At 46.0% G+C, this 69,082-nt stretch overlaps 1 protein-coding gene across 1 annotated transcript; it reads left to right on the forward strand.

The window, feature by feature from the left end:
* The first annotated feature begins 11,483 nt into the window (after positions 1–11,483).
* On the forward strand, positions 11,484–48,695 carry LOC140210361 (oxidative stress-induced growth inhibitor 1-like). Its single transcript, XM_072279245.1, has 7 exons — positions 11,484–11,568; positions 15,950–16,074; positions 23,477–23,586; positions 30,210–30,346; positions 33,418–33,609; positions 37,648–37,739; positions 43,635–48,695. Exons 3-7 carry the CDS (start codon positions 23,538–23,540, stop codon positions 44,632–44,634), a joined length of 1,470 nt encoding a protein of 489 aa, XP_072135346.1. The 5' UTR covers positions 11,484–11,568; positions 15,950–16,074; positions 23,477–23,537; the 3' UTR covers positions 44,635–48,695.
* The last annotated feature ends 20,387 nt before the right edge of the window (positions 48,696–69,082 follow it).

Genomic DNA, 69,082 nt, shown 5'->3' on the forward strand with positions numbered 1-69,082 from the left:
TAGGAACAGGAAGGGGTCAATGACTCTACTGAGTCTTTTTTATAGATCACCCAATAGGAACAGGGATATCGAGGAGCAGATAAGGAGACACAATCTGGAAAGGAGTAACAATAACAAGGTTGTTGTGGTGGGAGATCTTAATTTCCCAAACATTGATTGACATCTTCCTAGAGTGAGGGGTTCAGATGGGGTGGAGTTTGTTAGGTGTGTTCAGGAAGGTTTCTTGACACAATATGCAGATAAGCTTATAAAAAGAGAGGCTGTGCTTGATCTGGTATTGGGAAATGAACCTGGTCAGGTGTCAGATCTCTCAGTGGGAGAGCATTTTGGAGATAGTGATCACAATTCTATCTCCTTTACCATAACATTGGAGAGGGGCAGGAACAGACAAGTTAGGGAAATGTTTAATTGGAGTAAGGGGAACTATGATGCTATTAGGCAGGAACTTGGAAGCATAAATTGGAAACAGATTTTCTCAGGGAAATGTACCGAAGAAATCTGGCAAATGTTCAGGGGTTATTTGCATGGGGTTCTGAGTAGATATGTTCCAATGAGACATTGGAAAGATGGTAGGGTACAAAATCCATGGTGCACAAAGGCTGTTGTAAATCTAGTCAAGAAGAAAAGAAGAGCTTACGAAAGGTTCAAAAAAGTAGGTAATGATATGAATCTAGAAGATTATAAGGCTAGCAGGATGAAGTTAGGAGAACCAGAAGTGGCCATGAGAAAGCCTTGGAGGACAGGATTAAGTAAAAAACCCTAAGGCATTCTACAAGTATGTGAAGAGCAAGAGGATAAGACGTAAGAGACTAGGACCAATCCAGTGTGACAATGGAAATATGTGTATGGAACCAAAGGAAATAGCAGAGGTACTTAATGAATACTTTGCTTCAGTATTCACTACTGAAAAGGATCTTGGCGATTGTAGGGATGACTTGCAGTAGACTGAAAAGCTTGAGAATATAGATATTAAGGAAGAGGATGTGCTGAAGTTTTTGGAAAGTATCAAGTTGGATAAGTCACTAGGACCAAACAGGATGTACCCCAGGCTACTGTGGGAAGCAAGGAAGGACATTGCTGAGCCTCAGGTGATGATCTTTGCATCATCAATGATGATGGGAGAGGTTCTGGAGGATTGGAGGGTTGCAGATGTTGTTCCCTTATTCAAGAAAGCGAGTAGAGATAGCCTAGGAAATTATAGACCAGTGAGTCTTAATTCAGTGTTTGGTAAGTTGATGGAGAAGATCCTGAGAGGTAGGATTTATGAACATTTGGAGAGGTGTAATATGATTAGGAATAGTCAGCATGGCTTCGTCAAAGGCAGGTCATGCCCTACAAGCCTGATTGATTTTTTTGCGGATGTGACTAAACACATTGATGAGGGTAGAGCCGTAGATGTAGTGTATATGGATTTTAGCAAGGCATTTGATAAGGTACCCCATGCAAGGCTTATTGAGAGAGTAAAGAGGCATGGGATCCAAGGGGACATTGTTTTGTGGATCCAGAACTGGTTTGCCCACAGAAGGAAAAGAGTCATTGTAGACAAGTCATATTCTGCATGGGGGTCGGTCACCAGTGGTGTGCCTCAGGGATCTGTTTTGAGACCCCTACTCTTCGTGATTTTTATAAATGACCTGGATAAGGAAGTGGAGGGATGGGTCAGTAAATTTGCTGATGACACAAAGGTTGGAGGTATTGTGGATAGTGTGGAGGGCTGTCAGAGGTTTTTCAGGACGTTGATAGGATGCAAAACTGGACTGAGAAGTGGCAGATGGAGTTCAACCCAGATAAGTGTGAAGTGGTTCATTTTGGTAGGTCAACTATGATGGCAGAATATAGCATTAATGGTAAGACGCTTGGTAGTGTGGAGGACCAGCAGGAGCTTGGGGTCCGAGTCCATAGGATGCTCAAAGCTACTTCACATCCACCTATGGTCTCCTACTGGCTCTCCTCCATTAGGTCATGTTTAAGTTTAGAGAAAATAAGAAGTTGTACATTTCATACATCCTTTAAATTTCAGCAAATCTCGTGACCTTTTATTCAATATTTTCATTTAATTTCATTTATTACACTTTCAATCTTTTTTTTTAAAGTTTCAGATTTGATCAGAAGGTCTTTCTTTTTTTTTAGTTGTATCCTCAAATTGGACTGCCTTTTTTTTGCTTTTTTTTTATATATAGTGTAGTGGGGTTTTTTCTCTTCACTCAAAACTCAGTGTTTTTCCTTTTCTTTTCATAAACTGATAAGAGGAGAATTGCTATTTTCTTTTTTTTTATTTTATATTTTATACTAGTTTAACAATAGCTATGATTTTGACAATGTCTATTTTAATCTTGGTTTATATTGTTACGGATATATATATTTGAGATAACTCCTCTTGATTGTATTTATGCCTATTTTAAATCAGTAAAAAGATTAATAAAGAAAGAAAGCTGCTGTGCAGGTTAACTCTGTGGTTAAGAAGACATATGTGCATTGGCTTTCATCAATCGTAGGATTGAATTTAAGAGCCGAGATGTAATGTTGCAGCTATCTAGGACTCTGATCAGACCCCACTTGCAGAGTGGTGAATGCGTGGACTGGGCTGCCGGCGGCAGTGGTGGAGGTGGAAACGATAGGGTCTTTTAAGAGACTCCTGGATAGGTACGTGGAGCTTAGTAAAATAGAGGGCTATGGGTAAAGCCCAGGTAGTTCTAAGGTTCGGCATGTTCGGCACAGCTTTGTGGGCCGAAAGGCCTGTATTGTGCTGTAGGTTTTCTGTGTTTCTATGTTTCTATCAGACACACACTGAGCAATGCTGTCACTCTGCACACCCCGTTGCTTTGAGGAAAGGCTCCCTGGCAGATAGATGATTACAGAGCTCTGAACAACAGGATTCATAGGCAATGAGCGTGCTTGTACAAATACATGGAACATAATGCGGTACAGTACAATGCAGGCAAAGTTGTGCTGAGCAACCTCATCTAAACTCAACCTAAACCTTCCTCCCTACATAGACCTTCACTTTTCAATCGTCCACGTGCCTACCTCATATCCCCATATCACCATATCACTAATCTATTTGTCTCCACCACCATATACCCTCTGCTCTCTGAGTAAAAAAAAACTACCTCTGAAATCCCCTCTAATCTTTCCTCCAAGCACCTTAAAAATTATGCCCCCATGTATTAGCTATGGCCACTTTGGGCAGAAAGTCTCTGGCTGTTCACTGCATGCCTCTTATCACCTTATACACCTGTATCAAGTCATCTCTCATTCTCTTCGGCTTCATAGAGAAAAGCTCTAGCCAGTAGTTGGGAAATCAAGCAAAATTTTATCAAGAGTGGAATTTGAATACAAAATGTACTCGAATTATTTAGAGTCTACATAGAAGGAAGAATATAAATGTTATGACAACAGTTTGGAGAAGAGTAACAAGTTTAATACCTGCAATGGGTGTGTTTTCTTGTGAAGAAATGTTGAACAAACTAAACATATATCCGGCAGAATGGGAGAGGAACTGACTAAGATCTTAAGAATTCTCAACAGGGTGGTTGTTGAAAGAGGGTTTTCTCTGGTGGAGAGGTCTAGGGCAGGAAGTCTCTATTTATTGGTAGTGTCACCCCTTTAAGTCAGTAACATAGCAATCTTTTTCTCTTGCAGTATTTGCAAAGGATGGCAAAAGCAAAGTCTTCGAATACTTTTGAAGCTGAGAAAGGGAAATATGTGATAAAGGAGAATTCACTGCAAGAATGCGCATCTCAGTTAACAATCAGCTCAGCTGCCGGAGCAGACTTGGGATCCTGCTCCTCATTCAGATTGCTGAGTGCATAGTTCAGCTCCTTATAAATCCTGTCCGGTGCTACACTGTGTAACTTGTCCACCAGAATTGTACAGGGTGCACACTGGGTCAATAGGTCAGCATGGGCTTCAGTTGATTGATAAACAATAGTTAAAGACCAGAGCTACAATTTGGTACATAGCCTGCCCAGCAACAGTGGTGGCGGCTCTCCTTCTTGACTCCAGTGCGTGGTCTGCCTCCGTGACCCCCCCCCCCCACCAACCTGCAGATCCCTTTGACCAGATCCTCTAAGTTCCCTGAAAGGAAGGATACATGAATCAACATCAGCGTCTGCTGCTAGATCAACATTCCCCAGCAGTGAAGTGCCTGTTACAGTCAATCAGGCACAATGTATATATGCATAATGCCTGATTCCCAAAACTCATGGGCTGAGAGGACAAAACAGAGGGGAAAATGATCAAGGATGCGCCCAAAGCATCCCTGAAGCAGTGCAACATCTCCACTGACTTATAGAGCACAGAACAATACAGCAGAGGAACAGGCCCTCCGACTTACCATACTATGTTGAGCTACCTAAACTAATGATTGCTAATTTCGCTCATCCTTTCTGACAGCTCATGTGCCATAACTCTCTGTTCTTTGCAAATTGTGATGAGTCAATTCTGCATTAAACCTGTGCATACACGTACTGTGCTTGCCAATAAGCTCAACTGTGACCTTGATATTCATGTGACTCTCTAGGAGCATCTGAAACTCCTCTATTATATCTACCTCCAACGCCATCTCTGGTAGGGCATTTCAGGCATCCCCCAATCTGTACTTGACCTGTACATTTACTTCGAACTTTACCCCTCTCACCTTAAATGCATGGCTTCTTGTCGTAGATACACTAGTTGTTTACTCCATCTATGTCTCTCGTAATTATGCAAAATTGTCTGAAATTAACCAAAATATGTCTTGGCTCTCTTAGGAGACCAGCAACTGGACAGGTAGTGCAAGAGAATGGAGCCATCAAACAAAAATACAAAGATGGTATTTTTGTACTGTACATAAATAAGGGATACTCTAATAAGCATTCCTCTCCAAGATAAGGTTTAGCTCATCTGTCATACTTTTCCAGGAATCAGCTGGGTACTGGATTTCCTCAAGAAGACAAAGACAAATTCTTGAATCTTTCTCTTGTTCTGCCTGCTGATTTCTTCCCATGACAGAACTCAAAACAGAGTCTGTTTAGGAAGTCTGGTGTCAGTCACATGAGCAAAGTGACCGACACCACAAACTGACAGGATATTAGATTGGAATAGGACAGTGACATCAGTTTATTTGTGATTTCATTGCACAGATGGCATTGAGGTTATTATTTTCAGAGCCTCAAGACAGCTGTCTTTGGTAGCACAGGACTCAGAAGGGCAGCAGTCACTGCTGCTCTGGAACCATGAGTTTGATGCTGGGCAGAGTAATGTAGCGGCTAGCCTAACACTATTATGGTGGGTGCCTGGGGTGCATTGTTCTCTCTAATTTGTAATGACCAGTGTGCTCAAAAATCTTGTGCTGTGCAATTTTTTGCCCAGTGACAACGTGCTGGGCAATTTTTTGCCCAGTGATAATTTCTTCAATCAGGCTTCCCTCAGCCTGTCTGGCTTCAAGAGAAACCAACCCAAGTTTGTCCACAACTCTATTACAACTGCCCTCTAAATCAGGCAGCATCCTGTCAACCTCTTCTGCACCTTTTCCATAGCCTCCACATCCTTCATACAATGCAGCAACCGCAATTGAATGCAATGCTCCAGATATGGTCTAACCAGTTTTATACAGCTGCTACATAACTTGCTGACTTGAACTCATTGTCTCATTTAAAGGCAAGCACAAAATAAACTCTCATATCACACTCTCACACGTGCAACTCATAGGAGTGTTTAGCCTTTGAACACCTGAGTAGCAGGAAGAGAGTGCTGGAAATGCCCTGTGCAGAGTGGAAGACAGAGACAGTGTTACAGATTGTCAACCTCAATTTAGAACTGACCACTTCTGATACAAACAAAGAAAGGGAGCACACTGAGATCACTGCCTTCATACTGAGTCCGGGAGGCTGTTTAAACTGAGTCTCATTAGAATAATACTGGAGGTCACAGACTATTCTGAATGAGAAAGAGAAGGAAAGCTCTAGAAAGAGAAGGAAAGCTCTAGATAACAGGAAGTTCACGTTCTTTTCAAAAAAGAAACCAAATGTGAGCCCCAAATGCAGAACAAGATATTGGATGTAGTGTCAGTGAATAGCTGCTTTTGGCTGGAAGGACTGCTTGGATACTGGAAAGTGAAGTTGGAAAAGGGTACAGCTGCATGGGAAGGTGCAATGAGAAAGATAGCACGCTTGCTTTCATTGGTATGTGTGTTGAATGTAAGAGTAAGGAAGCCATGTTGAAGCTATGTAAAACTTAACTTAGACTGCATCCAGTACTACCAGCTGCTCTGTTCAGCCCATTGCAGGAAGGAAGTGGAGACTGCAGAGAGGGCACAGAAAAGGTTTAGAATGAAAGTTGCCTGAATTAGAGTGATTGAGCTATAAGGAAAGGTTGGCCAAACTTGGATTGTCCTTCAGAGCATTGGAGGCTGATGGAGACCTCACAGAGATGTTTTTAATTATGAGAGGCACAGACAGGGTAGAGGGTCAAAATCTTTTCCCCAGGGTAGAAATGTCAAACATTTTTAATGGTTTTGCTTCTACAGTTAGATCGAAGAAGTTTAAAGGCAATGTGAAGGACTAGTTTTCTTATGCAGGGATAGGTAGGTGCCAGTATAGGTTACCTGGGGTAGCAGTAGAAACAGACAGTCCAGTGGAATTAAAGATGCTTTCAGATAGACACATATATGTGAAGGGAATTGAGAAAGATGGATCATAAGACCATAAGACAATAAGACATAGGAGCAGAATTAGGCCATTCATCCCATCGAGTCTGCTCCGCCATTCCATCATGGCTGATCCTGGATCCCACTCAACCCCATATACCTGCCTTCTCACCATATCCTTTGATGCCCTGACCGATCAGGAAACGATCAACTTCTGCTTTAAGTATACCCACAGACTTGGCCTCCACCACAGTCTGTGGAAGAAAATTCCACAAATTCACTAATCTTTAGCTAAAAAAATACCTCTTCACATCTTTTCTAAAAGGTTGGCCCTCAGCTTTGAGACTGTGCCCTTTAGTTCTGGATATCCCACCAGAGGAAGCATGTTCTCCACATCCACCCTATCTAGTCATTTCAACATTCGGTAGGTTTCATTGAGATCCCCTGCATTCTTCCAGATTCCAGTGAGTACAGGCCCAAGGTTGCCAAACGCTCCTCCTACGTCAACCCCTCCATTCCAGGAATCAACCACATGAACCTTCTCTGGATTCTCTTCAATGAAAACTGATCTATGGGGCCCAAAATCGGTTGACAATACTCCAAGTGCAGCCTGACTAGTGTCTTATAGAGGCTAAGTATAATTTCCTTGCTTTTGTATTCTATTCCTCTTGAAATAAATGCCAAAATTGCATTTGTCTACTTTACCACAGACTCACCTGTACATTAACCATCTAGGAATCTTGCATGAAGACCCTGACGTTCCTCTGCACCTCTGATGTTTGAACCTTCTCCCCATTTAGATTTTAGCCTGCACTATTGTTCCTTTTACCAAAATGTATTACCATACATTTTCCAACACTGTATTCCATTTGCCACTTTTTTGCTCATTCTTCAAATTTGTCTAAGTCCTGCTGCAATCGCATTGTTTCCTTAGCACTACCTACCCTCCATCTATCTTTGTATTATTCGCAGACTTTGCCACAAAACCATCAATTCCATTATCCAAATCATTGACAAACAATGTGAAAAGTAGTGATCCCAATACTGACCCCTGAAGAAAACCACTAGTCACTGGCAGCCATCCAGAAAAGGCCCCTTTTAATCCTGCTCACTGCCTCCTGCCTGTCAGCCATTCCACTATCCATGCCAGTATCTTTCCTGTAACACCATAGGATTTTATCTTGTTAAGTAGCTCCATGAATGGCACCTTATCAAATGCCTTCTGAAAATCCAAGTAAATAATACTCACTCCCTCTCCTTTGTCCTTCCTGCCTGTTACTTCCTCAAAGCAATCTAACAAATTTGTCAGACAAGATTTCCCTGTACAAAAACCATGCTGACTTTGATTTATTTTATCATTGGTCTCTAAGTACCCTGAAAACTCCTCCTTAATAATAGACTCCAACACTTCCCCAACTACTGAGATTAGGCTAACTGACCTATAATTGCCTTTCTTTTGCCTTTATCCATTCTTAAAGACTGGAGTAACACTTGCAATCTTCCAGTCTTCCGGAACCAGGCCAAAATTAAGAGATTCTTGGACGATCATGAACAATGCAACCGTTATCTCTTCAGCAACCTCTCTTAAGACTCTGGAATATAGTCCATCTGGCCTAGACTACTTATCCACCTTAAGACCTTTGAGTTTGCCTTGTACTTTCTCCTTTGTAATAGCAATGACATTCACTCCTACTCCCTGATACTTACGGACATCTGGCACACTGCTTCCACAATGAAGACAGATGCAACGTAACCATTAAGTTTATCTGCCATTTCTTTGTCCCCCATTGCTACCTCACCAGCATCATTTTCCAGTGGTCCAATATTAACTTTCACCTCCCTTTCACTCTTTATATAACTGAAAAACTTTTAGTATTGTGCTTTATATTATTGGCTAGTTTGCCTTTATACTTTATCTTTTCCCTTCTTATAGCTTTACCAGTTGCCTTTTGTTGGATTTTAAAAGCTTTCCAAGTGGCCAAGTGGTTAAGGCGTTGGTCTAGTAATCTGAAGGTCGCTAGTTTGAGCCTCAGCTGAGGCAACGTGTTGTGTCCTTGAGCAAGGCACTTAACCACACATTGCTCTGCGATGATACCGGTACCCAGCTGTACCGGCCCTAGTGCCCTTCCCTTGGACAATATCAATGGCGTGGAGAGGGGAGACTTGCAGCATGGACAACTGTCAGTCTTCCATACAACCTTGCCCAGGCCTCAGTCAACATTGAAAATCGATGGACAGCAGAAAAAAATCTTCCCAATCAACCAACTTCTTACTCACTTTTGCTAACCTATATGCCCTTTCCTTGGTGTTTATGCAGTCCTTAACTTCCCCTTTCAGCCACGGTTGCCATCCCTGCCATTTGAAAACATTTTCTTTGTGGGCCATACCTATCCTGTGCCTTGTGAACTAGTTCCAGAAACCATCCATTTCTGCTCTGCCGTCTTCCCGCCAGTATCCTCTGCCAATCCATCTGGGCAAACTCCTCTCTCTGGAATTCCCCTTATTCCATTGTGATACTGATGCATACACAGGAGGAAGATCATAGACAGGAGGTGGACATTTAACCTAAATTGCCATTAAGACTAAGACTAAATGGCCTGACAGTTGCTTTACTGTCTTAGTTCTTTGTTCTAAAGTGAGCATTCCATGGACATTGAACTACAGGAAAAAGAGTCACAAATAGAACAATCCCTCCAGGACGCTGAAAGGGGAGGGGAAGTTGTGTCTAGTGCTGGAATTTTGTTCAAGTTACATCATGATGACTAAAGGAGACTAGAAAGCATTTGGTGAGCACTGGTTTGCGTATGGGGCAGCCAACGCAGAAGGAACTACAGACAATCTGGGAGGATACACATAAATACAGGATAGGAAATAATTGGGCAATGAATTTGCTGAGAGGCATTGGGAGGTCACTTTACTGGGAAGATGCGGATCAGGGTGGCATTAAGAAATGGGATTAGAATCCTGATTCTCCAAAAGTGTGTTTTCTGAACATTGAATGGACTCACCCATTTTTATATTTTAACTCCTGAGTTTCACAGACATGTCTGATGGTCCAATGGGGTGATTTTTGAATTAAAAGCTTCTGAGTCATTTGACTGCACTAGTTCAACAACAGACACAAAAAAGTCCGTCTTCACAATGAAAGCCGCTTATCAATGGACTTTACACGGACTGGTAATCCAAGTTGTCCTATCCCACTGTGCCTGGTCTGTGGCAAACAACCTACAAATACAGTAATGGCTCCAGCAAAATTGAAAAGACACTGAACTCCAAATCACAGCCATGTGGCTCATAAAGGTGCTGATTATTTTAAATAATCAGCACCTTTATGGAATCTCAAAACTAACAGAGTAAAGCTTTTGTTAATAAAGTCACAGTTAAGACCCAAGAAGCAAGTTATTTAGCAGTAGAACTGATTACCCAGAAAAGGAAAAGTCACACAATTGGTGATAAGCTAATAATGTTGGCATGTGAAATTATAGTGGGTAAAAATGTTCTGACAAGACGCAGTACTTGAAATTGAAAAGATTTCGCACTCAATGATGATGATGACTGGTTCTTCGCTTGTGAAGATCAGGAGGGAAGAAGAGTACTCAGGAGCGACGGCACGATCGTTGGTGACCTAGGCCAATTCTGGATCTGCAGGCTGGCACAGTAGGGACTCTGAAACAGCTGGGATGTGGGCACTTGGGCAGCAAGATCCTTCCTGCGTCTCCTCTTCTCTTCAGCAGTTGCTCTTCTGATTTCCTCAAAATTCTTGGCTGCACCATGGATTGGTGTTCTCCAGTGGTCTCTGTCACAAGCCAGCTGCAGACACTTGTTGATCTCAATATTTGTCTGAGAGAGCTGCTGCTTAATTTGGTCGATGTACCTCTTGCGCAGGGCACCGTGATCTCTCTTGCCCTGAAGAAGTTTTCTGAAAAGTATTGCTTTCGGTAACCTGGAGTTGTCCATACGAGACACGTGGCCTGGCCAGTGGAGCTGCTTGAGCAGCAAAGTGCCTTCAGTGCTTGGAACTTGAACCTTCTCCAGGACCTTGTTGTTGATTTTGCCGAGTGCTTTGATGATGAAAAATAGCTGCAGAAATATGTAAAAGTTGAGCAAGTCTCGGCAAGGCCCTGGATAAAATGTTATGTCTTTTTCTGACAAAATTCTTTTGAGTGGGAGGAGCAATACTATAAGGAATTATTTGTGATAGAAGGGGTTAGTGTTTGCTTTGATAAACACCTAAAGGGTTGGGCTGATTTGAGAATGTGAAGGATTACTATGTGAGGGCCTGGAGTATGATGGGTCAGAGTCTTAAAGCTCAATACAAGCGACCATAATGTGAAATTGTATGGTGTCATGGGTCAGAGAGTGTGAAGGGTTAGAATGTGCAAAATCAGAGTGTGGAGTGTCAGAATGTAAAGGGTGCAAGTGTGGAGGGTCAGAGTGCAGAGAATGAGAGCGTGGAGGGTCAGAGTGTGAGGGTCGGAGAGTGGAGGGTCAGAGTGCGAGGGTCAGAGAGTGAAGGGTCAGAGTGTGGAGAGTGGGAGTACTTTTGTTTCAGCACACATGCATACTTTTTATAATTTCAAAAATAATATTTATTCATAATGTATAAATATACATGAAAAATAAAACATTGCAGGTTAACCTTTTCTTGTACCAGATGATCAGCACATTCAGCAACATTGGTGCTCATGCTGTTATCTGGTGCTGGTCTGTGGGACATGCCTTTGCTCGCCCTGTGGCTCTCCCTCAGTATCCCAACGCTGCTGGCTCGTGCTGAACTTGTGCTGAGTCATTCTCTCTCAGCAGCTTTTCCCGGCCCGCCTCTCCTGCTCAAGCTCCTCCTTGCCTCTGAAGCCACTGTTAAATCCAGAGACAGAGCCAAGAATGAACAGCGTGCCTGCAAGTCGGTAAGCTGGCCACCCCCTGGAGTGCAGCCCCAGCCGGTAAGCCTGTAATCTATCAATGTTCCTGCTTGTAGCACCACTGACTCGCGTCCAAATGCTGAAGGGTTGGTGGGGGTGGTGGACGTGGTGTGATTACACTCCTCCCTCTCCAAAGGAGCTGCTGGGAGGTGCGAGGCATATAGCGGCCCCTCTCTTCCACTCCTCCCAAGTCAGGCGTCCTCTGAGAAATCTCTACGTCAAATGGCCCCTGGCCCCTGCCTCGAGCATGGGTGGTATTGACAGGAAGAGCCGGATTTGGTCTCTTACCAGGGGTTTCACTCGGTTGTCTTCACCACCACGTCCCCTGGAAGTCGAGGAAGGATAGGGCCATCTTCCATCTCTTTGTCAACAGCCTCCCAACCTCATTACCTCCCTCGCCCAAGTCTGCGGCAGTTAGGGCCAAGGCTCAAGTAACGGGTTCGTGCCCAGCTCCCGATCCCGGCTGTCCCGAGTGACCGGCTCTGCCGACAGGCAGTGTGCTGACGAGACCGGGGCTGCTGTGAGTGTGCTGGCCTTGGGCGGGGAGCTGAAAGGGCTGGTGTTGGGGATGAGTGACTGGCTCTGGCAGCAGGAGGAAGCTGGAGTGTCCTCAGGAGCCACAGGTGAAGGCTGATACTGGGAGAGCTCAGTGGCTCTACTGCCCTGTAAGGGCCTGACAGAGTTGCTGTGGGCTAGCCTGTTTTGTCCACAGCCAGGTGTCACTTTTGGATTTGGCTCCAGAAGTTCTCTATGGGTCTGTACACCTTCAGCACAGACAACGTCTGCTACCAGGTCTTTGGTTGTCAGTCCAGCAACATCTCTTTCCTGATTCCCACCTCTCCTGGCGACAATGATTCTGGACCATAGAGTCAGGGGGCCCTCATGAGGCTGGCAACTTTGCTCTTTCATGCAGGTGTTCACTGCATTTCTGTCCACTGCTACATTGGTGGGGAGGCGAGTTTGGTGCTTCCGCTCTGGGTGACCTCAGCAGTTGTGAAGAAGCCATGCATGTCATAGCCATGTGTTTGCTGTCAGGGGCCTGGCTCCATGTACCACGTGTTCTTTAACACTGGTCTCTCTGCTGTCGGGAGCCTGGCTCCATGTACCACGTGTTCTTTAACACTGGTCTCTCTGCTGTCGGGGGCCTGGCTCCATGTACCACGTGTTCTTTAACACTGGTTTCTCTGCTGTCAGGGGCCTGGCTCCATGTACCACGTGTTCTTTAACACTGGTTTCTCTGCTGTCGGGGGCCTGGCTCCATGTACCACGTGTTCTTTAACACTGGTCTCTCTGCTGTCGGGAGCCTGGCTCCATGTACCACGTGTTCTTTAACACTGGTCTCTCTGCTGTCGGGGGCCTGGCTCCATGTACCACGTGTTCTTTAACACTGGTTTCTCTGCTGTCAGGGGCCTGGCTCCATGTACCACGTGTTCTTTAACACTGGTTTCTCTGCTGTCGGGAGCCTGGCTCCATGTACCCCGTGTTCTTTAACACTGGTTTCTCTGCTGTCAGGGGCCTGGCTCCATGTACCACGTGTTCTTTAACACTGGTTTCTCTGCTGTCGGGGGCCTGGCTCCATGTACCACGTGTTCTTTAACACTGGTCTCTCTGCTGTCGGGGGCCTGGCTCCATGTACCACGTGTTCTTTAACACTGGTCTCTCTGCTGTCAGGGGCCTGGCTCCATGTACCACGTGTTCTTTAACACTGGTTTCTCTGCTGTCGGGAGCCTGGCTCCATGTACCACGTGTTCTTTAACACTGGTCTCTCTGCTGTCAGGAGCCTGGCTCCATGTACCATGTGTTCTTTAACACTGGTTTCTCTGCTGTCGGGAGCCTGGCTCCATGTACCACGTGTTCTTTAACACTGGTTTCTCTGCTGTCGGGAGCCTGGCTCCATGTACCACGTGTTCTTTAACACTGGTCTCTCTGCTGTCAGGGGCCTGGCTCCATGTACCACGTGTTCTTTAACACTGGTTTCTCTGCTGTCAGGGGCCTGGCTCCATGTACCACGTGTTCTTTAACACTGGTCTCTCTGCTGTCGGGAGCCTGGCTCCATGTACCACGTGTTCTTTAACACTGGTTTCTCTGCTGTCAGGGGCCTGGCTCCATGTACCACGTGTTCTTTAACACTGGTTTCTCTGCTGTCAGGGGCCTGGCTCCATGTACCACGTGTTCTTTAACACTGGTTTCTCTGCTGTCGGGAGCCTGGCTCCATGTACCATGTGTTCTTTAACACTGGTTTCTCTGCTGTCGGGAGCCTGGCTCCATGTACCACGTGTTCTTTAACACTGGTTTCTCTGCTGTCGGGAGCCTGGCTCCATGTACCACGTGTTCTTTAACACGGGTTTCTCTGCTGTCAGGAGCCTGGCTCCATGTACCATGTGTTCTTTAACACTGGTTTCTCTGCTGTCGGGAGCCTGGCTCCATGTACCACGTGTTCTTTAACACTGGTTTCTCTGCTGTCAGGGGCCTGGCTCCATGTACCACGTGTTCTTTAACACTGGTTTCTCTGCTGTCGGGAGCCTGGCTCCATGTACCACGTGTTCTTTAACACGGGTTTCTCTGCTGTCAGGAGCCTGGCTCCATGTACCATGTGTTCTTTAACACTGGTTTCTCTGCTGTCGGGAGCCTGGCTCCATGTACCACGTGTTCTTTAACACGGGTTTCTCTGCTGTCTCTGCTCTTTTCTCATTGCTGCCATCAGGAAGAAGCCTCAGGACTCACACCACCAAGTTCAGGAATAGTTATTATCCCTCAACCATTATGTCCTTGAACCAAATGGGAAACCTCACTTGCCCACCACTGAAATGTTCCCACAACCTATGGATCCACTTTCAAGGACTCTACATCTCATGTTCTCAATATTTATTGTATTTTTATTTATTATTAATATTATTTCTGTTATTATTTCTGTTTGTATGTGAAGTTTGTTGGCTTTTGCACAATGGTTGTTCACCTTGTTGGTATGGTCTTTCATTAATTCTATTACAATTACTGAATTTATTGTGGGTGCCTGCAGGAAAACTAATCTCAAGGTTGTATATATCTACTTTGATAATAAATTTACTTTGAACTTTGACGTTGATGCTGCCTGGGAGAGGCTACTTGTCTGTGCCAGAAGCCAGAATTTCCCCACAGACTCACCTGCTGGATTTGGAAGAGCGGCTGGGTCAGGAAATGTCATCAAGGAAGGAGGTCTCCTTGCTCTGTGCCTCAGGAAAACTCAGATCCAGAGTCATCACAGTGGACGACGAGCTGTGGTCTGACCTGTGTTGTGGATTCTGTCCCTGCATGGAGCCCCAAGAGAGACATATGGTGTATGGCCTCTTTCAACCTCCAAAAGCCAGTCGAGATGGTCTGTTCGGATCGCCTCTGACATTTGCCTCCCTTGAGAAATCAGTCCTACACTTACCTGCCCTCCCCAATGTCTGGCATCTTCTTCTGCACATTCAGAAGCTAACCTGAAAATCGCTGCCAATTTGTTCCCTGAACCTTGTGATGGAATGGGATTTACGCTCAGCACCTTCAAAATGAAAGGTCCTCTCCCGGCCTGCCCACTGTGAAACACTGTCCTGCAAACATGTAGCACACATAGCACAGTGGGTCAGGCAGCATCTGTGGAGAGGAATGGACAGTTGATGATATGGATCACGTACTTCATCTGGACGGGAAAGCAAGAGCGGTGATAGCCAGTAGAAAGGAGTGAAGGGCAAGGATGATGCAAGAGCTGGCAGGACATAGGTGGATCCAGATGAGGAGGGGAAATAAGCAGATTAGGCAGGGGGAGAGTGGGGATGTTGTCAGAGGTGATAAATGGAAGTGAGCAAGGGCTGAAGAAGTTGGAGTCTGACAGGAGGGGGAAGGTAGACCATAGAATCAAGGGAGGTAGGGACGGACCCACCACAAAACCTATAGTTCTTTCCATGTTCTAGGAGGAACTGAGGGCTGACACTTACCACAGCCTTCAATATATTGGATATGCTTTCGTCGGTCAAGGAAATCAAGGCCTCAAATAAAACACAGGACTAATGGTTGACTGAGACACATAAGGTGCTGGTGGAACTCATGACAGCATTAGTGGAGGGAAATAAACAGTTGACATTACAGGCCAAGACCCTTCAGCAGGGCTGGAAAGGAAGGGGCCTGCAGCCAGACTAAGAAGGAGGGGCAGACGATGAAGATCCCTATCCTCGTATATGCTTCTGAGATCAAGACTTCCCACACGCATACCTCAGTGTTCCAGAGTGATATTCCCAAAAATGTTTCAGCGGAATATTCCACTGGAAGGATAAGTGATCCAACTTTCCCGGGAGCGAGGTGCCTGTTTCCCTTGTCAGTTGATTACTTTGGCCTTAGCTATGTCATTCACAGGCTTAACATCACATCTTCCATTTTGATGCAGGTGTTGGAAATCTGGAGTGAACGAAAAACTGCTGGAACAATTCAGTGCGTCAAACTGCATCTGTGAGGGATGGGGTGGTCAACCAATTGGGTAGAGACCCTGCGTCAGGACTGAAGTTTGTCAAGGTAAGAGGTTACCAGAGGGATATACTCAGGGACGTGTTCATTCATTGGAAGGTGTTTCCAGAAGAAAGCATTCAGGGATAAGAGCATAATACAGAGGAACGGAATTAAGCCACTAAGCCCATTGAGTCCGCTCTATCGTTCCATCATGGCTGATCTCAGATCCCACTCAAACCCTTACACCGGCACTCTCGCCATACCCTTTGATACCCTGATCGATCAGGAAACAATCAACTTCCACTTTAAATATACACACGGACCTGGCCTCCACTGCAGACTGGCAGAGCATTCCACAAGTTTAGTACTCTGTTTAAAACAATTCTTCCTTACCTCTGTTCTGAAGGGTCACCCCTCAAGTTTGAGGCTGTGCCCTCTAGTTCTGGATATCCCCACCATAGGAAACATCCTCTCCACATCCACCCTATCTAGCCCTTTCAACATTCAGCAGGTTTCAATGAGATCCCCACACATGTTTCTAAATTCCAGTGAGTATAGGCCCAAAGCGACCAAATGCTCATCATATGTTACCCTCTTCATCCCTGGAGTCATCCTCATGAACCTCCTGTGACTCTCGCCAATGACAACACATCCCTTCCAAGATATGAGGACCAAAACTGTTGACAATACCTCAAATGCAGCCTGATTAGTGAGTTATAAAGCCTCAGCGTTGACTCCTTGCTTTTATATTCTATTTCCCCCTGAAATAAACACCTACATTGCATTTGCCATCTTTACCACAGACTCAATCTGTAAATTAACCTTCTGGGAGTCTTGCATGAGGACTCCTACGTCCCTCTGTACCTCTGATGCTTGAACTATTGTCTCATTTTGATAATAATCCACACTATTGTTCCTTTTACCAAAATTCATTATCATATATTTCCCAACATGGTATTCCACCTGCCACTTTTTTGCCCATTCTTCCAATTGGTCTAAGTCCTGCTGCAATAGCATTGCTTCCTCAGCACTGCATATCCTATCTTCATCTCATTTGCATACTTTGCCACAAAGCCATGAATTACACTATCTAAATCATTAACAAACAATGTGAAAAGTAACAGTCCCAATACTGACCCCTGAGGAACACCACACTGGCAGCCAACCAGAAAAGACCCCCTTTATTCCTACTCACTGCCTCCTGCCTGTCAGCCCTGTAACACCATAGGATTTTATCTTGTTAAGCAGCCTCTTGTGTGGCACCTTATCAAATGCCTTCTGAAATCCAAGTAAATAACATCCACTGCCTCTCCTTTGTCCACCCTGCTTGTTACTTCCTCAAAGAACTCTAACAGATTTGTCAGGCAAGATTTCCCTTTACAGAAACCATGTTGACTTTGACCTACTTTATCATTAGTCTCCAAGGATGAGTCTGTTCATGGGGAGAAGTTAGAGAGAAAACCATTCAGGGATGTGTTCAAAGCCATCTTTTGCTTTCCTCTTCCAAAATACGTTTATTCAATGGTTACAGAATACAATATTACACTTCTTCACCATACACATCATTTACAATTTTGAACTATTACATACTCATTACTGTGGTTCCAGAAATGTCCCATTGCATTCATGCACACCTCAGGCCATTTGTCAGGGACACACTGGCACAGTCATAACCCCAGCTTGGGAGCAACCCTCAGCTGCCCAACGCACAGACCCACGAACACCCACCTTGGCCGTGTCCAAAGGAACCCTAAGTGAGCCAGCTCCCTCCGCACTGCGCTGGGACCAAAGATGAGGTGCATGGGGCTAAAGTGTGACCAAATCTTCTGGAGCACCTGCCGGACTTCTGTGGCTCTCCAACTTGTGACTGCTCGTAGTGAAGGAGGATCTTTGGGATGGTACTGAGAACCTCAAATTCATTTATTGGAAGCAAACAGGACACTGCGCAACAGACTCTTCACACAACCCATCAGCCATCCCCACCCCTCTATGGAAGTGTCTGTGGTTCCAACGTTTGCCTCGTCAGTGACCCCATAATCTGGGAGGGTGCAGGTCACCTTCAATGCTGAAGGACTGCCTCAGAAGATGAGGGGAGCAGTTGCGTATTTTTCTTTGTTTGCACACAGCGGCTATTATTGAATCTCTGCAGCACAACATACACGGATGGTCACAGAGGGAGAGGGTTCATGTGGTAACATGTGCACAATACTCGTAGGCACAAAGCTAGCCAGCTGCACAGGCTAGGAGCAGGATGCTGTGAAGCATCCTGCAGAGTGAGAGAGGCTGTGTGGCTGGGGAAGTACCTGGCAGGTGGAATGAGGTGTGCAATTGTGAGGAACTCTCCCACTTTCATAGAAAGACAGAAAAGGTCACGGTGCTTTGTTCTTTGGCAAGAGACTTAAAGATGTTCTGGTGTTCAGACAGACCAAAATATCCATGTATTAAATGAACATGCAGGTGTAGCAATTTCATTGAGAAGGCAAACAATGTGTTGTTCACTATAAGACAATGAGAGTCATCTAACTCCAAATATATATGGCCCCAGTACAACCCGATATGGAGATTGATGTACTGGCCTTGTCTCCCCTGCAAGGAAGGATATAGTCCAGATAGAACATGTGCAAAACAAGATCACGAGGGTTCATTCAAACTCTGAATGACTGTGAAAAATAACACAGGGTAAATGGAAGGGAGAATCATTGGGAATGACAATGTGGTCTCTGCTTCAGTTTCAATGTCCGTCTTGCCTGGTTCAGCACAGCATGACAGACTGCATGGCGTGTTCCGGTGCTAAATGGTTCCGTATTCTGCCGCAGTCTGAACTCATGCAGTCCGGAGAACGTGACAATTCCAGCTACTCTCCATGAGAAAGGCTCTGTTCCACAAGTTGCCTGTGAGAGCGTTATATTTGTTGTTGTTCCAGCTGCTGCCAATAACCATGACAACGCCTCCGGCATCCATTCAACATTCCACTGCCTCTCCCCCTTGGGAACAGGCAGCATTGCCGTGTATAAAGTACTTTGATCAATGAAAATAACACATCTATTGTTTCCACTTGCACACACCAATCACCACTCCTTTGATCAGTCCCACCTCCTCTCTCCAGCTGTTCACTATTTCTACTTGTGCACACCAATCTTCCTCTTCTCTTTACTCACACCTCCCTCCTCACTCTCCAGCTGTTCACTGTTCCAACTAGTGCACACCAATCACCACTCCTTGCTCAGTGCCCCCTCCTCTCTCCAGCTGTTCACTATTTCTACTTGTGCACACTAATCATCCTCTTCTCTTTGCTCAGCCCTGCCTCCTCACTCTCCAGCTGCTTACTGTTTCCAGTTGTACACACCAATCTTCCTCTTCTCTTTGTTCAGCCCTGCCTCCTCACTCCCCAGCTGCTCACTGTTTCCAGTTGTACACACCAATCTTCCTCTTCTCTTTGCTCAGCCCTGCCTCCTCACTCTCCAGCTGCTCACTGTTTCCAGTTGTACACACCAATCTTCCTCTTCTCTTTGCTCAGCCCTGCCTCCTCACTCCCCAGCTGCTCACTGTTTCCAGTTGTACACACCAATCTTCCTCTTCTCTTTGCTCAGCCCTGCCTCCTCACTCCCCAGCTGCTTACTGTTTCCAGTTGTACACACCAATCTTCCTCTTCTCTTTGCTCAGCCCTGCCTCCTCACTCTCCAGCTGCTCACTGTTTCCAGTTGTACACACCAATCTTCCTCTTCTCTTTGCTCAGCCCTGCCTCCTCACTCCCCAGCTGCTCACTGTTTCCAGTTGTACACACCAATCTTCCTCTTCTCTTTGCTCAGCCCTGCCTCCTCACTCTCCAGCTGCTTACTGTTTCTACTTGTGCACACCAATCACCTCTCCTTGCTCAGCCCCATCAGAGTGTGACTGAAAATGGATGTACTCTGGGAATTGCACGACAGAAATGTGAAGATCATTTAAAGAGCACTTGCAGGAGATTCAGGATAACTTTGTCCCATTGAGGCAGGGAAAGGATGACAGTGTTGTTGACAAGGTAAACAGAACATCTAGTCAAAAGGAAGAAAAAAAAAACATATTTAATGTTCAGGAAGCAAGGGTCAAACAGGGCTCTGGAGAGTTACAAGGTAGGCAGGAAGGATCATAAGAATGGGCTTAGGAAAGCTGGAAGGGACATGACAAGGCTTTAAAACACCAAGGCATTCTACATGTATGTGAAGAACAGGATGATGACTAGACTGAAGGTAGGACCGATCAGTGATAGAAGAGGAAACGTGTGACTGGAGTCGGAGGAGGTTGGAAAGGTCCTTAATGGATATTGTGCTTCAGTGTTCGCCTGTGAGAAAGACTTTGATGTTTGTGAAGAAAGCACGAAGCAGGGTCTTGGACCGAAACGTCAACTGTTTATTCACTTCCATGGATGCTGCCTGACCTGCTGAGTTCCTCTAGCACTTTGTGTATGTTGCTTCAGATTTCCAGTATCTGCAGAATTTATTGTGTTTATGATACGATAGAACATGTTCACATGAAGGAAGAGGATGTGCTGGAAATTCGCAATAACATTAGGATAGATAAGTCCCTGGGGCTGGACAGGATATACCTCAACTTACTACAGGAAGTGAGGGAAGAGACTGTTGTGCCTTTGGCGATGATATTTCCATCCTCGTTGGCCACAGGAGTAGTGCCAGAGAATTGTGGCAAACGATATTCCATTGTTTAAGACAGGGAGTAAGGATAACCTTGGGAATTATAGGCTAGTGAGGTTTACTTGTGGGCTAATTTTTGGAGAAGATTCTTGGAGACAGGACTTACAAGTATTTGAGAAGCATCGTGTGATTAGGAATAGTCAGCACGGCTTTGTGACAAATAGGTCATGCCTCATGGACCTGTATTATTTGAGGATGTGACAAAGCACATTGATGAAGGTAGAGCAGTGGATATGGTGTAAGGCATTTGATAATGTTCCCCATGGTAGGTTCATTCAGAAAGTGAAAAGGCATGAGATCCAGGGAAGCATATGGATTCAGAAATGGCAGTGGATGGTTGTAGCCAATGTTTTTTTCACAGTGCTTAGTATCTAGTGATGTTCCACAGGGATCTGTTTGGCACATTGCTTTTCATGATTTTTGAAAATGACTTGGATGAAGAAGCGGACAAGGAGGCAAGTAACATGCAGATGAAGTTTTGGGTAGTGTAGAAAGTTGTCATAATTGATAACGGGATATTTATAGGATGCAGAGCTGGGCTGGGAAGTAGCAGATGGAGTTCTACCCTGAAAAGTGTTTTTTGTTACTTTGGAAGGTTGAATTTGAAGGTAGAATACAGGGCTAATGGCAGGATTATTAGCAGAATGGAGGAACAGAGGAATATTGAGGTCCACGTCCAAAGTTACGGTGTAAGTTGATAGGGTTGTTAAGAAGGTATATGGTGCGTTGGCCATTAGGTAGGGTGATTATGCTTGAGAGCCGTGAGGTAATGTTGCAGCTCTATAAAACCCTGGTAAGACCACCCTTGGAATATTGCGTTCAGTTTTGGACACCTCATGATAGGAAGGATGTGGAAGTTTTAGAGAGGATGCAGAGAGATTTACCAGCATGCTGCCTGGACTGGAGAGCATGTCTTATCAGGATAGGTTGAGTGAGCTTGGCATTTCTCTCTGGAGTGAATGAGAATGAGTGTGAATTGATAGACGGGTACAAGATGATAAGAGGCATAGATCAAGTGGATAGCCAGAGGCTTTATCCCCAGGGTGAAAATGGGGCATATTTTAATTTGATTGGAGTAAAGTACAGGGGGATGTTAAAGGTAAGTGTTTTAGACAGAACGGTGAATACATGAACTGTCCTGTCAAGTGTGATGGTAGAGACCGATACATTGGAAGCATTTAAGAAATTCTTAGACAGATACATAGACGATAGAAAAGTGATGGCACTGTATGAGGGAAGGGTTAAATCGATTTTAGAGTAGATTAAAAAGGTGGTGTAACATCATGAGCTGCAGGGTCTGTACTGTTCTAAAAGCATGGTCTCTCTGTAATGATGCTTCCTTGTTCACATATTAGTGTGCTATCGTCTGCCTGCCTCTCACTGGCATTCATCACTCTCTTCCTCCCCTCTCTAATCCCTCCCTCCTCCGCCCTCCATTTCTGCCTCTCCCTCTCTTTCTCTATTTCCCTCTTTGTCTTCCTTTCTTTCTCCCTGCCTGCCATTTTCTCTGTCTTCCCCTTTCTTGGCCTCTCCTTGACTGTCTGCCCTCTCTGTTTTCCTCTCTCTTACATTCTTCCCCTTCTCTCATTCTTTTCGCTTCACCTTCCTCTCCCCGTCATCCCACGCTCTCTGTTTCTTCCTCCTTTTTCCTCGCTGTCTCTTCTTTCTTTCTCTCCCTTTCCTCTCTCCTTTCTCTCACAAAACACCTCTCCTCCACCTTTGCCTTTCTTCATTTCTCTCCTTCATCATCTCAGGAGTCCACTTCTGGTTTCTAACTTTTGTCCTTGTGGGACTGCCCTGGGACCATGCGTTCTTTAGGTTGATCTGTGATAATTTACCTGCCGATATTTGATTCTGCCACCCCTGACAGGTCCCTGCTCACCCCTCTGGGGTTAATCCACATGACCCTGGTTATTAACCTGAACGTTTTGATTCAATGAGTGCTATTCTCCGAGGGCTTCCTGCTCATACACAGCCCATGGCTCCTTTCCGAGAAACAGATTCCACGCTCTCTCCTTCCCGAGGAGCTAGATATACAAAGGGGTTCTCCTGCACACAATTCAGAACATCATTACTTTTCCCTTTACAGTAACATTGTCCCACTGATTTTCAGGTGACTATAATAGGACATAGAACAGCCTGGTAACATGCCCTTTGGCCCACGGTGTCTGTGCCGAAGAGGTTCCTTCTGTCTGCAAGTGATGCATATCTCTCCACTCCTTGCCTCTGTACATGCCTGTCTCCATGCCTCTTAAACCTTGCTGTCATATCTGCCTCCACCACCTCCCATGGCAGCCTGCCAGTCCATTCCAGGTACCCTTCACTCTCTGTGTAATACATCTTTGCTCTGCACATCTGTTTGACAGCATTGAGGAGGTGTCTGCATGAGCATTTGAGTCACCCAGACTGACATGGCTAAGTGCCCAGGCCTTGAAGAGGGGATTAATACAGAGGGGTTCCCACCAGTCAGTGTGGGCATATTTGGCCAAATGGCATGTTTTTGTATGATTTCACGATCCTGGCAGGGACTTGTTCTATCGCTGAGCAGCTGTGAACCATCTGATTGGCCTATCAGAGTTTCCTTTGGGAACTAGTTGACTTGACCAGCATTTCTGATCTGGCTATTGTTCACGATTGCACTTAACCAATTTCCTCCGGGATCAATAAAGTATGACTGTGACTATGACTATGACTATGACTATGACTAATAGAAAAAATGGCAGTGCATTGGATTAATCATGTAGATGTCATTAACCGTTCCTGTTCTCTTTTGGCAGATTGAGAGCTGAGGAATCTTTTGGAGGAGACAGGCACTGTCTGGGTGTGTTCCCACGAGCGATGGACCAGGCCACACAAAGACTCAGTCCCCTCCCTGTGGTTGTAATCGGTAAGATAGCATCTCTGACCAATCACTCCAACATCTGGTAACCCCACCATGCTGGAGTGCATAATCTCTGCAATACTTACTTCTGAGAGGGGGTCAGAGTGTCCAGACTCCTCATACCATCATCCCTCTCTATTCATGCTGAATTCAGATAAACATTTTTGTTTTTTATGTCATCAGACATTCTGCCGCCTTCTTCTGACATCATAAGGTGGTTGTCATATTTTCCGGCCCTCAGGCTCACTGCAATGTTTGTCAGCACGAAGGTGGGTGGATTGTATCAGAGTGTGCACCAGCTCCAATGACCTACCTGATCAAAACCTCAAACTACCAGAGACCCAGGTTTGATTCTGACCTCAAACCCTCAAACTACCAGAGACCCAGGTTCGATTCCCACCTCAAACCCTCCAAGTACCAGAGACCCAGGCTCGATTCCCACTTCAAACTCTCCAAGTACCAGAGACCCAGGTTCAATTCCCACCTCAAACCCTCAAACTACCAGAGACCCAGGTTTGATTCTGACTTCAAACCCTCAAACTACCAGAGACCCAGGTTTGATTCTGACCTCAAACCCTCAAACTACCAGAGACCCAGGCTCGATTCCCACCTCAAACTCTCCAAGTACCAGAGACCCAGGTTCAATTCCCACCTCAAACCCTCCAAGTACCAGAGACCCAGGTTCGATTTCGACCACAAACCCTCAAACTACCAGAGACCCAAGTTTGATTCTGACTTCAAACCCTCAAACTACCAGAGACCCAGGTTCAATTCCCACCTCAAACCCTCAAACTACCAGAGACCCAGGTTTGATTCTGACTTCAAACCCTCAAACTACCAGAGACCCAGGTTTGATTCTGACTTCAAACCCTCAAACTACCAGAGACCCAGGTTTGATTCCCACCTCAAACTCTCAAACTACCAGAGACCCAGGTTCGATTCCCACCTCAAACCCTCAAACTACCAGAGACCCAGGTTCGATTCCCACCTCAAACCCTCAAACTACCAGAGACCTGGGTTTGATTTCCACCTTAAACCCTCAAACTACCAGAGACCCAGGTTCGATTCCGACCTCACACCCTCCAAGTACCAGAGATCCAGGTTCGATTCCCACCTCAAACCCTCAAACTACCAGAGACCTGGGTTTGATTTCCACCTCAAACCTTCAAAGTGCTGGAGACCCAGGTTCGATTCCCACCTCAATTGTTGTCTGTGTGGAGCTTTTGCGCTCTCCCTAGAACCTGTAGGGTTTTGCCCAGGTGCCCTAATTCCCTCCCCACATCCCAGAGATGTGTCAGTCAGATGGTTAATTATGCACTGTAATTCACCCCCAGTGTGAAAGTGCATAAGGAGTCTGGGGGTGGGGTTGTAACTGTGAAAATGGGAGTAATGTAGGATTCATGTAAATGGGTAGTTGATGGACAGTATGGACCTGGTGTGCTAAACTGCCTGTTTCTGGCTGACTCACTCTGTGACTAAGCATGGACTTGGTGGGCCGAAAGGCCTGTTTCTGGCTGACTCACTCTGTGACTAAGCATTTGCCTACAGGGTATTGTAACTCTCATAAATGTAATCTATTGCTTTCAGCTTCCATTTGCCTTGGGAAATGTGTGTCTCCCTTCCAGGAAGGGTATAGTCATTTTCACTGGTCAAAGGCAGGAGCTGAGCTACAATACTCAGCATACAGGGGGATGGGAACCAGTGCAGAGAGACAGAGGGGTGTAAAGTGAGGGTAGAAACAAAAAGTACTATGGAGAAAAGTAAAAGTGGCAGGCCGACAAATCCAGGGCAAGCATTAAAGAGGGCCACTTTTCAGCATAATTGTAAAAGGACTAAGAGAGTTGTAAAAGAGCGCCTGAAGGCTTTGTGTGTCAATGCAAGGAGCATTCGTAATAAGGTGGATGAATTGAAAGTGCAGATTGTTATTAATGATTATGATACAGTTGGGATCACAGAGACATGGCTCCAGGTTGACCAGGGATGGGAGCTCAACGTTCAGGAATATTCAATATTCAGGAGGGATAGACATGAAGGAAGGGGAGGTGGGGTGGCGTTGCTGGTTAAAGAAGAGATTAACGCAATAGAAAGGAAGGACATAAGCCGGGAAGATGTGGAATCGATATGGGTAGAGCTGCGTAACACTAAGGGGCAGAAGACGCTGGTGAGAGTTGTGTACAGGCCACCTAACAGTAGTAGTGAGGTCGGAGATGGTATTAAACAGGAAATTAGAAATGTGTGCAATAAAGGAACAGCAGTTATAATGGGTGACTTCAATCTACATGTAGATTGGGTGAAACAAATTGGTAAAGGTGCTGAGGAAGAGGATTTCTTGGAATGTATGCGGGATGGTTTTTTGAACCAACATGTCGAGGAACCAACTAGAGAGCAGGCTATTCTGGACTGGGTTTTGAGCAATGAGGAAGGGTTAATTAGCAATCTTGTCGTGAGAGGCCCCTTGGGTAAGAGTGACCATAATATGGTGGAATTCTTCATTAAGATGGAGAGTGACATAGTTAATTCAGAAACAAAGGTTCTGAACTTAAAGAGGGGTAACTTTGAAGGTATGAGACGTGAATTAGCTAAGATAGACTGGCAAATGACACTTAAAGGATTGACGGTGGATATGCAATGGCAAGCATTTAAAGATTGCATGGATGAACTACAACAATTGTTCATCCCAGTTTGGCAAAAGAATAAATCAAGGAAGGTAGTGCACCCGTGGCTGACAAGAGAAATTAGGGATAGTATCAATTCCAAAGAAGAAGCATACAAATTAGCCAGAGAAAGTGGATCACCTGAGGACTGGGTGAAATTCAGAGTTCAGCAGAGGAGGACAAAGGGCTTAATTAGGAAGGGGAAAAAAGATTATGAGAGAAAACTGGCAGTCAACATAAAAACGGACTGTAAAAGCTTTTATAGATATGTGAAAAGGAAAAGACTGGTAAAGACAAATGTAGGTCCCCTGCAGATAGAAACAGGTGAATTGATTATGGGGAGCAAGGACATGGCAGACCAATTGAATAATTACTTTGGTTCTGTCTTCACTAAGGAGGACATAAATAATCTTCCAGAAATAGTAGGGGACAGAGGGTCCAGTGAGATGGAGGAACTGAGCGAAATACATGTTAGTAGGGAAGTGGTGTTAGGTAAATTGAAGGGATTGAAGGCAGATAAATCCCCAGGGCCAGATGGTCTGCATCCCAGGGTGCTTAAGGAAGTAGCCCAAGAAATAGTGGATGCATTAGTGATAATTTTTCAAAACTCGTTAGATTCTGGACTAGTTCCTGAGGATTGGAGGGTGGCTAATGTAACTCCACTTTTTAAAAAAGGAGGGAGAGAGAAACCGGGGAATTATAGACTGGTTAGCCTAACGTCGGTGGTGGGGAAACTGCTGGAGTCAGTTATCAAGGATGTGATAACAGCACATTTGGAAAGCGGTGAAATGATCGGACAAAGTCAGCATGGATTTGTGAAAGGAAAATCATGTCTGACGAATCTCATAGAATTTTTTGAGGATGTAACTAGTAGAGTGGATAGGGGAGAACCAGTGGATGTGGTATATTTGGTTTTCAGAAGGCTTTTGACAAGGTCTCACACAGGAGATTAGTGTGCAAACTTAAAGCACACGGTATTGCGGGTAAGGTATTGGTGTGGGTGGAGAGTTGGTTAGCAGACAGGAAGCAAAGAGTGGGAATAAACGGGACCTTTTCAGAATGGCAGGCCGTGACTAGTGGGGTACCGCAAGGCTCAGTGCTGGGACCTCAGTTGTTTACAATATATATTAATGACTTGGATGAGGGAATTGAATGCAGCATCTCCAAGTTTGCGGATGACACGAAGCTGGGTGTCAGTGTTAGCTGTGAGGAGGATGCTAAGAGGATGCAGGGTGACTTGGATAGGTTGGGTGAGTGGGCAAATTCATGGCAGATGCAATTTAATGTGGATAAATGTGAAGTTATCCACTTTGGTGGCAAAAATAGGAAAACAAATTATTATCTGAATGGTGGCCGATTAGGAAGAGGGGAGGTGCACCGAGACCTGGGTGTCATTATACACCAGTCATTGAAAGTGGGCATGCAGGTACAGCAGGCGGTGAAAAAGGCGAATGGTATGCTGGCATTTATAGCAAGAGGATTCGAGTACAGGAGCAGGGAGGTACTACTGCAGTTGTACAAGGCCTTGGTGAGACCACACCTGGAGTATTGTGTGCAGTTTTGGTCCCCTAATCTGAGGAAAGACATCCTTGCCATAGAGGGAGTACAAAGAAGGTTCACCAGATTGATTCCTGGGATGGCAGGGCTTTCATATGAAGAAAGACTGGATGAACTGGGCTTGTACTCGTTGGAATTTAGAAGTTTGAGGGGGGATCTGATTGAAACATATAAGATCCTAAAGGGATTGGACAGGCTAGATGCAGGAAGATTTTTCCCGATGTTGGGGAAGTCCAGAACGAGGGGCCACAGTTTGAGGATAGAGGGGAAGCCTTTTAGGACCGAGATTAGGAAAAACTTCTTCACACAGTGAGTGGTGAATCTGTGGAATTCTCTGCCACAGGAAACAGTTGAGGCCAGTTCATTGGCTATATTTAAGAGGGAGTTAGATATGGCCCTTGTGGCTACAGGGGTCACGGGGTATGGAGGGAAGGCTGGGGCGGGGTTCTGAGTTGGATGATCAGCCATGATCATAATAAATGGCGGTGCAGGCTCGAAGGGCCGAATGGCCTACTCCTGCACCTATTTTCTATGTATATGAAGTGAGCTGTGTTTGGTTGAGGTGCTAGTGCCTGTTCCCAGCCAGCTCCCTTGACTGGGAGGATGCAACCTCATCAGTAATTACTGCCACCCCACCATGACCCCCCTCCATTACTGCCTAAAGCTGCTTCTGTGTACACCAAACCCTGGGCAGAAATCCCTGCAGCTTAAATCTCACAGCTTTAATTTCAATATCTACTTTCCCATGACATCCTTGACCCTGGGCTCTCTGCCTCCGACCTCTGAAACCTCACTTCAGCCTGTGATTCTCTCATGAACTCTAGCCTGAATTAATGGTCTTTTGAAGTGATTGGCTGAGACTAAAGAAATATTAGTCTCTTTGGACTGGCAGATGTACAGCCTGTGCGTGGGTAACAAGCAGGTTCTATTCTTGCAAACAGGCTTATGTTGTTTTTGCCCTTAAATCAGGAAATAGAAGAAAATCACTTGATCTGGTGACTGTACCTCCGCGATATCGTAATGCATGGCATCTAAAGCATGTCAAAATGTTGGAGAAACTCAACGAGTCAGGGAACTTCTACAGAGGCGCTCTATTTTCCTCCACTGATGCTACCTGACCTGCTCAGTTCCTCCAGTGTTTTGTTTATGTTGCACAATTAGTCAAAGCTGGGAAGGAGAACAAGCTATTTTGGCCATTTGTAGGGATGAATTTATCTACCCACAAGGGAATTTTGAATTTAATAATATTATAGGAGTTTGTTCCTATGTAGGCGTGAAAATAAATCGGGTATTCCTAGGTGATAAGTCAGGGACCAAAGAAGAGCTTGACAAAATATCTGGATGATTAAAGATTCCATACAATATAAATAGAAGCTTCAATTGTGGAGAAATGTGAATTGGGTTATCAGTTAATCAGTGGGAACAAGCAGGAATAATGCAAACCAAAATTACGTCTTTCTTTGTATTTATAGGGAAGTCACATCCATTGATTCCTCAGGAGACTAAAGAAATGTATCTGTCCCCTTTAACTTTTATTGATCTCCATGGGGAGCATCCTATATGACAACTGCTCTGCTCTGGGCCGCAAGTGACTGCTGAGAGCTGCGGTTTTAGTTCAGCACTTCACAGAAACCAGCCTTCGCTCTCCGGAGGTAAAACAAAGACTTCACCCACCCCGGACACTCGTGTCTCCCCCTCCCACTGGGCAGATGACACACGTCTGAAAGCACGTTCCAACAGGCTGAAGGACAGCTCTTTTATGACCATTGAGCGATCTTGACCTTACCATCGACTTCATCATTATCTTCTCCCTGCTCCGCACTTTCTCTAGAACATTCTATTCTGCATTCTGTAATTGCTTCCTCTTGTTCTACCTCAATGCATTCGCAAATCAATAAACCAGTTTACCAATGGAAGTTCTCAATGGGGAGTGGTAGTAACTGTTGGGTGGTGAGAAAAGCAAGAAGGCGCTGTTCAGGCTATGATGAGGAAGGGGAGGTGGGAAGAAAGGAGAGCTGAGAGGGGATGGTAGGGGTGAGGAGAGCAGGGAACTGGGTGAATAATGGTAAAGGAGTGGAATGGAGAGGGGAGCAGTGAGAGTCAGGGGTGATTGAGGGGAGTGAAGCAGAGAGAGGTGGAATTGTTGAGGGAGTAGAGAGAAGGGAACAGAGGGATAAGGACATAGTTGCAGAGGAGCGGGATGGAAACATTACTTTCTGCAGTCACCCCAATGGATGTTGGGGTGGGGTTTACAGTGATGTCTGGAGAGGATGTTGACTGCTGCATCCTGACTATCTCATTCCCCATCCCATACCACTATGAACCCTCTGTCTCTGAGCAGAGCCTCGCTGAGTGTTTTATTTCTCTAGCAGCCGAGGATCTTCACAACCTCTGACAGGGTTTTGTGTCTTTCAACAGGGAATGGGCCCTCTGCCATTTGTCTGTCCTACTTCCTGTCTGGATATCGACCTTACTTTAAGGAATCTTCAGTCCATCCCAATCCAATTCTTCAACGGAAATTGGAGGCAAATCTGGGGAGATCCATCGTCGATCAGGTAACGTAAAGTGACTAAGTTTGAGGATGAATAACAGGGAGACTGTGCTGCATTTGATCTTTCTCCCCTTTCAGCTTTTGAACCATACAGTATGCTTAAAGAATGATGAATGTTTCTAGCACAGTTAAACAGACTTACTGTATAAAAACCATGTGTCATAGAGAGAGGTTAAGGCCCTTCAGCCCACTGAATCCATGCTAACCATCTGCTACCCATTTACACTAAAATGACATTAATACTGCATTTTTATTCTCCCCAGAGTCACCATCAAATCCCCCATGGTTTCAACCCCTCACCCACGCACTGGGGGTAACTTAACAGCCCCCTATCAGTCAATCACACAACGGGAACCCATTCAGTCAGAGAGAGAGCATGTAAGCTCCACACAGAGAGCACCGGAAGTCAAGACTGAACCTGCTGGGTGGCAGCTCTGCCTACTGTGTCACTGCCCAGTACATTTTTGAGTCCATTCATGCACCATCATGTTCCAGCTCTCTCAAAATGCAATCACACTTATTTTTTATTTTTTCAAACCATATTTCTTCACTGTCAAGAACCCGTTTGACTTGTTTCCATAATCACCTTCCCAGGCAGAGGATATCTGCTCCCTGCTTTTGCTTTTTCAGAGACCTTGCTCAGTACCTGCTCTTCCTGCAAGGTTCAATTCACAGTCTGAAGAGATAGTGGAAGCTGGTAGAGACTGGGCTATGTTATCTGACCATCTCCTCAATTGCCCGTCACCCACGTCATTCCTGTCTCGCCACTGTCTTGCCTTCTTTATAACCAGGTTAGATCCTCAGAGATCATGACACCCAGAAACTTGAAACTGCTCACTCTCTCCACTTCTGAACCCTCTATAAGGATTGGTTATGAAGACCCTGTTAAAAGAAGACAGTTTTTGTTTGATAATGCCCCTGTGTTGTGTTTTTAATGACCTTGCCACAGTAAAGGTACTATTTAACTGAAGAGCAACATCAGCTTCCTCTTAAATATCAACACTTGACATTGGAGTCATGCACAGACTGGCACTGGGAAAGAGAGGAATATTTCCCCTGGTGATCAGGTGCCAGTCTGGCAGTTTGGTGGACACATTTGCATGTTGCTGTTATTACTTTCAGATTTATTACATAAAAAATGTAACTGTTCTAACAGAGGATAGAATCCAAATTCAGATTTAAACTTTATTTAGAGATAAAGCATGGTAACAAGCCCTCCTGGCCCAACAAGCCCATGGCACACAGTTGTACACATTGGACCAACTAACCTACTAACCTGTTTGTGCAAGAAAACTGGCATACTGTACCTGGAGAAAATGCAGGCGGTCACACAGAGTGTAGAAACTGTTTACAGATAGTGGTGGGAATTGAATCGCAGTCGCTGGGGCTGTCATACCGTTATGCTGACCATTACATTGCTGTTTCACCCCACACATCGTCTGGTCACTGTCCCATGGGATTTCTGTATCCTGAACACCCTGTAACACAGTCACATCTCACCAATATTCCTAGATCTGCTTGGGGTCTGGTCTTGGGTTTTCAGCTTTCCAACCTCCCATTTCTCCCCTTCATATCCTAATGGTTCCAGTTTACAGTGCCCCACACATGGAACACACAACCTGGGAAATAGAACAGTACAGCACACGAACAGATCCTTTGGCCCACAAACTTGTGGCAAACTCATTCAGTTAATGACACCAAATCCCTTCATCCCACACATGGTCCATTCACTGAACATTCATGTGTCTATCAAGGAGCCTCTTAAATGGCTCTATAGTATCTGTCTCCAGCACAACCACTGGTAACACATTTCAGGCATCCACCATTCTATGTGAAATAAAATCCTGCCCGGTACATCTCCTTTGAACCTAGACCCTCTGACTTCAAATGCATGCCCTGTCATATTGGACATTTCAGTCTTTGAAGATACATAAACTTCTGTCGGTCTCCACCACTCCAGAATAATCAATCCAAGAATGTCCAGACTCTCCTCACAGCACATACCCTCTAATCCAGGCAGTATCCCAGTAAACCTTTTCTGCACCTTGAGGGCTCAACACAAGCAGGCTTTCCCCACTGATTTTTGGTGGGACTAGAATGAGAGTTCATAGGTTAAATGTGAAAGGTGATATATTTAAGGGGAATCTGAGGGTGGTAAATGTATGGAATGAGCTGCCAGTGGAAGTAAAGGATATAGGTTTGATTTCAACATTTAAGTACATGGATGGGAAGGGTGTTGAAGGCTGTAGTCTAGGTGTGGGTCAATGGAACAGGTCAGCATGGATTAGATAGGCTAAATGGACTGTTCCTGTGCTGTGCTGATTCTATGATTTTCCAAAGCCTCCACACCCTATAACGGGGCAACCAGAACAGAATGCAGTACTCCAGATGCAGTTTTATAAAGCTCAAGCATAACTTCATGACTCTTGAAATATTTGGACATAATAAGACATAATTATTGTATAATTGGCCTGTTCAAAAGTCCTATAACAGTGGGACAGAAGCTTTCTTTCAGACTAATAGTATGAGTTCTCAAGTTTTTGGATCTTTTACCCAGTGAGAGGGGTGAGAAGAGATGATGACTCGGGTGGAATGTTGGCTGCTTTCCCAAGGTAGCCATAATTGTAGACAGAGACAGTGGAGGGAAGGCTGGTTTGCACATTGGGCTGGGCTGTGATCACAACTCTCTGCTATTTCTTGGAGTTGTGGGCAGAGAAGTTCCCATACAAATCTATGATGCATCCTAATAGGATGCTTTCTGTTGTGCACCTGTACAAATTGTGAGGGTGCTTGGGGAAGCTGCTTATCCTCATGAGGAGGTAGAGGTGTTGGTGTGCTCCTTTGCTCATGCTGACCACATGTTTGGACCAGGACAAATTATTGGTGATGTTTACATCCAGAAACCTGAAGATGAGAAGTTCGAATGCAAAGACTTCTTCTGCTTGGAACTAGGGAAATAATTGTCTGTAGCAGTACATGTGGGACGAGTTGGGGGCTTTTTGCTGAGCACTTCACCATTACACTCCTCTTCATCAGTATCGTCATACTCTTCTTTATCTACCCTGCTGTTCCCAGAACCTGGAGTTCCTGTCTGAGGGATTGGAGGGCCGTTCCCACAGTCCAGTTGCCGTCCTGTTCGATTCCATCCTGCGACCTGATGCTGATTTGGGTGTATCCTTAGATTCTGTGCTGAGCTGGAGACTTGAACCAGACCAATACATTCCTCACCTAGTCCTGGGCAAGGGACCTCCTGGTGGAGCTTGGCATGTAAGTATGAAAATATTTCCAAACAGCTCCAGGTTATTTATTATTTTTAGATTATGAGAAAGCTCAGTCCTCTTTTATTGTGATTTAGAAATACATACATGCATTAAGAAATGATGCGGTGCTTCTCCAGAATGATATCACAGAAAACAGGACAAACCAAAGACCAACACTGACAGAACCACATAATTATAACATATAGTTACAGTAGTGCAAAGCAATACCATAATTTGATAAAGAACAAACCACGGGCACGGTAAAAAAAATAGTCTCAAAGTCCCCAAATCGATCGACTCCTGGGTCCCTGATAGCAGGTGGCAAAAGGGAGAAACTCCCTGCCATAAACCTCCAGGCACCGTCAACTTGCCGATGCCTTGGAAGCAGCCGACCACAGCCGACTCTGAGTCCGTCCGTCCGAAAATTTCGAGCCTCCGACCAGCCCCTCCGATACAGCCTCCCAAGCACCATCCTCTGCCGAGTGCCTTCAACCTTGACCGGCCGCTGAAACAAGCAAAGCTGAGGATTCGAGGCCTTCAGCTCCGGAGATTCCAGTTACCACACGGTAGCAGTGACAGCGAAGCGGGCATTTCAGAAGTTTCTCCAAATGTTCCTCCGTACTCTCACGTCCATCTCCATCAAATCAGAATTTTGCATGGTCCCCTACTTGGCAGATTACAGATATCATTCACCAGAGAGGCCTGCGCTGCCATCGTGCCGCCATCTTCTCCTCCCTCTTTTGCTGCCTTGGTGCTCCTGGCTGTGCCCGATTCTAGTTGATTAGTTGATAGGATAGTCTTGTTTATATATGTATATAGCACTGTGTCACCTGTTCTTCACGGTAGCGCGCGCGCGCGCGTGCACACACACACACACACACACACACACGCACACACACGCACACACACACACACACACACACACACACACGCACACACACACACACGCGTGCACACACACACAATTAAGGATAAGGAAACAGTTTGTTCCAGTTACACTCACACTGGTCCAACCAAATGTCCTTCCATCCTCAGTCACTTTATGCACTTCTTCCACCACAGATTGAGCAACAGGTGTATAAGATACTGTGACAGAGCAATAAACGACAGCCTAAACTTTCTCTTCCCCACTTCTATCAAATTCTTGAACCAGCCTTTAAAACCGTAATTGTACCTTGGATTATATTTCCCAACTTGCACTAATGTTGCATAGCTCCACTCAGGCTCCCAGCCGGGTGCCGGTGTTGATTTTAACTCGCATCATCCAGTATAGCACCGGGCTAGACGTGCCCAGGCATCATCCCTGATGAAGATGATGGAGTTTGTCATCGAAATATTGGTTAAAATTGACACCTGGACTCAGCTGGGAAGTGAAGAGTTTATGCGCCATATATGCCGGGAAAACACTGGCTCCTTTTTGCACTACCATCACTATACGTTTATTTTGCTGTGTAAGTTGTGCATGGATCACGGATATTGAGTTATGGAGCAGTTCAACACATATACCGGCCCTCTGACACAAACAGTCCACACTGACCACAGTCCCAGCCAGCTAGTCCCAATTTCCTGCTTTCAGCCCCTAGCCCTCTAAGCTCCACCCCTCCATGTACCCATTCAACTCTTACCTAAATGATACTATTGTACTTTGATTGAAGCTTACATAATTAAAGCAACACAGACAAAATGCTGGAGGAACTCAGCAGGCCAGGCAGCATCTACGGAAAAAAGTACAGTCAATATCTTGGGTGGAGACGCTTTATCAGGACTGGAGAAAAAGTAGGTGAGGATTTGGAATAAGAATGTAGGGGGACGGGAGGCTGAAACACGAGGTGATAGAAGAAACCAGGAGAGGCAGGGGTGAAGAAAAGAGCTGGGAAATTACTAGGATGGGAGAAGGGGGAATCTGAGAGGGCAGAAGGATGAAAGGGGGAAGGAGTGTCAGAGGGAGGTGATGGCCAGGTAAGCAGATAAGGAGAGAGAAGGAAGTAGGAAAGGCAAATGCTGCAGAGGGGGGCATTACAGGAAGTTCGAGGAATCGATATTCATGCCTTCAGGTTGGAGGCTACTCAGACAGAATATGAGGTATTGTTCCTCTAACCTGAGTGTGGTGTCATCGTGGCAGTAGAGAAGGTCATGGACTGAGAGGTCAGAATTGAAATGGGTGACCACTGGGAGATCCTGCTTTCTCTGGCGGACAGAGTGTAGGGGCTCAGCAAAACGGCCTCGCAATCTACACTGAGACTCACTGATGTACAGGAGGCCACACCAAGAGCACTGCATACAGTAGATGACCCCAACAGACTCACAGGTGAAGTGTCGCCTCAGCTGGGAGGACTGTTTCGGACCTTGAGTGGTAGTGAGGGAGGAGGTGAAATGGCAAGTGTACCATTTGCAAGGATAAGTTCCAGGAACAAGATCAGTGGGGAGGGATGAATTGACAAGGGAGTCACATATGGAGCGATTCTTGCGGAAAGCAGTAAGTGCGGAGATGAGGAAAAGATGTATTTGGTGGTGGGATTCCATTGGAGATGGAAGAAGTTATGGTGAATTGTGTGCTGGACACGGAGGCTGGTGGTGTGGTAGGCGAAGACAAAAGGAACCCTGTCCCTTTTGGGGTGGTGGGAGAATGGGATGAGGATAGAAGTGCAAAATGGAAGAGATGAGCGGTTGAAGGCAACATTGACGGTGGAGAAAGAGAAGCACCTATCTTTGAAGAAGGAAGACTTCTCCTTAATTCTGGAATAAAAAGCCTTATCCTGAGAGCAGATGCAGTGGAGATGGAAGAATTGAGAGAAAGAGATGGCCTTTTTTCAAGAGACAGGGTGGGAAGAGGAATAGTCCAGGTAGCTGTGAGAATCCGTGAGTTTATAAAAGGTATCAGTAGACAAGCTGTCTCCAGAGATAGAGTCGGAGAGATCAAGAAAGTGGCAAGGGGAGGTGTTGAAAATGGACCAGGTAAATTTGAGGACAGGATAGAAGTTGGAGGCAAAGTTGATGACGTTGACGAATTCAGCATGGGTGTAGGAGGCAGCACCAATGCAGTCGTCGATATAGTGTAGGCAAAGTTGGGGATTGATACCAGTGTAGGCTTGAAACATAGACTGTTCCACGTAGCCGACAGAAAGGCCGGTATTGCTGGGGTCCATGCCAGTGCCCATGACTACACCCTTTTTTTGAAGGAAGTGGGAGGAGCCAAAGGAGAAGGTATGGAGAGTTAGGACAAGTTTCTTCAGATGGAGAAGAGTGGTGGTGGAGGGGGACCGTTTTGTTCTGCTGGTCAGAAAGAAACGCAGACCTTTGAGGCCTTCCTGTGGGGGATAGAGGTGCATAGGGACTGGGGTTAGGGAACTTGAAATCATTGAAAAGATCTACAGTGTGTGAAGCGTCACGGATGTAGGTAGGAAGGGACCGAACTGGGGGTGGGGAATAAAGCTGAATCAAGGAGTGCAGATATAAGTTCAGTGGGGCAGGAACAAGCTGAAACAACAGGTCTACCTGGAGAGGCAGGTTTGTGGATCTGGGTAGGAGGTAGATATGGGAGGTGTGGGGTGTGGGAACTATGAGGTTGGTGGCAGTGGATGGGAGATCCACAGTGCTGATAAGGTCAGTGACGGTGTGGGAGACAATATCCTGGTCTTCCTTGGTGGGGTCTTGTTCAAGGGGTAAGTAAGAGGAAGTGTCTAACAGTTGTTGCAAGCCCTCAACAAGGTAAACTGATGTAATTAATGTCAGTTTACAACATACTGTGCTGCCGTTGCTGCAGAAGTCTAATTTTCCTGGTGGAAGACTCACAGACACTGGACCTCCAAAATTCCCAGTGCATCGGTGATTTACATAATATATCATTGTAACCCATGCCATCTCTGCGGTTCGTAATTGTGGGATGCTTGTCACATAATATGTAATTGCTGAACATTAATTCTCAACGTAGGTATAACAAGTAATTTTACAACAGGTTAAACTGGTTACTATGGATTTCCATTAAGTTGGGAAAAGCACATTAAAGTTCAGGATGAACTTTCCATTGAATCTGTTTCTTTAACAGTCCATTGAGGGATCCGTGTTTACACTGAGTCTTGGAGAATGGATGGAGTTACCTGACCTGCCCTTCAGGGACTGGATGAGAGACAAGAGAAGGTAAAGGATCATCTACATTTCAGATGTCCACACTGACAGGCCTGATTTTGTCTCCTCATCTTCTCATTCTTTACCAGACAATAAGACATGGGTAGCACAATCATGTGGCCACTCAGTGAAGAACTAACTGTGGCATTGTAGTGCAGCCAGGCGAGCCACTATCTCTCAGTGCCAGACGCCTGGGTTCATTCCTGACTTTGGACACTGTCTGTGTGGAGTTTACACGTTCTCCCCCCCATGACTCTGGATGCCACAGTCGTGGAGTCATGGAGCATGGGAACTGACATTCTATAAGAAGGATGTGATTGATTACCATATGGATAAAGTGACCATTACCCTCCTTATCTGTATTCATTTAAATGCACAATTTCACCTTGTTACCGGCACTGGTATATGTCTAAAGATCCTCGAAGGTGACAGTGTATAGAATGTGGTTCAGAAGACTGGTGAGATTCTGGCCTTCATTAGAGTCATAGAGTCACAGAACCATAGAGAGGTACAGCCAGAAACAGACCCTTTGGCCCATCTAGTCCATGTTGAAACCACTTAAGCTGTCTGCTCCTATTGACCAGCACTGGAACCATAGCCCTCCATGCCCCGACCATCCATGTACCTATCCAAACTTCTCTTAAACATTGAAATCGAATTTGCATGTACCACTTGTGCTAACAACTTATTCCACACTCTCATGACCCTTGGAGTTTCCCATCATGTTCCCCTTAAACCTTTCACCTTTAACATTTGACCTTTGATTGTAGGTCCAACCAACTTCAGTGGAAAAAAGGCTGCTTGCATTTACTCTGTCTATACCCCTCATAATTTTGTATACCTCTATCAAATCTCCTCTCAATCATCTATGTTCGAGGAATAAAGCCCTAATCTATTCAATCTTTCATTGTAACTCAGGTCTATCAGACCCAGCAAAATCTTTGTAAATTTTCTCTGTACTATTTCAAACTTAATTGCATCTCTTCTGTCGGTAGGTGAACAAAAACTGCACACAATGCTCCAATTAGGCCTCACAAACATCTTATAAAACTTCAACAGAACATCCCATTTCCTGTACTCAAACAACAGGAATTCTGCAGATGCTGGAAATTCAAGCAACACACATCAAAGTTGCTGGTGAATGCAGCAGGCCAGGCAGCATCTCTAGGAAGAGGTGCAGTCGACGTTTCAGGCCGAGACCCTTCGTCAGGACTAACTGAAGGAAGAGTGAGTAGGGGATTTGAAAGTTGGAGGGGGAGGGGGAGATCCAAAATGATAGGAGAAGACAGGAGGGGGAGGGATGGAGCCAAGAGCTGGACAGGTGATAGGCAAAAGGGGATACGAGAGGATCATGGGACAGGAGGTCCGGGAAGAAAGACAAAGGGGGGGGGGAACCCAGAGGATGGGCAAGAGGTATATTCAGAGGGACAGAGGGAGAAAAAGGAGAGTGAGAGAAAGAATGTGTGCATAAAAATAAGTAACAGATGGGGTACGAGGGGGAGGTGGGGCCTAGCGGAAGTTAGAGAAGTCGATGTTCATGCCATCAGGTTGGAGGCTACCCAGACGGAATATAAGGTGTTGTTCCTCCAACCTGAGTGTGGCTTCATCTTTACAGTAGAAGAGGCCGTGGATAGACATGTCAGAATGGGAATGGGATATGGAATTAAAATGTGTGGCCACTGGGAGATCCTGCTTTCTCTGGCGGACAGAGCGTAGATGTTCCCCAAACAGTCCTTCCAGGTGAGACAACACTTCACCTGTGAGTCGACTGGGGTGATATACTGCGTCCGGTGCTCCCGATGTGGCCTTTTATATATTGGCGAGACCCAACGCAGACTGGGAGACCGCTTTGCTGAACATCTATGCTCTGTCCACCAGAGAAAGCAGGATCTCCCAGTGGCTACACATTTTAATTCCACATCCCATTCCCATTCTGACATGTCTATCCACGGCCTCCTCTACTGTAAAGATGAAGCCACACTCAGGTTGGAGGAACAACACCTTATTTTCCTTCTGGGTAGCCTCCAACCTGATGGCATGAACATCGACTTCTCTAACTTCCGCTAGGCCCCACCTCCCCCTCGTACCCCATCTGTTACTTATTTTTATGCACACATTCTTTCTCTCACTCTCCTTTTTCTCCCTCTGTCTCTCTGAATATACCCCTTGCCCATCCTCTGGGTCCCCCCCCCTTGTCTTTCTTCCCGGACCTCCTGTCCCATGATCCTCTCGTATCCCCTTTTGCCAATCACCTGTCCAGCTCTTGGCTCCATCCCTCCCCCTCCTGTCTTCTCCTATCATTTTGGATCTCCCCCTCCCCCTCCAACTTTCAAATCCCTTACTCACTCTTCCTTCAGTTAGTCCTGACGAAGGGTCTCGGCCTGAAACGTCGACTGTACCTCTTCCTACAGATGCTGCCTGGCCTGCTGCGTTCACCAGCAACTTTGATGTGTGTTCCTGTACTCAATATTTATGAAGGCTAACGTGCCAAGTGCTTTCTCTATGACCCTATCTATCTGTGATGCCACTTTTAATGAATTATGGAGCTGTATTCCCACATCCCTTTGTTCTACCACACTCCTCAGTGCCCTACTGTTCACTGTGTAAGACCTACCCTAGTTGGTCCTGCCGAAGTGCAAGACCTTGCACTTGTCTGCATTAAATTCCATCTGCCATTTTTCAGCCAATTTTTCCAACTGATGCAGATCCCTCTGCAAGCCATGATAGGTTTCTTCACTGTCCTCTGCACTCCCAATCTTGGTGTCAGCTATAAATTTGCTGATCCAGTTAACCACATTATCATCAAGATCATTGGTATAGATGACAAACAACAAAGGACCCAGTACCGATCCCTGCAGTACTCCACTAGTCACAGGCCTCCAGTTAGAGAGGCAATCATTTACTACCACTCTCTGGCCTCTCCCATAATGCCAACGCCTAATCCAATTTACTACCTCATCTTGAACGCAAGCGCCTGAATTTTCTTGACCATTCTCCCGTGCAGGACCTTGTCAAATACCTTGCTAAAAATCCATGTAGACAACATCCACTGCCTTGCCTTCATCCATTTTCCCAGTAACATCCTTGAAGAACTGTATAAGAATGGTTAGGTGTATGCTGTCTTTCCTTAATCAGTCCATGTCCATCCAAATACTTACGGTATAAATTCAGTCCCTTAGAATACCTTTCAATAACTTTCCCGTAACTGTTGTCAGACTCACTGGCCTATAATTTCCTGTTTCGAGCCTAATTTATGTTCAGAGCCTTTTTAAACAGTGGAGCAACCTTGGCTAGCCTCCAGCACTCTGGTAGATCTCCTGTCACTAAGGAAGATTTAAAGATCTTTGCTAAGGCCCTGGCAATTTCGGCACTTGCCTCCCGTAGGGTCTTGGGAACACCTTGTCAGTCTCTGGGGATTTATCAATGCTGATTTGCCTCAGGGTAGCAAACACTTCCTCCTCTGTAATCTGTGCAGAGTTCATGAAATTGATGCCGCCCTGCCTCACTTCTATAGACTGTATCCATCCCCCAAATAAATACAGATGCAAACAAAATGATTTAAGACCTCCTCGATCTGTTTTGACTCAACACATAGATACCATTTTGATCTTCTGGAGGACCAGTTTTGTCTCTTGCAATCCCTTTTCTGTTATCATGTCCCTTAGGATGTTCTTTCACCTTGTCTGCAAGAGCAACTTCATGCCTTCTTTTAGCCCTCCTGATTTCTTTCTTAAATGTTCTCTTGCATTTCTTGTACTCCATAAGCGCCTCATTTGTTCCTACCTGCCCCTACCTGCTATGCACCTCCTTTCTCCTCTTAACCAGGGCCTCAGTATCTTTTGAAAACCTAGGTTCCCGACACTTGTTGTGTTTACCTTTTATTCTAGGCATTCAATTTGAAAGTGGGAAGCTTCTGCCTGAGCTTCACAAAATGTTGGTCAGACCTCAGCTGAAATACTGCGTGCAGTTCAGATCACCATACTACAGGAAAGATGTGATAGCAATGCGGAGGGTGCAGCTGAGAGTGGGTCTGAGGGGAACCTTCCTCACCCAGAGAGTGATGAGTAGCTGTAACACACGGCCAGAGAGGGAGAGTGGTGGAGCCAGGGTCCCTGACAGCACTGGAGAAATGTCTGGATGGAGCATTTGAATCACTCCGGTGTAGAGGGCTGCAGACTGGCAGGTGGAATTAACACAGATGGAAGTCCCTGGTCAGTGTGGACATATTGGGCCTGTTTATGTTCGACTGTATTATCTGGATCTAAATAATGCTGAGGCCCACTGAAGGAGAGTTCTGGTGCATTGGATGACTGGCAGTTCCCACCCCAGCAGCTGGAAGGCTGAACTTTTTAATTAAAGAGCTGATACCTGTGCGTCTGGTTAGTTTCCATCGAATTCACTGCCAACCATGGCTAGTCTGGGCACATGGTTGTCTGCAGTCACTCAGATGCCTGATTTCAAGAATGAATCTCACTGATAGGCAATAAAGGCTTCTCTTGTCAACAATGTACAAGTAAAGGCTTGTCTTGTCAACAATGTAGATTTGTAGAGAAAACAGGACAAAACAAAACCTAGCACATAGTGACAGTGTCGTTGGATTGAGGGGGGATCTGATTGAAACATATAAAATCCTAAAGGGATTGGACAGGCTAGATACAGGAGGATTGTTCCCGATGTTGGGGAAGTCCAGAACGAGGGGTCACAGTTTGAGGATAAAGGGGAAGCCTTTTAGGACCAAGATTAGGAAAAACTTCTTCATACAGAGAGTGATGAATCTGTGGAATTCTCTGCCACAGGAAACAGTTGAGGCCAGTTCATTGGCTATACTTAAGAGGGAGTTAGATATGGTCCTTGTGGCTAAAGGGATCGGGGGTATGGAGGGAAGGCTGGTACAGGGTTCTGAGTTGGATGATCAGCCATGATCATACTGAATGGCGGTGCAGGCTGGAAGGGCCGAATGGCCTACTCCTGCACCTATTTTCTATGTTTCTATGTTTCTATGTCATTGAATCATAGAGTTGTACAGCACAGAAACAGGCCATTCAGCCCACCATACCTATGCTGACCTTTTTGCCCACTAACACTAATCGCATTTGCCTGCATTAACACTGTATTCTTGCCTACATAAGTGACTGTCTAAATGCCTCTTAGCTATTGTGATTGTATCTGATTCCACCATCTTCCCCTGGCAGCACATTCCAAATATCAATCACGCTGTAACAAAAACTCACCTCTCAAATCAACACACACAAAATGCTGGAGGAACTGACCTCTCAGATCCCCTTTAAAATGCCTTCCATGCACTCTAAACCTATGCCCTCTTAATTCTAGAATAGGAAAGATTATTTTGATTAAGTGCCCTACCTTAAGGGGGCCTTAGATAAGTGAGATCACCACAATCTCTTTGTTTGCATCCGAGAGCAGTCTAGAATTAGAGGGTACAGAATTAAGGTGAGAGGACGAGATTTAAAAGGGACCTGAAAGATATATTTTCCTCACAAAGACAGGAGGGTATGTGGAGGAAGTGGTGTAATTATGTCCAATTCCAGCATCTAAAGAACATTTGGCCAAGTACATGAATCAGAAAGGAGCAGATGGATATGGGCTAGTACTGGCAAACGGGACTAGTGTAGAGAAGATTCATGTCAGTGTGACAAATTGCATATGGATCCCATTTCTGTGCTGTATAACTCCATGGATAGAGTAGTGAAAGCAGGGCATGGGTCTGCAATCTCAGCGTGGGCATGGACAGCCTGTTAAAGATTCTGGTGACCAGACGTCTCACTTGATTAAATGAGCCACAAACACCCGTCATGGGAGAGACTGTCAGCGGCACGAGTGAGGTGAGCAGGGGTAGTGGGATGTCTGCTCTGCGAGCCTCACTGCATGTCTGTGATTGTCTTGCAGGTACCTGCGGAACGACAGGGCCATGACCGCTGATGTCGCCCAGTATTATCAGCACTACATCCACGCTAAGGAGCTGCAGGAGAACTTTGTGTGTGGGGCTGTCGTCACCTCAGTGAGGAGGCTCAGTCGGCTGCCCGGCAGGGAAGAGCAGATGTGCGCGGACAACCAAACCTTGGATAACCCTTCTCTTGCGAACCTGTTTGAGGTGAGCGGCTACAGCGTAACAGAGGGCGGCTCAGAGAAGGCTTTCTCCATCTGCACGGAGAATGTTGTGCTGGCAACGGGCACCTATGACAGCTCCACCTGGCTGGGCATTGATGGTGAAGAGCTCCCCTTTGTCCATCACGCCACCTCGGAAGTGGAAACGGTCATTAAGGAGTACCAGAAGGCAATGAGCTTTGACCCCATTTTGATCGTGGGAGCAGGTTTGACTGCTGCCGATGCTGTCATTGCTGCTCGTCATAGCAACGTCCCAGTAATCCACGTCTTCCGCAGGCAGGTGAATGACCCAGGTCTCATCTTCAACCAGCTTCCAAAACTGATGTATCCAGAGTATCACAAGGTCCACCAGATGATGGTCCAGCAGGCGTGCACCAGCACAGGGCCCTACAATGACTACCTCAGCCTTCCTGGACACCAGGTGGTACGCTTCACCCACGACAAGAAATGTGTCCTTCAGGACCTGGCGTCAGGAGGGAGCAGGACAGCCAACATCTTCATGGCCCTTGTTCTGATCGGCTCGGAGCCCAACCTGGCCTTTCTGCCCGATGGTGGAAGGTCTCTGGCCATCAACCCGGAACTCCCGATCAGCACCAAGCGCAACCCCATAGGCGTGGACCACTACACGTACGAGTGCACACAAGAGAGGGGGATGTATGCCCTCGGCCCCCTGGTGGCCGACAACTTTGTCCGCTTCCTGCAGGGTGGTGCTCTCGCCATCACCAGTGCCCTGAGCAAGGCCAGATCCCGCGTTAACGTCCAGTCCGAAAACAGCCTCTGACCAGCCGATCGCTGGTGCGTCAACTCAAAAACGGTGCTCAAGGGTAGGTGTAGGGTCACTTCTGGGAACTACTGTTATTTTCAGACCAGGGCTGATGCCAGGCTTTGGTTAGCACTGGTTAACATGGGCCGCAAAGGGTGGCTCACCTGCAGAAGTCGAACGTTGCAGTAAAAGGACACTGCTGGCGATTCGGAAAGAAGTTGGTGGTTTGAGCGTGCGGACAAGATGGGACGTGCACCCAGCATGTCCAGTTTTAAAGCCCATCACCTTTTTGGATCCTCTTGCCCTTTCACACTCAGCAGCACAAGCTAAATTAGCGTACATAGCCACACAGACCACCCGTTCATGAATTTTCGATACAGGTTGGGGATCTGGACAGAGGTGCTAAAAACACCAGGCAGCCAGCCTGGACAAATGCAGGAACCCCTGAGCTTGCTAGGGAGACCTCCCAGAAACCCCCCAGACTGGCCCTTGGTTTTATTCCCATGAAGGCCTATGGGAATTCTGGGGCCCCTGCAGGTTCCCTGAAAATCACCTGTTTACATCCAAGAACCTGGACGGGCTCTCTGACTGTTCCTGACAGATGATGCAGTGCAGCTGTGCCGCACAGGCTGACAGTGTGGATCAATGGTGCTCAGTGACAGTATAGGCCAAGACCTGTAAACTGACTGGTCAAGCAGGCAGCCCTGGTTACAGATTCACACTGATATAGTGCAGAGCGGGTCATTTTGCCCATCATATTTATGCTGACCCATCTATGCAAATTCCATCCACCAGCACGGAATCCATTGCCTTCCATGCACTAACAATGCAAATGCTCGTCTTGGTATTGCTTAAATGACGTGAGAGACTCTGCCTCCACCACTCCCTCAGGCAGTGCATTCCAGATCCTTACGCCTCCCTGGAAAGTTTCCTCTTATAACCTCGTCCCTCTTACCCGAAGGCGGTTTTATGCACCTCTGCTATGAGGAATTGCTTCTACAACCTACTGCTTCATAAAAGCCTTTTAGGATCACTAAGTCAGCCTGAGAGTTAAGAATGACATTCAAGACGCTGGAGGAGCTCATCAGGTCAGGTGTGCAGAGAAATGGACAGCCAATGCTTCAGTTTGAGAAACCTCACCTGGACCCACTAAAGCACAGCTGGTTCTATAGGTAGGTAGCAATTGATTCACGTTGATCTTATTGCAATACTATCCATATTGAAGCAGATATTAGACCATATGACCTCCCAAGTGTGGAGCAAGATTATCAGTACGAGAGGCTGGGAGCATACCAAGGCCATCGTGAGCTGAGAGTCAGGCCCCTTGGGAGAGATTGAGCTTCAAGCCCCATTGATCCTTTCCTACAGCAAGCCGACTGTCCACTCCTCACTTACGGAGCTAGTGTGGAAGTAAAGTCTGATAAAGATTGACTCTGGAGTTTTGTCTTTCCCCTCAGAGACATCAGATTAGAGCTCACCCCCTTGTCAACTAGGCCATTCCTTCAGGAGCTGCAAAGCACTATTGTCAATGTCTGGCTCTTGTTGGTGAAAGCACTCCCTCGGCCGTGGTTCAGACACACCATCAATACCTGCTCTGCGGCTACCTCTGTTCCCCCAAGATTTCCTGCTTGTCTCTTCAGCACACCTTCTCATGGTCCCTGCACAGGTGTCACTGCTATATTCTTCCATTCCTGACTCACGCTATTCTTAAGACTGCCTCACTTTTGTTGCTTAAATCTAGCATCAATTTGTCCTGTAGGTGTTGGCATACTCGGCTGGAGTAAGCAACATTTTGTGCTGAGTGCATTGAGTTATGGAGCCATTTGGCATGGGAAAAGGCCCTTCAGCCCAAATCCCCCATGCTGACAAGGATTTCTAAGTATGCTGGTACCGTTTCAAACCATGGAACAAAGAACATTACAGCACGGTACAGGCCATTTGGCACACCATGTTGTACTGACTTTTTAACCAACTGCAAGGTTAATCTAATTCTTTCCTCTTCATGGCCCTCCATTTTTCAATCACCCATGTGCCTATCTAAGAGTTTCTTAAATGCCCCAAACGTATCTGCGTCTACCACCACCTCTGGCAGGGCACACCTACCACTCTCTGTTTAAAGAACTTACCTTTGATATACCTCCTATACTTTTCTCTATCACCTTAAAGTTATGCCCCCTGGGATTAGCAATTTGGAAAGAAGTCTCTGTCTGTGCCTCTTATTATCTTGTACACCTCTATCAAGTTCAAAGTAAATTTATTATCGAATTACATGTATGTCACCATATACAACCCAGAGATAAAATTTCTTGCAGGCATACTCAATAAATTAATAATAGATTAATAACCATGATAGGATCAATGAAAGACCACAGCAACTTGATCATTCAACCGGTGTGCAAAAGACAAACTGTGCAAATACAAAAAGAAAGAAATAATAATAGTAAATAAATAAGCAATAAATATCGAAAACATGAGATGAAGTGAGCCAATAGGTTATGTAAACATTTCAGTGATGGACCAAGTAAAGTTATCCCTTTTGGTTGAAGAGCCTGATGGTGGAGGGGTAATAACTGTTCCTGAACCTGGTGGTGTGAGTCCTGAGGCTCTTGTATCTTCTTCCTGATGGCAGCAGCGAGAAGAGAGCAGGTCCTGGGTGGTGGGGGTTCCTGATGATGGATTATTTTCCCTGTAACAGTGTTTTGTGTAGATGCACTCAATGGTGGGGAGAGTGTTCCCCATGATGAACTGGGATGTACTCATTGCTTTTCATAGGATTTTCCAGAGCATTGGAGTTCCTACAATCAACCTTCCTTGGCCAAAGTTGCCGTGGTCACATGATGCACTGAAATCACAGTACATCAGGACAGTGTTAATTTGCTGCACAGGCATGGGCTCCCAAACATATTCCCCTCTCATGAATCCCTGTCCCATTGGTTAGCAGAAAAGGACTGCTCTCAACTCTTCTATGACCCTTTGAAATCATTATCTCCTCATGACCCCTGGGAACCACAAAACCCAGCCAGCTCCATCTCCCCCACCAGACCATCAATGTCAAGGACTAGTGGACTCACCAAGTACAGCAACAGCAAAATCCCTTTCACTTTCCCTTCAGCCGTAGATGCATGTTTACTAGAGGGGATCAAATGTCATTTTCCTTTGTTCTGTGCTAAAGCTGATCCAAGAGATACAAGTATTTGCCATCCCGCAGGGAAAGTCAGTGTGAACTCCTTTCTTATTATTCCTCATTGAGCTGTGGCAGGGCTGTAGAACAATTACCCTCAAGGTGTAAAGCAGCCTCTCTACTTGTGAACATCATTTCTTTTCTGAAGTTTGTAAGCACTAATATTCTTCTAATAAAGTGATCTTTTGCACTGAGATGCACAGTGTTTCTTTTGCTAACAGATGTTATTTGTGAGAAATACTGCAATAAAGATTCTAGCAAGTTTCAGAAAGATCCTGGAGGTGGTTTTAAAAATCTGCATTGGAAGAATCAGAATCCGATTTATTATCACTGTCTTATATGACATGAAAATTGTTATTTTGCAGCAACACTACAGTGCAAAGATACACAAAAATTATTATTATTACTTTATTATTATTACTTTATTGTTGCTAGACAATTGATACTAGAGCGTACAATCATCACAGCAATATTTGATTCTGCGCTTCCTGCTCCCTGGAGTACAAATCGATAGTAAATATAATAAAAAGTTAAATTATAAATCATAAATAGAAAATAGAAAAGGGAAAGTAAGGTAGTGCATAAAAACCAAGAGGCAGGTCCAGATATTTGGAGGGTATGGCCCAGATCTGGGTCAGGATCTGTTCAGCAGTCTTATCACAGTTGGAAAGAAGCTGTTCCCAAATCTGGCCGTACGAGTCTTCAAGCTCCTGAGTCTTCTCCCGGAGGGAAGAGGGACAAAAAGTGTGTTGGCTGGGTGGGTCGTGTCCTTGATTATCCTGGCAGCACTGCTCCAACAGCGTGCGATGTAAAGTGAGTCCGAGGACGGAAGATTGGTTTGTGTGATGTGCTGCGCCGTGTTCACGATCTTCTGCAGCTTCTTCCGGTCTTGGACAGGACAACTTCCATACCAGGTTGTGATGCACCCTAGAAGAATGCTTTCTACAGTGCATCTATAAAAAATAGTGAGGGTTTTAGGGGTCAGGCCAAATTTCATTAGCTTTCTCAGGAAGTAAAGGTGCTGGTGGGCCTTCTTGGCAGTGGACTCTGCTTGGTTGAACCAAGTCAGGTCACTTGTGATATTGACCCCAAGGAACTTAAAGCTTTTGACCTGTTCCTCCTGTGCCCCACTGATGTAAATTGGGTCGTGCGGTCTGCTACTCCTTCTGAAGTCAATAACCAATTCCTTCGTCCTTCTGACATTGGGGGATAGGTTATTGTCTTCGCACCATGCCACCAGGTTCTTGATTTTCTCTCGGTACTCAAACTCATCATTACCCGAGACACGGCCTACAATTGTGTTGTCATCAGCAAACTTATATATTGAGTTTTATGGTAACTTGGCTGCACAATCATGGGTGTACAGTGAGTACAGCAGGGGGCTGAGTACACAGCCTTGTGGGGCACCGGTGCTCAGAGTGATTGTAGAGGAGAGCTTGTCCCCTATTTTTACAGCCTGGATCCTGTCTGTGAGGAAGTTGAAGATCCAGCTGCAGATCTGGGTGCTAACGCCCAGGTTCTGGAGCTTAGGAATCAGTTTATTTGGAATGATGCTATTAAAGGCAGAGCTGCAGTCAATGAAAAGGAACCTTACATATGTGTCTTTATTCTCCAGGTGTTCTAAGGAGGAATGTAGGGCCAGAGAGATGGTTTCTGTCGTCCTTGATTATAAAACAAATAAATACTGCAAAAAAGCAATAATGTGATCACGTTCAGAGGTTTGTGGGCCATTCAGAAATCTGATAGCAGAGAGGAAGGAACTGTCTCTGAATCTTTGAGTTTCGGTGTTCAAGCTACCTGATAATATTAAGAAGAAGGGGACGTGTCCCAGATGGTGAAAGCCCTTAATGACGGATGCAGCCTTCCCAATCTCATGCTACTTGAACTTGTCCTCAGTGGTGGTGAGGGTTGTGCCCACGATGGGGCTCTCTGTGTCTGCGACATTCTGCAGCCCGTGAATTGGAGCTTCCATACTAGGTGGTGATGCAGCCAGGAAGAATGCTCCCCACCGTACGTCTATAGAACTTTGCAAGTGTCTTTGGTGACATATTGTCTCGTAACAAATGTGAAACTGACAGTATTGTCCAGTATTACAGGTGCCGGAAGAATGGGTCAATTCACTACATAATGAATAAAGTCCAGGTCATCAGGGCACTGGCACTAGGGTGACTGCCTGCATGTGGCTCATTGTGCAAACAAGATGCTAGTCAGATTTTATTCTTGCTTGTGAGAGACTCCGATAAACTGGAGCATTGCGGGTCACTCTGATGCACTTGGCACCATCTGGGTGCTTCCATGTGACGAGCGGCCAGCAGCGCCAGCTCCCTGCATGCTGGACAAGTGCAGAGGCAGGAAGAGTCATCAGCTGCAGGAGATCAAGCTCGGGCAGCGGCTGCTGTCACTGCAGCCCCTCAGTGAAGCAGCAATTAATGTGGACACCATGTTTCATGCAGCCATAGACCCATCCAGCACAGAAATGGCCCCCCGGCCCATCTCGACCATGACAACCAAAATGCCTATCTACACTAAACCCATTTACCCAGAGCAGGCTACTCTTCTCCGGTCTAAGTATCTGTCGGAGCATATTTCTAACATGGAGGGAGAGAGTCACACAGATCCTTCAGCCCAACCAAATCACCAGTCCAAGTTAGTCCCATTTAGCCATGCTTCAAAGTTCAAAGTAACTTTATTATCGAGTGCATATATATCCTCATGTACAACCCTGAGATTCATTTTCTTGTGACATACTCAATAAATCAAATAACAAAAATGGAATCAATTAAAGACCACACTAACAGGGCAAAAAACCGGCATCCATAGACAGCAAACAAGCAAACAAACAAACAAATAAATTAATAAATGGATGTGAGATGACGAGTGCTTGAAAGCGAGTCCATAGGTTGTGGGGACTTTTCAGTGATGGGGCAAGTGAAGTTTCCCCTCTGGTTCAAGAGCAAGGTTGTGGGGTAATAACTGTTCCTGAACCTGCTGGTGTGAGTCATGAGGATCCTGTACTTTCTTCCTCATGTTCACGAGGGGTCTCATAATTGGCCCATATCGCACTATATCTTTGCTATCTATGCACCTTTCCAACTGTCCTTTAAATGTTGTTAATGTACGTGCCTCAACCATTTTCTTGGGCTGCTCATTCCATTCCACGTGTCCAGCCCATTTCAACAAAAGTGGCCAATCAGATCCCCTTTTAAATCTCTCCCCTTCACCTTATGTCATGGTCCTGGGTGAAATCTACTATCTATGCTTTTCATAATTTTATAAACCCAGCTAAGGTCACCCCTCAAACTCCTTTTAGGAGGTGATTATCTCGCAGCTTGTGTGGGGGCAGCAAAGACCTGGTTGTTCGTGAGATCTCTAAGGGGATTATGCTCTCACACTGGAACCTGTTTCTGAATGGGGAAAGAGGGGTTAACTGTGGAGAGCAACCTGAGCCAATGCCATCTCGTGAGCTCCACCACCAGTCGTGTCGTGACAGGAAGAGAAAAAAGGGAAAGGTCAAGAGAGCAAGAGCTTGAGGGGATTCTTCGGAGGAGAAGCAGATTGATATTTCTGTGCAACATACATAAAATGCATGAGGAACTCAGCAAGCCAGGCAGCATCTAGGAAAAGTGTACAGTTGATGTTTTGGGTGAGTGCTGCCAAAAAATTTCGGCCCAAAATGTCGACTGTACAGTTCAGCATTCAGCAGCATAATTCCCTCCAGGTTTGACAAGCTCAGAGACCTCGGCCTTGCCTTGTGCAGCTGGATCCGAGACTTCCTATCAGATCACCGGCAGGTGGTAAGAGTGGGCTCCCTCATCTTCACCCCTCTGACTCTCAATACAGGAGCCCCTCAGGGCTGTGTACTAAGCCCCGTCCTTTACTCTCTGTATACCCATGACTGTATCACCACCCACAGCTCCAATCTGCTAATTTATTTTCTGACAACACTACACTGATTGGTCTTATCTCAAATTATGAAGAGAGGAAGTCATCACCCTGACACAACAGTGTCATGAGAACAACTTTTCCCTCAAAGTCACAAAAACAAAGGAGCTGGTTGTGGATTACAGGAGGAATGGAGACGGGCTAACCTCTATTGACATCAATGGATCTGGGGTTGAGAGGGTAAACACCTTCAAGTTCCTCGGCATCCACATCACCGAGGACCTCAAATGGTCCATACATAGCAGCTGTGAGATGACAAAGCCACAACAATGCCTCTTTCACCTCAGACAGTTGAGGAGGTTTGCTATGGGCTTCCAAATCCCAAGAACTTTCTACAGGAGCACAATTGACAGCATCCTGACTGGCTGCATCACTTCCTGGTATGAGAACTGTACCTCCCTTAGTCACAGGACTCAGCACAGAGTGATGCGGACAACCCAGTACATCTGTAGTTGTGAACTTCCCACTATTCAGGGCATTTACAGTGACAGGTGCGTAAAAAGGACCCGAAGGATCATGGGGGACCTGAGTCACCCCATCCACAAACTGTTCCAGCTGCTACCATCCGGGAAACGTACCACAGCATTAAAGCCAGGACCAACAGGCTCCAGAACAGCTTCTTCCACCAGGCCATCAGACTAATTAATTCATGCTGACACAATTGTATTTCTATATTATATTGACTGCCCTGTTGTATATCTTACTGTACATACTATTTATTACAAATTACTATAATTTGCACATTGCACATTTAGGCAGAAACATAACGTAAAGGTTCTTACTCTTCATATCTGTGAACAGTATAAGAAATAAAAGTCAATTCAATTCTTTGATGTTGCCTGGGCTACTGTGTTCCTATAGCATTTTGTCTGTGTTGCTCGGATTTCCAGCGTCAGCAGATTTTCTCTTGTTTGTGACTGATATTTCCATGGCTGTGTTGGATTTCCTGGTGCCAGGGACAAGTATGGCATTGACACTCTGGAGATGACTTTGATCAATGTCAATCGGTCTTGGAAGTAGAAGGGCAAATTCCTGCAGCCATGTCTTAGGAGGTTGAGAAAGAGTAATAGAGAGACAGGGCGTGGAAGTAGGCCATCAGCCCACTGACTCTGTCTCACTTACTCTGATCGCATATTAATCCCACCTTTCCTATTCTCCCCATTTCCCCACCAGCACCCCAATATTCTACACACTTGGGGCAATTTACAATGGTCAATTCACCTGCCCATGCATATGTTTGGGATGTGGGTGGAAGCAGGGATGATACTCATATTCGGATGAAACCCGGAGGTTTTTGTCGGAGCTAAAACCAGGGTCTCTGTGGGCAGGTTTGCTAGCAGTGATGGGGTGGGAAAGGATGTGAACTACCTCGACAGGAGGAGCATCTGAGCAAAAGAAGGACAACAGACATTCAAACGTGACAGTTCGGAAAGAAGAAAGAGCAAAGAGACATGCAGGAAAGAAACAGGCTGTTCAGTTCATCATGTCATTCTGACAAATAGGCACCCATTGGTATTAATGATAACTTCCAGAACTAGGCCCATAACCTTCTATATGTCGTATTGTATAGGTCTACTAGTACGTTTGAAATGCAGAGGCCTTAGACACCCACTCCCGACTATCCTGCCAGTAAACGTACAATCTCTGGAAAATAACACTTTAGACCTCAGAACAAGACTCAAGTGCCATAGGGACATCGCTATGTACTTCACTTGATGGACACGTTTTATCTGCCGAGAGTTTTCGACCATTATGCTGAGAGTGTGTACATTCCACCTCAGGCCAACGTCAGCCAGGCACTGGAGGAGCTGAGCACAGCGTTCAGCAGGCACAGAGCTGCGTACCCTGATGCCTTCCCTATCACTGCAGCAGAACTCAACCAGGTCAGCTTGAGAAACGTCTGAACAACCAGCACCAACCTATCACCTGTAGAACCAGAGGAGCCAACATACTTGACCACTGTTATCACACCATCAAGAATGCTTACCATGACATTCCATGCCTGCACTTTGGGAAGTCCAATCACCTGGCTGTACTTCTACTCCCAGTGTATCAGAGACTGAGGACCACAACGCCACTGCTGAGGACCAGGAAGGTACGATGAAGGTAAACAGAGGAGTGTATACAAGGCTGCTTTGAGTTAGTGGACTGCACAGGGAGGAAATCATGTCAGCAGCCAGGGAAAGAAGGGTGAGCTGCTTCAATGACTATTGCCCTATTGCACACACATCTACTGTGATGAAATGGTTTGAGAAGTTGGTCCTGGCCAGAATCAACTGATGCCTCAGCAAGAATGTGGGCCCGCTGCAATTTGCCTATTGGCTCAATAGTTCTACAGTGGATGCAATCTCACTAGCTCTCCACTCACAAAACACACACACATTGCTGGAGGAACTCAGCAGGCCAGGCAGCAATATGGAAAGTAGTAAACAGTTGACATTTTGGCCCGAGACCCTTCATCAGGCCTGGAAATAGATGAAAAGTCAGAGTAGGAAGATGGGGGGAGGGGAAAAAGGAGGTAGGTGATGGGTGAAACTGAGAGAGGGCGAGGGTGGTGAGGTGAAGATCTGGGAAGTTGATTAGTGAAAGAGGTAAAGTGCCGAAGGATGGAAGACCGTGGAAGAAGAGGAAGAAGGAGGAGCAGCAGAGGGGGATATTGGACAGATAAGGAGAAAGGTGAGGGAGAGATACAGGAATGGGAAATGATGAAGGCGGAAGGCAATTACCAGAAGTTCGAGAAATCGATGTTCATACCATCAGGTTGGAGGGTACCAATATGGAATATAAGATGTTGTTCCTCCAACCTGAGTGTGGCCTCATCACAACAGTGGAGGAGGCCATGGACTGGCATGTCAGAATGGGAAAGTAGAATTGAAATGGGTGGCTACTGGAAGATCCTACTTTTTCTGGTGGACGGAGCATAGGTATTTGGTGAAGCGGTCTCCCAATCTACACCAGGTCTCACCAATATACAGGAGGCCACACCAGGAGCACTGGATACCATAGATGACCCCAACAGACTCACAGATGAAGTATTGCCTCACCTGGAAGGACTGTTTGGGGCCCTGAATGGTAGGGAGGGAGGAGGTGTAGGGGCAGGTGTAGCTCTGCTTGCAAGGGTAAGTACCAGGAGGGAGATCAGTGGGGAGGGATGAGTGGACAAGGGAGTCATGGAGGGAGCAATCTCTAAGGGAAGTGGAAAGTGGGTGGGAGGTGGTGGGATCTCATTGGAGATGGCAGAAGTTATGCTTCGCTACATCAACAACTGTATTGCTGCTGCTTCCTGCACCCATGCTGAGCTCATCGACTTCATCAAGTTTGCCTCGAACTTACACCCTGCCCTCAAATTTACTTGTTCTATTTCTGACCCCTCCCTCCCCTTTCTCAATCTGTCTGTCTCTATCTCTGAAGACAGTTTATCCTACCAATATCTTTTATAAATCCACTGATCTGCACAGATACCCATACTCTACCTCTTCCCAACTCGTCACTTGTAAAAATGTTGTCCCCTTCTCTTAGTCTCTCCATCTCCACTTCATCTGCTCTTAGGATGAGGCTTTTCATTCCAGAACTACGGAGATGTCCTCCTTCTTCAAAGAAAGGGGCTTTCCTTCTTCCACCATCAATGCTGCCCTCGCCTACATCTCTTCCTTTTCATGCATGCCAGCCCTCACCCCATACTCCTGCCACAATACTGGGGATGGGGTTCCTCTTGTCCTCACCTACCACATCATTAGCCTCAGCATCGAGCACATAGTTCTCCATAACTTGTACTATCTCCAACAGGATCCCACCTTCAAGAACATCCCTTGCTACCCCCACTTTCTGCTTTCCACAGGGATCACTCCCTACGTGACTCACCTTGTCCACTCTTCTCTCCCCACTGATCTCCCTCCTGGTACTTATCCTTCCAAGGAGAACAAGTACCACACCTGCCCCTACACCTCCTCCCTCGCTACCATTCAGGGCCCCAAACAGTCCTTCCAGGTAAGCAACACTTCACCTCGCAAGCAACAGGAATTCTGCAGATGCTGGAAATTCAAGCAACACACATCAAAGTTGCTGGTGAACGCAGCAGGCCAGGCAGCATCTCTAGGAAGAGGTACAGTCGACGTTTCGGGCCAAGACCCTTAGTCAGGACTAACTGAAGGAAGAGTTAGTAAGAGATCTCTTACTAACTCTTCCTTCAGTTAGTCCTGATGAAGGGTTCTGGCCCGAAATGTTGACTGATCGTTTCCACAGATGCTGCCCCATCAATTTCTTGAACTTCCAGTAATTCCCCCCGAATCCCACCTTCCCCATTACTGTTTCCCTCTCTCACCTATTTCCTTAGCTGCACACCCTCCTCTCGTGCTTCTCCTCTTTCCCTTTCTTTCCTGGTCTTATACCCTTTCTGATCAGATCCCCCACCCTCCAGCCCTTTTTCACCAATCATCTTCCCAGCTCTTTACATCACCTCCTCCCCCTGCCCCTCCCGATTTCACCTGTCACCTGGCACCATGTATTTCTTCCTCCCCTCACCCCACCTTCTCACTCTGACTTCTCTCTCTTTCCAGTCCTGGGGAAGGGTCTCAGCCTGTTTATTCCTTCCTGTAGATGCTTCCCAGCCTGCAGTCAGATTTCCTCAAGCACTGAGTGTGTGTTGCCTCGGATTTCCAGGTTTTATCGAGTTTCTGTCTGTCCACTCGGCCTCGGATCATCAGGACAACAGCAACACCTATTCACGCTGTTGTTTATTGATTACAGCTCACCATTCAACATTATCATACTCACTAACAAGCTCCAAAGCCTGGGCCTCTCTACCCCTCTCTGCAACTCAGTCTTTGACTCCCCCCCCCCGCCACCTCACCAGGAGACCATAATAGTCTGTGTGGATCTGATATAAAGTCTCCTCAATACTGGTACACCTCAAAGATGCATCCTATTCTCTGTGTGTGGTTATACACAGCTCAAACACCATCTATAAATCTGCTGATGACACAACTATTGGCAGAATTTCAAACAGTGACGGGGAGGCGTACAGGAGTGAGACAGATCAGCTGGTTGAGTGGTGTCACAACAACAACCTGCACTCACCGTCAATAAGACCAAAGAATTGTTTTGGGCTTCAGGAAGGGGAAGTCGAGGCAACATACACCAGTCGTCAATATGAGATCAGAAGTAGAAAGAGCGAACAGTTTCATGTTCCTGGGTGTTAACATCTCTGAAGATGTATCCTAGATCCAAAACAATGATGCAATTACAAAGAAAGAACAGCAGCGGCTGTATTTCATCGGGAGTTTGCCACCAAGGACTCACAAATTTCTACAGATGTACCATGGAGAGCATTCTTTTTTTAATACTTTATTTTCAAAATTTTCAAAAAAACAATGAAATCAACAAGAACATGTAAGCTCAGATATGTGTGAAAATAAAATAAGGAAAAAAAGGAACATAACATTAGATGGATGCCTATTGAACAAAGTGCTCAAAAGTGCTAAACATTAAGTGTCAAATGAGGGCCATGAGAAATCAGCTGGAGGGAAATAGTTCATCTGTCCCTGGCCTCATCTAGGTAGGCAAGAAATGGATCCCAGATAGCTGAAAATTTTATATTTGAATTGGTTCTCAAGAACCCGAGTGTCTCCATCTGTATGACTGAGGTCTCTGAAAGGAATGGGGAGAGGGTGATTTCCATTCCCTCGAGATAAGTCTTTTGGCGACAGTCATCCCATGAACAGCATTGTAACTGGCTGCCTCACCATCTGGTATAAGTTGGCCACTACACAGAATTGGATAAAGTTGCAGTAAGTTGCAAACTCAGCCAGCTCCACCATGGGTAGTAGCCTCCCCTGAATCGAGAACAACCTTCAAATGTCAATGTCTCAGAAAAGCAGCGTCCATCATTAAGGATCCCCGTCATCCAGGGCATGCCCGCTTCTCATTGCTACCATCAAGGAGGACATGCTTGAGCCTGAAGACTCATGCTCAACATTTCAGGACAGCTCCTTTCCCTCTGACATCAGATCTCTGAATGGACGCTACCTCACTTTTTATTTACTCTCTTTTGACACTACTTAGTTAATTTAATTTTTATATCCAGTATATTTCCTAATTTCTTTAACAACAAATTTCACAACACATGCCAGGGATATTAAACCTGATTCTGATTCTGATATACCTGGAGATTCAAGTGCTCATCCAGACAATTTTTTAATGTTGTCGTTGATTCTGCTTCCACCACTTTCTACAGCAATTTGTTCCAGCTACTCATCGTGCTGTGTGTAAAAAAAGTCCCCCTTAGTTCCTCTCTGGATCTCTTTCCTCTTACTCTGAATCTGTGTCCTTTAGTTTTACCTGCCTATGATATAAGAAAGGTTTCTAACAGTCTGGTTTTCCGATACCTCTCATCATTTCATATACTTCTGTCATGTCCCCTCTTAACCTCCTCCACTCTAGAGGAAACATACACTTTTCCTATCTCTGCTCATGAGTGAATTGCTCCATCCCAAGCAACGTCCTATGCACCTCCTCCCATGGATGGCAATAACAGTGGTGCTATTCTCTGCGCCTAATACTAACAGGGATACAAGCAGTGTAATGGGGCAGACAGAAGATTCCAAGGCAATATGTAACAAGCCCAGACTGTGGACAATCCTGGATTTAGATTGGGGAGTGAGGCAGTACTAGTGGAAGGAGTAGAGAGCAGTTTCATATCAATGGTACTTTCAAGAGATTTATTCTAATAATGGAAAAAGGACAAAGTTATAAAATGAGTAAGAGTTTAGGCACAGTGCAAACACTATCTATAAATTTGCCTATGACACAATTATTTTCAGCAGAATCTCACATGGTGATGGGAAGTTTACAGAACTGAGATAAATCAGCTGGTTGAGTGGTATCACCATCAACTTTGCACCCAACATCAGTGAGAACAAGGAATTAATGGTGGACATCAGGAAGGGTAAGTCAAGGGAGCACACACACCAGTCCTCGTTGAAGGGTCAGCAGTGGAAAGGGGGAGCATTAGGAGTTCAAGGAGATTTGGAGTGTCTGAAAGACCCCAGCAAATTTCTGTAGGTGTACCATAGAGAGCATTCTAATTGGTTGCATCACTGTCTGGTGTGGAGGGGTCACAGCACAAGATTGCAAAAAGCTTCAGAGGTTTGTAAACTCAGCCAGCTTCATCATGGACACTAGTCTCCCCACTGTCAACGACATCTTCAATAGACTATACCTCAAAACGGTGTCATCCATCAATAATGACCCTCACCACTCAGGACACGCCCTCTTATCATTACACCCAGTTGAGAGGATATATAGGAGCCCAAAGACTTACAGGTATGAGATCATAATAGCGAAAGTATAGCAAGGGACAAAATTGGACTGCTTGAAGATCAGAGTGGTCATCTATCCATGATGGAGATGGGGGAGATCTTAAATAGAATTTTTGCATCTATATTTACTCAGGAGACAGACTCAGAGTGTATACAAGTGTGGCAAACCGGCACCGACTTCACAGAACCAGTAGAGATTACAGAGGAGAAGGTATTTGCTGTCTTGAGAAAAATTAGGATGGATAAATCCCCAAAGCCTGACAAGATGACTGCACAACACTTGTGAGAGGCTGGTGGAGAAATTGCAAGGGGTCTATCAGAGATACTTAGGTCAGTAGACCCTAGGACATCGGAGCATTAGGCCGTTCACCACATCAGGTCTGCTCTGCTATTCCATCATGGCTGATTCATTTTTCCACGCAATAGGGTTTTTCCACTAAACCCTATCGCCTGCCAGTCTCTGAGTAAAGAAACTCTCCTTATCACTGCTCTAAAAGGACATCCTTCTATTCTCAATCTGTATTTAAACAGGAATTTAAAATGTTCTTAGCCACGGGTGAGGTGCTGGAGGACTGGAGGACAGCTAATGCTGTCCTGTTGTTGAAGAAAGGCTCTAAGACTGCACTTTTAGGCTGACGAGCCTGACATCAGTAATGGGTGAGTTATTGGAGTGTACAGTACTTTGTAAACATCTTAGGCACCCTAGATTTTTTTTATTTGGTTTCAAATGCTATGGCTTTTACAGAGCCCTGACCTCAACATCATTGAGGCTGGCTGGGATTACCTTGAGAGACAGGAGCAAGTGAGACAGCCAAAGTCTGCAGATGACTGTGGCAAGTTCTCCAAGATGCTTGGAACAGCCTACCAGCCGATGTTCTTATAAAGCTGCGCAACCGTGTACCTAAGAGAACTGATGCAGTTTTAAAGGCAAAGGATGGTCACCCATTGATTTGATTTAGTTTTTTATTGTTTACTGCTCTTTATAAATATTTTTATATTTAGAAACTTTTCATTTCATTATTTTTGAAATCACCTTCACTTTAGAGATTTTTTAACATGTGCCTAAGATTTTGCACACTATTGTATTCGAATGGACTGGATATGTAAGTATTTGGATAGACAGGGACTGAATAGGGATGGTCAGCGTGGCTTTGTACATGATAAGTTGTGTCTAACCAACCTAATAGAGTTTTTTTAAGGCAGTCACCAGGAAAGTTGTTGAAGAAAAGGTTGTGGATGTTGTCTACATGGATGTTAGTAAGACCTTGACAAAGTCCTGCATAGATAGCTGGTCAAGAAAGTTCAGTCACTTAACATTCAAGATGAGGAGGCAAAGTAAATTAGACTTGACTTCACAGGAGGAGCCAGAGAATGGTAGTAGATGGTCGCTTCTCTGACTTGAGGCCTGTGACTAGCGGAATACCGCAGGGATTGTTGCTGTGCCACTGTTATTTGTTATCTGTATCAATGATCTGGTTGATAATGTGGTTAACTGGATCAGCAAATTTGCGGATGACACCAAGATTGGGGGCATAGTGGACAGCGAGGAGGGCTAGCAAAGCTTGCAGCAGGATCTGGACTATCTGAAAAAATGACAGGTGGAATTTAATGCAGACAAGTTTGAGGTGTTGCATTTTGGGAGGACAAGCCATGGTAGTACTTACACAGTAAGCGATAGGGCGCAGTGGAGTGTGATAGAACAGAGGGATCTGGGAATGCAGATCCATAATTCCTTGAAAGTGGTATCACAGATTGATAGGGTCATAAAGAGTTTTTGGCACTTGGGCCTTCATGAATCAAAGCAATGAGCACGGAGTTGGGATGTTATATTGAAATCATCCACGACATTGGTGAGGCCTAATTCGGAGTTCTGGTCACCTAGATCCAAGGAAGATGTCAGTAAGATTGCAATGATGCTTAGAAAATTTACAGGAATGTTGCCAGGACTTGAGGATGTGAATTGTGGGGAAAGGTTGAATTGGTTAGAACTTTATTCCCTGGACCATGGGTGAATAAGGGAAGAATTGATTGAGGTATACAGAATTATGAGGGGTTTAGATATGATAAATGCAAGCAGGTTTTTTCCACTGAGGTTGGGTGAGAATAGAGCTGGAGATCAGGGGTTAAGGGTGAAAGGTGAAATGTTTAAGAGGAACATGAGGGAGAGCTTCTTCACTCAGAGGGTGATGAGAAGGTGGAACGAGTTGCCAGTGGAAGTAGTTGATGCAGCTTTGATTTGAACATTTAAGAGAAATTTGGATAGCTAGATAGATAGGAGGGGTATGGGGAGCTATGGTCGAGGTGCAGGTCCTTGGAAAGAGGTAGAGTAGTTGTTCGGCATGCACTGGATGGGCTGACAGGAATACCTCTGTGTTCTAATGTTCTATGACATGATGACACTATAAACAGGCCCCTTGTCTTAAGCAACACTCACAACACGCTGGAGGAACTCAGCAGGTCGGGCAGCATCCATGGAAACAATCAGTCAACATTTTGGGCCAGAACCCTTCATCAGGACTGAAGAGGGAGGGGGCAGAGGCCCTATAAAGAAGGTGGGGGGAGGGTGGGAAGGAGAAGGCTGGTAGGTTCCAGTTGAAAAACCAGTAAGGGGAAAGATAAAGGGGTGGGAGGGGGGAAGCAGGGAGGTGATAGGCAGGAAAGGTGAAGAAGGAATAGGGGAAAACACAATGGATAGTAGAAGGAGGTGGGACCATGAGGGAGGTGGTAGGCAGCTGGGGGAGGGGGCAGAGTGACATAGGGATAGGGGAAGGGAGGGGGAGACAATTACCGGAAGTTGGAGAATTCTATGTTCATGCCAAGGGGCTGGAGACTACCTAGACGGTATATGAGGTGTTGCTCCTCCAACCTGAGTTTATCCTCATCATGGCAGTAGAGGAGGCCATGTATGGACATATTTAAATGGGAATATGAAGCAGAGTGGAAGTGGGTGGCTACCGGGAGATCCTGTCTGTTGTGGCGGACGGAGTGGAGGTGCTTGACGAAGCGGTCCCCCAATCTGCGTCAGGTTTCACCGATGTAGAGGAGGCCGCACCAGGAGCACCGGATGTTCTTGTCTCATCTTGGCCGTGCTGAACAAATCGCTTCCATTTTGCTGCATTTAACCCATGTCCTTCTAAACCTCTTCTGTCTGTATTCCAATCTAAATGTGTTTTCAATGTTACAACTGTACCCATTTCGACCATTACCTCTTACAATTTGTTCCTCATACCCACTACCCTATATGCAAAGAAGTTACCTCTCATGACCCCTTTAAATCACCTTAATCCTATGGCCTCTAGTTTTAGGCTCCCCTTCCCTGGGAAAACAGACTGCATCTGTTCACCTTAACCACACTCCTTATAATTTTATGCACCTCTATAAGGTCACGCCCTCAGCATTGTAAGCTCCAGAGGGAAAGAAGTACAGGTCTATTCAACCTCTCTTCTTCAAGGCTGATTTATACTTCTGTGTCAACTCGACGCTGTAGGTACAGCATAGCAGCGAACCCTACGCAGAGCCTACACGGATTCCTACACCGTAGCCTGACGCACACCTCTCACAAAGTGTAACTACGTGTCGCGGCAAAACAGACCTAACAACTGTGATTGGTCCACTCGGCTGCAATAGCTTCCCATTGGGCGACTGAAGGGCAGGGAAGGAACTCTGGCTGCAATGCTTTCCATAAAGATTTACAGACCTCTGATATTATGGAGAACACATTTCGCTTTTACGAAAAAAGATGCTCGCTTTAAACTTGTCCACCCTGAGAAAGACTACCATGACCACAAAGCCTTGCGCAGGCAGGTGTGTGCGCATGAGCGACCTGCCCTAATTACAGAGCAATGCAGACACACCAACGCACAAGTATGAACGCTTACAACGCACGTAGGCCACTTGCGTAGGCTACGGCATCCATTTGACGCACAAGTATAAATCAGCCTTTATGGTGGGTCTTACAACAAAGTTTAAGCAGCTTTAAGAAACAACTTCACCAAAATGCAAGGATTGGCACAGTGACACAGTGACTAGAGCTTCTGCCGACCAACTCTGGAAATCAGGGTTCAGTCCTGTACTGAGGTGCTCTCTGTGTGGAGTTTGTATATTATCCCAGTGGCTAGTTGGGTTTCCCCTGGGTGCTTCAGTCTTATTCCATGTCCCAAAAAATGTGGGGGTTACTAGGCTAATTGTCTGCTGTAAATTGCCCCTAGTGGGGTAGAGTCTGTGAACGTGGGAAGAATAAAGCACGATCAGTGTAGGTGGGAGACTAATGCAGGGTACATTCCATATTCTGTGATATGGAATTGTGTTCTGTGTTTCCAAGGCAAATCAAGGCAATGTCACCTTCGGCATGGTCAGCACGAAGCAGAGGGCAGGTGGCTGCTCTCCATAGCACGGTCATCGGCTGAATAGTGCAGAATCCCTGGAAGATGCATGTGGACAGATATCTGGGCAGCTAGTTACAGAAATTGGTCACAGATTCAGTGACTGACAATGTGAGGGGTTGTCCACGACTGGCAGCAGAGCGGACAGCAAGGAAGACTATCAAAACTTGCAGTGGGATTGGAAGCAGATGGAAAAATGGGCTGAAAATTGCAGATGGAATTTAATGCAGGCATGGAATTAGCTAAAGTTAGCTGCAGCCTGACTGAGGAGCTCAGTTCCCTTCTGAATCAGGCACTGAAAGGGTTAACATGGAAAGAGAACCCTGCTGTGGGAAACTAGAAAATCACCTCGTGGTTGACATGCTTGTGATAGGAGAGGGGACTAAATGTTAAATCCAGGGGCTTAAGCTTTGAAATTCAGGCAGGCTAACTCGAGCGACTGACTCCTGACACACAAATACCATAGGCTGAAGTCCCACTCGCTGTCCCTCTGAATCACTCAATCTCTGCTCATTTTGGGCTCAATGTTGACATGTTCCCTCAATGTGCCAATGACGTCAGGAGAGCAAGGCTCCTCAACCACGAGTGAAACTTGGGTAAGGTCTTCCAGAGTGACCTTAGTGCACAAGTATTAATGATAGTGTTGTAGGTAGTGAAGATAGCATTTGCTGTGCTTGCCTTCTTAGGCTGACGCACTTAGTGTAAGAGTTTGGAAATTGTACGAAACATTTGTAGATGGCTGTTATAGCTTTGTGTATAGCTCTGGTCGCCACACTACGGGAAATATGCGGCAATAAGAAAGGCAGTGCAAATGGGGTTTGCCAGGGAGGGCTGGACTTAACAGGATAGATTGCATAGGCTGCCTATATTCTCGTGGGAACTTAGGAGGCTGACTATGTTTAAAGAGAGAAGGAAGAAATGTGAAGGAGATATGAGGGTGATGGTTTCCACACAGAGGGTGGAGGGGTGGTTTTGTCGAACATGTTGCCAGAGGAGATGGTGAAAACAGATTCAATGACAACAGCTAAAGGCATTTGGGCAGGTGCTGGTTTATTATTGTACATGTACCACGATACAGTGAGAAGTTTGTTTTTGCACTCCCTGGCCCTGGAGAAAAGGCTGTGCCTACCCATCCCATCAATACCCGCCGTGATTTTATCAACCTCTGTATAGAGAATAGCAGTGAGAGGGCCCTGTGATAAGTTTCTTTGCAGTGGACTCCATGCAATTAGACTGATCTCTGTTGTTCAACAACGCATAAACATCCATTGTTATCAATGCCACTTACAGCCCAGGGAGAGGCCCCGGCCCTTTGTTCAACAACATATTGACATCCACTGCTATCAACTTAGGTCAATGTGAAGATCAAAACATTACTTAGTACATTGAGGGAGATCAGGGTAGAACAATAACAATGCAGAATGTTGTGTAACAGCTACAGAAAAAGTGATGTTCAGGTAGACAATAAGTGCAGATTGTGAAGTCAATGCACAATTACTACAGTAGGGAACTATCTAATAGTCTTTTAGCAGCGGGGGAGAAACTGTCCTTGAGGCTGGTGGCATGTGCTTCCAAGCTCTGGTATCTTCTGCATGGTGGACGAGGCAAGGGGAACATCCAGGGTGGGTGGGGTCTTTGATCATATTGACTGTTTTACCGAGGCAGTGAGAAGTACAGTATAGACAGAGGCCGTAGAGGGGAGCTTGGTTCCCATGATGTTCTGAGCAGCACACACAGCTCTCTGCATTTTCTGACAGAGCAGTTGCCTTATCGAGCCATTGCACAACCAGATAAATATAATAATAATTAACCAGGCTTTAGCAAGGTGACCAGAGGCCATGCACAATGACTGGTGCTGACCTCTGCATCTCTCTTAGAGCTGTTGCACTGTGACGGTCACTCACGTCCTGAGAGAATCCACACCGGGATTTGAAACAGACTTAGAGTCATACATTATCGAAACAGGACCTTCCACAGAAAAGATTCACAAGAATGATTCCAAGAATGAGAGGGTTACCATATGAGGAACGTCTAACAGATCTTGGGCTGTATTCGCTGGAGTTTAGGAGAATGAGAGGGGATGTCATAGAAACATTTCAAATGTTAAAAGCCTGAACAGATTAGATATGGCAAAGTTATTTCCCATGGTAGGGGATTCTAGGACAAGAGGACATGACTTCAGGATTGAAGGACATCCATTTAGAACTGAGATGCAGAGAAATTACTGTTGTCAGAGGGTTGTAAATCCGTGGAATTTGTTGCCACGAAGGGCTGTGGAGGCCAAGTCATTGGGTGTATTGAAAGGCAGAGATAGATAGGTTCTTGATTAGCCAGGGTATCAAAGGATATGGGGTGAAGGCAGGGGAGTGGGGATGACTGGAAGAATTGGATCAGCCCATGATTGAATGGTGGAGCAATCTTGATGGGCCAAATGGCCTACTTCTGCTCCTATAACTTATGGTCTTATGAATGTGAACGACAGAGAAGCAGGCAGTTGTACTGGGAGGGACACTCAGAGCCCATCTCAGCTAAGACAGGGTGCTCAGTGTGAGCATCCAGGTGTCAGATATATTCACATCAGCTATGACTGAGAAGGTGAAAATACAGACCATCAAATAAAATCTACACGGCTCCAGGTGCATTGGGTATCTGTGCTGAATTTCCAAAACTTGGTTGTCAGTAACTTCGGGCCCAAATGCACCAGCTCATCTCCCACATCTGGGAAAAGCCGGGTGTAGTGGAGAACCTCAGTGACACAGTAATCATGACGAACCCGGTTAATGAGAGTCATAGGCAGACACAGCACAGGAAGAGTCGATTCAGTCCTCTGACTCCATGCTGGCCACCCACACCATCAATATCACCGTCTGTCCTCTCCATATTTCCATCAGAATGCACCACTCACAAACTTTACAGCGGCCGAGTAACCCACCTATCTGCGTGTCTTTGTGCTGTAGGAGGAAACCAGAGCACCCAGTCAGAAGTATACACAATTTCAGGAGGAGATGCCAATTCCACACAGACAACGCTGGAGATCAGGACTGAACCTGGGTCCCCGGCACTGGAACTGTTTACTCATTGTGTCGCTTAATTAGCAAAAAGCCTACTTCCAATCACCAGTAAGATGATAGCAGATGTCTTCAGCAGGGCTATCACATTCCAGTTCCTCAGCAGTACCCTCCCATGCTTTATTTGCCCCTCTCCTGCTTCTCTTCATTTCCCTCGCCCTCAGAGTGGAGGGCAGGACTGATTGCCCAGCCACTCATGTGGCCTCTTGACCTCACATCCTGATGGCTCTCACACCTGTCCTGCTACATATTACCCCTGTGGGTGGCACCGAGAACTGTCAGCCCGACAGCCATTCTACATAGAGACCACTGCATCCAACTTTGCCCGGTCCCCACAACGTACACTCTGCCACCTCCCTGTGGATGGCACCTGCTCTGCCAGCTCTTCCCCACTGCACCCGTTTCGCATGCCTCATTTGCCTGGGAGTTTGTGGTTGAACACAACCATTGAAAACAGAGTTTAATGTGGGCAAGTGTGAGTGAGGTAATTAATAATTAATTTATAATGGTCACAAAGACTGAGATACAGAGACAAAATTAGTTTACCTGCCCTCACACAGATCCATTTCGTACAGATGTATACTAAGGTGGTACAAAAGTAAAACAGTGCTGGAACACAGAATATAATGTTCCAGTTACAGAGAAAGTCCAGTGCAGATAGGCAAAATGCAAGCCCATGACATGGTAGATTGACGGGAATCAAAAGACAGATTACTTTCTAAATGGAGAGAGACTGCAAATCCATGGCGTTCAGAGGGATTAGTTCAGAAGGACTGAAAGCTTGCTACACACTAACAGCAATGACTTTGCTTTCCGGGCTGGGGGGGAAGCAGGAGGCCAGGGGGATTGATTCGTTGTCTGCAAGTGTACACCATTTACTCTATTTAATTGAAGGTGGGGAAACAAACCATAAAGTTTCCCCAGTTTGTTAGAGATATGAAAATAGGCAGAAGCTTCTGTTGCGATCAGGATATTGCGGTTCTGCAACAGGATAAAAATAGACCAAGTGAAAGCACAACAGCTGGGGTTTAACATGGGTAAGTGTGAGTCACGCTCTTCAGTAAGGGGAACCAAAATGTAGATTCTTGTTTGAATCAGTGATACTGCAAGTTCAGACAGTGGTGTGTTTTCAGACTGATTGAGCAATCTACCGCTTTGCTGTCTCCAAGGGTGTTCAATCAAATCACGCAGCCTTGAGAACAAAAATCCTGGAGACAAGGTACGAGCCTATGATTGACTCCATTTCTAGACAATTCGCCACTAAAGCAGAGAGGAAAATTGAGATCATCAAGGCATGAACAAAAATAAGCGGGTGTTCAGCACCATCCAGCAGACTCTCACTCAAAGTTGCCTCAGGAAATCTATGTTTGACAATCTCTCTATTTCCCTCTCTTTCTCCCCACCTCTCTCTCCCTCCCTCCCTCTCTCCATCGATCCCTCTCACTCTGTCTCTCTCACTCTCACTCTCTTTCTCCCTCCCTCTCTCCCTCCCTCCCTCTTTCTCTCCCTCCCTCCTTCCCTTCATCACTCTTTCTCCCTCCCTCCCTCCTTCACTCCCCCCTCTCCCTCCCTCTTTCTCCCTCCCTCTCTCTTTCCCTCCCTCCGCCTCCCTCTCTCTCCCATTATCTCTCCCTCCCTCGCTCTCTCTCTTACCACCACCCTTTCTCCCTCCCTCTCTACCTATCTCTCTCTCCCTCTCTCTCCTTCTCTCTCACCCTCCCTCACTCCCCCTCTCTCTCCCCCTTTCCCTCCCTCCTTCCCTCCCTCTCTCTCACTCTCTGTCTCCCTCCCTCCCCAATCTCTCTCTCTTATCCCCTCTCTCTCCCCTTCCCTCCCTCCCTCTCTCCCTCTTTCTCTCTCCTCTCTCTCCCTCCCCCTCCTTCACTCAAGCTATTTCTCTCTCCCTCTCTCTCCATCCCTCCCTCTCTCTCATCCCCTCTCTCTCCCAGCTCTCTACTTCTCTCTCCCTCCCTCTCACCCTCCTTCCCTCCCTCTCTCTCTGTCCCTCACTCCCTCCCTACCTTTCCCTACCTGTCTCTCATCCCCCCTCCCTCTTTCCCTCACTCTCTCGCTCCCTGTCCCACTATCTCTCCCTCCCACCCTCTCCCTCTCTCTCTCCAATTCACTAACCCTCACTCTCTCACTCCCTGTCTCCATCTCTCTCTTTCATTCCCCTTCTCCCTCGCTCCCTCTCTCTCTCTCCTTCCCTCTCTCACCCTCTTCCTACTCACAGAGAATGGTTCTCTCGGTCGAATCCTCTCTCTCTCTCCCTCCCTCACTCTCTTCCTCCCTCACCCTTCCTCTTTCCCTCACTCTGACTCCCCCTTTCCCTCCCTCTCTTCCTCCCTCTCTCTTTCTCCCCTTCTCCCTCACCCCCTCTCTCTCCCTCTCTCTCCTCTCTCTCCCTCCCTCTCACTCTCTCCTTCCTTCTCCCCCTCTCTCTCTCCCCTCTCCCTCCCACCCTTCCCTCTCTCTCCTTCTCCCTCTATCACTCCTTCCCTCACTCTCTCTCCCTCTCCCTCCCTCCTCTCTCCTTCACTCCCTCTCTTTCTCTCCATCTCTCTCCATCCCTCTCTC

This window comes from Mobula birostris, chromosome 15 (genome assembly GCF_030028105.1).
Source record: "Mobula birostris isolate sMobBir1 chromosome 15, sMobBir1.hap1, whole genome shotgun sequence".
Classification (NCBI taxonomy): domain Eukaryota; kingdom Metazoa; phylum Chordata; class Chondrichthyes; order Myliobatiformes; family Myliobatidae; genus Mobula; species Mobula birostris.

Bases quoted from the DNA above. Each gene is read 5' to 3' on its own strand.
- LOC140210361 (XM_072279245.1), top strand. From the start codon at position 23,538: ATGGACCAGGCCACACAAAGACTCAGTCCCCTCCCTGTGGTTGTAATC. The intron at 23,587-30,209 runs GTAAGATAGCAT...GTCTTTCAACAG, and splicing joins CCTCCCTGTGGTTGTAATCG to GGAATGGGCCCTCTGCCATT. The intron at 33,610-37,647 runs GTAAGTATGAAA...TTTCTTTAACAG, and splicing joins CTCCTGGTGGAGCTTGGCAT to TCCATTGAGGGATCCGTGTT.